General features: G+C 32.8%; 2 protein-coding genes across 2 annotated transcripts; both read left to right on the forward strand.

Moving 5' to 3' along the window:
• The first annotated feature begins 330 nt into the window (after nt 1-330).
• On the forward strand, nt 331-16,143 carry LOC110996554 (G1/S-specific cyclin-D2-like). Its single transcript, XM_022264291.2, has 4 exons — nt 331-833; nt 2,700-2,915; nt 6,507-6,663; nt 14,572-16,143. Exons 1-4 carry the CDS (start codon nt 534-536, stop codon nt 14,853-14,855), a joined length of 957 nt encoding a protein of 318 aa, XP_022119983.2. The 5' UTR covers nt 331-533; the 3' UTR covers nt 14,856-16,143.
• A 49,293-nt stretch (nt 16,144-65,436) lies between these two features.
• LOC110996563 (muscle-specific protein 20) lies at nt 65,437-69,187 on the forward strand. The gene is made up of 4 exons (XM_022264302.2): nt 65,437-65,594; nt 66,394-66,605; nt 67,112-67,232; nt 68,773-69,187. Exons 1-4 carry the CDS (start codon nt 65,445-65,447, stop codon nt 68,962-68,964), a joined length of 675 nt encoding a protein of 224 aa, XP_022119994.2. The 5' UTR covers nt 65,437-65,444; the 3' UTR covers nt 68,965-69,187.
• The last annotated feature ends 2,902 nt before the right edge of the window (nt 69,188-72,089 follow it).

Raw genomic sequence — 72,089 nt, forward strand, 5'->3', positions numbered from 1 at the left:
TTTTCGGTACGCCATAATAAATAAAAGAATATGTGTGTAATTAAAGAAAAACATTCAGTGTATATCTTTTTTTTTCATAATAGAAATAATGTACATATTTATAACATAATTTTTAATATACATTATACATATATTATAATATGAATTCTAGAAAATGCCGGCGTTTAAAAAATATATTTTAGAAGATATAGTACGATCGTATCTTTTATTATCTAAGAAAATAGGTATTTAGGTATATCACCATCATTGTTTATTTTTATCAATAATACAAACTACCAGACCATGTCTTATAAAAAATGTTTCAAGTTGAATAATTTCTTAGCAAATATTGTTTTTATTTCGCGACCTAAGATATTTTACAAAAGGGTGCGTTTTCAACTAGAAAGCAAAGGCAGGGTGGGGTGCGATGCGCACGCGTTTACAACACACTCCACAGGGCTTCACATTCCGACAAACATTCGTGAGTTCGGTCTGAAGCGGGCTGGCCGTGTCGCTTGCGTCGCCCACTTCCCATACATTTCGCGATTAAATTTATGCCTATGAAATCATCGTTATTGTTAAAGAAACTGTTGGACATTGTGAAACAAAGTGTTTCGGTGTTCAAAATGGATTTGTCGTGTGGCGAAAATCTGGAGAACTCGGGAAACAGCAACGGTGAAAGGCCAGATGTCTGCATCGCAGGCACCGACCCAGCCCTCGACCGTAATCCACACTTGTTGACGAATCTCCTTGCACTGGAAAGGTTTCATGGATTGCACACAGATTATTTTCAACACGTCCAAATCGATATACAGCCGTTTATGCGGAAGGTTGTCACAGTATGGATGTTGGAGGTAAGGATTATGATTCATAGTAGGGTCTTCAATCATGTTAATTACTTCCCTTTGTGGAAGCTTGAAGCTGTCGCCTACTGTTTCCGTCAACAGCTGATTAAAGTGCGATCAACGACCTGTAATTTGTAAGGGCCTCCAAACTTTCTAAAGTTTTGTAGATGTCCACAAAACAATGTCAACAGATGATTCATTATTCTACCCTCATCTGTAAAGAATAAATAAAATTGCTTAATAAATATATTAGTCGTAACTATTACGGTCATAATTATTACTATATTTATAATATTTCTGAATTAAAATGAATGTCTAAATGTATAGAGGTATATAAACGATTTCTCTCATATATATTTACAAATTTAGTTTGTAATAATACAGCTAAACTAATTAATTATGAACAAAAAACAGTTATACTAAAGATATAGCCGAAGCTCGAATACACATATTTAAAAAGTTCAAACAATTACAAAATCAATTAATATAATATTAATTGATTTTGTAATAATATATTTTGTAACAATATATAATTGAATTGAATAATATAAAAATAAGATTGATTGATTGATTAATATTTGCTTTGTAGGCTTGTAGCTTTTCAACCAGTTTTATAATTATTCAAAATGGGATTAGCTTTGGCACTTATTACACAATTTTGAGTAATCATATTAACATTTAATTATGAATTTTTTCAGGTCAAAATCACATTATTTAACTAGTATGTTCTTTAGTTGTAGGTTAGTTTCGCAACAATAGTGTAAAACAGATAAATTATTGTTCTGAAAGACAATTGTCGATGAGCACGTGTTTGGTATCTAGTAGAGTATCTACGAGCCCTTTTATGTTCGAGCGGAAGCTTTTTTACCTCACTTTTTGTCACGTTCAAGTTCGATGAGCAAGGGAACTTTAAGCTCCTTTAAGGTTCTATTTCTTAATGTTCAAACCTTCATCTGCGTAGAATAAATATTGCCTGAAGAATGGAGCAGTCAATCGCGAACTTATTTCAGGTTACGAACTTATTATAAAAGATGGCTTTTAATGTCTTTGAATAGAACAGTAAAAGCGATGACATATTATGTTTGACAGTTCCTATATCTAATACGTTATCGCACACGTAACATTTTTGAAAGAACAAGATTCGTAATAAATTATGCTGAGTTCCAAGGACACATGAATGAATGTTTAGCACTCAATTTGATTAGCAAAGTTTACCAGAATCTTTATTTTAAATCCATGTAAAACGAATAGTATTAACAGAGAAACGATTATCTTTTATAATATATTAGCGGCCCGTCCCGGCTTTCGGATGGACATTTATTTTCATTTTTTTTAAATATCGTGGAACATTTTTTTAAAATTATCATCAATAGTTTTCGCAGCGCATGCGATGAATTAAATTGTAGTTTTAGTAGGGTGCCTTTTTTCTAGCAATTAAAATAGCCTGTAATAATCAGTTATATTGTAGCAGTAAAATGGTGAAAGAATTTTTAAAATTGGTCCAATACTGAGGAAATACAATAAAATCATACATATAAATCTTTCCTTTTTCTAATATTAATATAGATTTAATCTATCATATACAGTATTGTAATTTCGCTAAACATTCGCTTTTTTCAATACCCAGTTTCTGTATCTACATACCATCATCATCATTATCACGATTATATAAATAAAATTGGAAATAAGATGCAATTGTTGCATAGATTAACTATGCATAATAATATGATTTTTTATACCCTGTATTTGAGTTAAACTTGCAGCAATGTCTCGAGAATTCGAAATTAAAAGCATCTATACATTTATAACACGTGTGTAGTAAATTCGTAGACATTCTATAAAATTGCAGTTATTAATTCTAATATAACATTTAAGGTATGCGAGGAGCAACGTTGTGAAGAGCAGGTGTTCTCCCTGGCCGTCAGCTATCTGGACAGGTTCCTCGCACAGGTCGCAATCTCAAGGAAGCAGCTGCAATTGCTGGCTGTCACAGCATTGCTGGTTGCATCTAAATTCCGACAGTGCCACGCCCTATCCATCGACCTGCTATGCGCTTACACAGACAACTCAATTCTGCCACAAGAAGTTCGTGTGAGTAATGTATTGTTCGTAACTAATCCTTATTCATAAAAAAATCTTTTGTTTTACATGCCAACAATAATAATTATTTATTAATTCAAACAGACAATTATACTGTGCTCTTACATGCAGGTGGATCTGATAAAGAAATCTATTATCTGCGCGACTTTACGATTTCATTAATAATTTTTGTTTTTAATGTTAGGCTGTCTTTAGTCGTAGTCGATAATTGGGTAGACACGTTTTCCTCACGATATTTTCCTTTCACAAGCAATTTATTTAAAATAGCAACACAGAACTAAGATTGTAATGTATATTGACGTCATGTTTATGTGACATATGTTTATGTCATTGTTATCTATTATTGTGTCATTCATGCGATTTTTTAACATTCCTTTGGCGCACACACAGTACGAAACTCATAAAAAATCAGTAGTGCTCTACATACAACTTTTTAGTCTCGGTCTCAAAGTTCTGGATCGGTTTCATTGTCATTAGTTTTTCCAATAGGCAACAGCCTAATTTTTGGGTCAATATTCATTTGTCTAATGTAATCTCCACATGATGTTTTCCTTCCCCATACAAGTATTAAGAGACCTATCAATATTGGATTATCATTCTATTTTTAAAAGGGTTCATAGACAATAATTTTGGTATCATAACCCTCTTACGATAAGGATAAAGTAATATAGTTACAAGGTTACGTTTTAAAAACGATAACGTTCCCCTTACAACAGCTCCATAATTAATTGAGGAACTTGTCTGTTACTTTTAATTATTATAATGAGATCAGAATCACTTTCGTTATAAACTCTAATATGGTTCAATTGTTTTAACCTTACCTGGAAGGGAAATACTTTAGCGAACGTTTAATTTATTTATTTTAGAAAATATCATTTATATAAATTGCATTAAAATAAGTTTGGATTGATTTGGTTGGTTGATCCTTTCGTATACCATAGTCAAGTCAAGCCAAACCTTAGATGATTGTGTAAGGTTAGAATATATTATCAGGCAAAGATATCTCGTAACGGATTTTATCCTGGTTTGAATGCTGGGTAGTGGGTACAGTTTTGTTAAGATAGTAACATTTTCTGTTAACCCGTAACCATACTTAACTTGGTAGTGTTAAATTTAATTCCTTATGTATTTGTCTTCAAGTAATTATAGACGATCATACGATTTAAAGTTGAAATTACGATAAAGATACCAAGCCGTAAGGCACCTTATATCCTGCTCATAATGTTTTGTGTGTACTCGATTAGCTGACTCAAATGACACTGTTTACATCACCCCTTGGAGGACGCCTTTATATTGCCCGTTTCCTTAGAGTTTCCTGTAATTATTACTTCCGCGACTTTATTGTACGAGGACATTTCTTACATCTTTACTGTAGCGTGTGAAGGCACTTTACAATTAGGCGTTCCTTCCGACGGAAATGTAGGAAGTGTTACTTAGACCGCATTGTAATCCGCTTAGCAAAGTTCTTCTTTTCGTTTTCTTTTTCAAATTATGTTATTAAACGGTAAACATAGTTTATTTCAAGATTTTTATTCTATAAAATACCTTTAGTTGCGTACTTTATTCATATAAGTATTTAAGCGCTTTGCGGTTTTCCGATAAAACGCGGGAAATGGCAGGCGCCATTTTAGATTATTGAAAAATTGTTTTGCGCTCATATATTTGACAGATGGCACAGATTAGATAAAGCTGTAATAGTAAGCATAAATACAACACATTTGCTATGTAGGTATTGGTTTATTTTTTTTCTTTCAAAAAGGAATAAAGAAGTAGGTATGTACCTATGTGTAAAAATATAGAACATACTTAATACGATAAAAAAGATGTTATAAGTCTAATAGATGAAACAATTTTTCTATAGTTATCTGTGGTCACTGTGGTGTAACACAAATGATAATTTTGAATGTTGTGGCAGGTGTGATTCGAGCAATTAGTTCGATAGCTGTGAGTTTTTGACTTGTCACTCAATTCTCACGCTATTGGGACCCTCAAAAAAATGTATCTACCACAGTAAAGTAACCAGATTTTAACAGTGTTCGTATAGAAATTGATTAATGTTATTTTAATATAATATTGCTTAGGGTATTAAGGTTGAAATAGTAGTGTAAATATCACTGCCTGAAACTTCGTTCGCGTTTATGTGTGTACACACAATAAATGAATAAAATATATCGCTAAACTTACGTAGCCTCTACTGATTGACTTATTGATAATAGGTGGATCAACATAAAGCTAAAATCCATTTTTTTTATAATTTTTATAATTTTTCTACAACAATTGTTTGGTCACAATTGAATTTAGAGTAATATATTAAATTTCGTACCGTGAGAACAACTTCAAAGTAGTATATTATACCGTATGGCACCTCCGCCTACTCGTCCTTGCAATTAATTCGTTTGATGTCATAGATAAGTCGAATGTGCATGATAATGAGGACGTTTTGTGGTGTATTCCCATGTCTTCGCCCACCTTTTGAACAGTTGGTCCCAAATTATAATAAACATGTCGTGGGAACTTGATAAAAGAACATTGCACCTTTTGGAGATACGAAAGCAATAGAACCTTTGCGGCCTCAGATACTTTACTTTGGTTTTGTAGGATTTTTCTGTTCTTGAAAGCATAAATAGTAGATTCTAGATGAAAGAACTGAAAGAAAAGAAAAACGTAATCTATTATTATAGTAGTATTTAAGTGAAGAAAGAACACTGTAGCCTGGGTTAATTGCTAATACCCATTGGTTAGCTTAAATCTCAGGGTTGAAGTGAATCCTTTAAATTCTAGGTTGTTCGTCTAAACATCCTTTGCGGGTTTATTTTAAAAGGTTTCGCAGTGATTCTTGGTCAATTACCACCCCTGTATTGAAGAGCTTCCCTCGCGAACATCGCCCATCGGTGGTTCCCTGGTATCGCCCTTTTCTTTTACTTTTGTTGAATTCGCTACTTTTGCGGTTTCCGTCGTGTCCTTCATATGAATTCCCATTAAGAAAATTAGTGTTCTTTCATCGGTAATTCCTGCCAATGGCTTAAGAATTTTGTTTGATAACTACCCGAGTTCATTTTTCTGTATGTGTGCTTCGTAGTTAATTAAATATAATAAATTTACACAGTCAGCAAAATTTCTGCCGGAATTTTTTCTTTTAGATTATTTTAATACACACGAATGTCTTAGTGTTATATAAAAGTTATAGAATAAACGTCATAGTTTTTATTATTAATATGTATATACATTATTGGTTTTTAGTCAATTTGTCAAATCGTTACAATCAAATATACAGTTCTTACAATTTTCTTAATCTACAAAATAATAATAAAAATATTTAAAAATTTATTAAAAGAAAATTTAAACACATTTAATTTAAGTTTGGTCCCTGTGGCAGTGTACCTTTAAGGCTGGCAGAAAAATAAAGAAACAAACTATTATATATAAATATAATATATAATATTTTGTTTTGATATAATATAAGTATTTTCATCTAAATTAATTTACATGCATACAGCGGCCGAAGCGTGTTATCTAAGCGGTTAAAAAATTTATAAAAATTGTATGTATGGATAAATTAAATAAATTATTCGTTTGTTTCAGCAATGGGAATTAATGTTGGTGCAACGGCTCAACTGGCAGTTATCTATTGCAACAGCGTTTGATTTTGTTGACCCCATTTTGGCCAGGGTACCTTGGGGCCGAACGAATCCTTTGGTCCGAATTCACGCCATAACCCTAAGCTCCGTGTGCTATACAGGTAAGAACAATTTAGTCTTTGTATTTGGTGATGCGGGTTAATGGCCTTGAATGTTGATAGGGAAATATAATCTATGCAAATTGAACGAAGAATTTGTTATCTGTGAATTTCATGTAATTGTCAAAAAACCCCGCGGAATGAAATGTTTATTTTAGTCGAAAACTATCGCTCCGTCCAGCATAGCTTTGTTTAATTTCAATCAAGATTTATATAATAACTTACAAAAACCTCCACCGTTTCTAAACATCGATTTTATTTTGTAAAATTGGAAAAAAATATTATTCTATTAATTATTATTTATTTGATAACGTAATAATATATTTTAATAATGTAATATAACAATATTTGACTATGAATGTGACTGTTACGTCATACATACATAAAATTAAATAACATATTACATACTAAATCTCTACCTTTTAAGCCAAATTTGCACGCCATTATGTCTGACAGAATATGCGCAGTTTACATACCTATCACAATCGTATTTTTGTACCATATTCAATGTACGGTTTATGTCAATGTATGCTTCCTGGGTCATCGGGTTAGGATTTTATTTTTACTCTATATTTAGCACTCACACAACAATAGAATATAAGCGAAATAATTAAATGTTAATTGCTATGTAACGAATGTGTGTGAAATAGTTGAAGAAAGTGTCTGGCTATACTCTCGGGGCGTAACTCCCATGATTTAGTTCATTGCTATGAAACGAATGATTGCAAACTAACAGTTGAAGAGTGCTTGTATCTGGCTATACTCTCGGGGTGTAACTCAACGATTTACTCTTAGGGTCCTTCAAGAAAAGAGCGTACCAATTCTTAAAAGGCCGGCAACGCACTCGCGAGCCCTCTGGCATTGAGAGTGTCCATGGGCGGCGGTATCACTTAACATCAGGTGAGCCTCCTGCCCGTTTGCCCCCTGTTCTATAAAAAAAAAATTAAATCGCCACGCTTATGAAACTAAGAAAGCCTCAGTGAGCAAAATATACAGCATTGGCTCGTTGAGTCAAAAAACATCAAAAATCAACCAAAACTATTTGTATAGTTATAGTTATACTATTTTTTGTAGCTAAAGGTGTTCAATTTTTTACCAATTATTAAGGGATGTGCCTCCCTTTGTTAATGTGATTATGGTGCAGTGGTCATGTATGTATGTACGGAGGGCGAGAGTGCCAGAGGGTGTATTGGAACGCACATGCCAATGCTGTGATATCGCACACCTTGCCGGCACCCCTCTCGGCCGACCCTTTTATTGTACACATGAAAAAAACTTGCAATAATTCTATTCTAAATTTGGACCGCACGCTTCGGGGACAGTTTATAAATCTGTAGCGTATTTTTTTATTTATTTCGCAATATATTTTATCTGGTATATACCTTGTATGTATCGGCATAATTCGAAATGTAGAATTTACTCACTCGCGCTTGTGTTTTGAATAAAATGCCAAAAATTAATTATTATGAAACTTCACAAATTTGTTATCATATTATGTTTCTTAGTATACTTTCGTGTTTTAACAGTATTGAACAAGTCATAATTAGTGTAATTAATAAGTTGTTTGTAAAACACACGCGCAATAAAATGAAAAATAAAACAAAAATCCTAATTAAAATAAAAAAGATAAAAAATAACAACAATAATAATACTTAATAATAATAATAAATAATTGAAAGTAATTTTAACGTAATTAACAAGTTATTAGCTCTTCTCTATAGACTACAATAATAATTAATAATGAAAAAGCGATAATTATGAGCGTGCTTTATAAAAAGTTTACTCTTAAAATTGAATTTAACATCAGTTCATTTGATCCCCAGTGATACTGGGGTGTTGTTATCTGATTTATTGACCATAGACCATATGCCCAATTGAAATGAAACGACCGGTCTTTATGAATGTATAGTTATGTGTATCAACTTAAAAAAGCTCATAAGGTGACCTTAAATTAACACGATAATCCAAAAATAATTTAAAAAAAGCCGGCTTAAAAGGCCGGCAACGCACTCGAGAACCCTCTGGCATTGAGTGTCCATGGGCGGCGGTATCACTTAATATCAGTTGAGCCTCCTGTCCGTTGTTCTATAAAAATAAAAAAAATTAGTGTAAAAGCTTTTTCAATAACGAGCTTTCGTAGCTAGAAATCGACACGAACCAATATTAACAAAACAAAAAACATTTATTCATATAGGTAACATAATGTACACTTATGAACGTCAAAAAAAATACATTAAATGATTCTAATTTTACACTTACTGCCAGTTCTCAAATCAAGGGCGTAGAACGGAAGAGAAGAACTGGCAATAAACTCTCCGCCACTCTTTTTAATCGCTAAGTTTATTAAAAGCCTCTATTTATCGAATGTCAAGAATCGATCATTATTGAGTAAATTTTAAAGAATTGCTCTTTACATAGAAGGAGTACTATCTGTCGTTAGATGTGCCCCTATCATCCGGGGCCTTAAGATAAAACGTAATTTATTGCTCTAAGTTCTGTAGCTTAAATTTAATGTCCAATTGTAATTAAATCTTAAGTGGTATTTGTTATAAAGGGTGAAACAATAAGTGTAATTATTAATTTATTTTTCTTTTGTCGTACCTGCATGAAATATGTTTTCAATGGCTGCATTTTTATATCGGTCACCGGAAGTTTAAGTAATAATTACCGGTACCGAAAGGTGTTAGCAGGTCAAAAACATTTCTTAACCCTTAACCCTTGAGAAATACGATATTTTAAATGGCTATTTTGGATATCGTATCTGCGAATTAAGTTTTATAAATCCGCTCTTTGTTAATTATTACTTTCGTTGTTTTTTTATATATTATAATATAATAAAGCCTTTTATATTTCCATATCCTTAAGTTCTATTTCAAATGTTCTTGCGTTCTCTACTTATAGTTAAATGTTAATAGTAATATGTTAGTTACTTATTGATATGGACCCCTAATTAAAGGTTCCTCCAACCCTTTCCATGTGTCTCCACCTTGCCAATAGTCTGCCCGTCCTTTCCTGCTATTTCTATCTAAAACCCTTTTCTGCTATCAGATTTCTGTGTCTGTTTCATGATCAATATAATACGCAAGTAGGTGATCCGCCGTCTTTGCCTGAAACACGCCGTCTTATTTTTGCGTCTAAGGTAAGCCGGTTTCCTCGCGAGGTTTTCCTCCTCCGTTGGAGCGAATCTTACGTGTATGCGCACATAGCTAGTGAAAACACTAAGCCGACATTGTTTCCTTCGTAAGATAACCATCGTCATTGTGGATTACATATTCATTGCATTTTGTACGACTGAATAGGAATAGTTTTAATATAAAGTGGCCATCATGTCAGTACTAACGAGAGATTCAATATCCAATTTCTTTCGGAGCTTATTGAGGCAAATAATTCAAGTAACCATGTCACGGTCGCGGTGACTTATGAGTAGCAGGGGAGCTCGCCAGCTGAGCAACGACAATACACGAAGACGTCCTACGGCCATTGTTATTCTTAAGTCGGCAAAGGGCTCCCGACTAAACGTCTACACCTGGCAAAGGGTGTCTCGAATCTCGTTGACGATTTAAAAATGTATGTCCCAGAACAACTCTAGTTGTGCATTTAAAATCGTAACAAATTGTAAGAAATATAGGCTAGCGATCTGTGTTTCACAAGGCGCGTCACTCGGACCACAAATGTTGCTCGATTGTGAATTTCGTAATCGTAATAAAATATTGCCATTAAGATCAAATAATTGATGACGTTAAACGCAGAAGACTGACCTTTTTGCCTAAAATCATGATGGATATATACAGAAATCTATGGCTAAGTAGTAGGAGCAATTTATCTTTGTGTAACGTCACTGCGTTTAGCCGATTTCAGGGACGCCATATACCCGACCTGTGAATATCTGATCCTCGAAGAAAAGAGCGTACCAATTCTTAAAAGTCCGACAACGCACTCGGGAGCCTTCTGGCATTAAGTGTCCGTGTATCATTAAACATCAGATGAGGTCCTGTTATGTAATAAAAGGAATTTCACCTGCCTTATTAGAGGAATCATTCGGTCATATCCTCTCGACCTATCAGATTATACGTTATAATAATAGAAACCAATGACATTTAAGACTATGCCCTTTATGTCTAAGGCAAAAACTAATATTCCTATAACCCATTCAATGACGCACTGGTGCATTTCAGTTGCGCCTAATAAGGACATGTATACTTTAACAGAACCATAGTCTAAGAGAGCTTAGTTTAAAATGATGATTGTATAGAGAATTGAGATCGTGTTGTTATATAAATAACTGTCGTAAGATTCTGATGATCATTTATTTTTTATCATTAAGGAAACACATAGAAAGACACAGAATAATAATAATAATCAAAAAAGAAAAGTAACAAAAATTACGTAAAGAAAGAAAGAGAAATGGGGTACCTAAATTTTAAGTGTGTAATGTGTGTGTTGTGGTTGTAACTGGCCCTGGCTCAGAGTTATGCTGTGAAGCTGACGTGTTCCACAGCGCTGGGGGTTAAGTCAAGATGCCTTAACAGTAGAGTCGAAAACTTAATTTGTATGAAATTTTGTTGACACAAACTGTCATTTAACATACACATAAAGGCATCTTGACTAAACCCTTAGGTCATTCTGGCCAGAGATCCTAAATGTTATACTATTAACCGATATTTAACTTAAGATAATGCTTCCAAATAATTCGTATACATCCGTTTATCGCAGCGCCCATTCCTTTTTAACTAGACATGTCGCTTGATCCCCTTCACATAGTAAACACCTTCTAAACACCTCTTAACTTTAAGAGCGGTACTTATTTAAGTGTAATATTACGTAGGTTAAGCTGGGTGTTGAGTTATAACGAATAAAATATAGTGAATACTTATTTTCGTTAAGCTTACCAGTATGCTCTTTGCGAAGGATTGACTTGGATAAAAGCTATAAAGTATTGCATAATAAATCGCGAATCCTATATGAAGTATTTACTTGAAGTGATTACATATCAAACATTGCGTATGCCCCTGCAAAAAGACACAAAAGTCATTAAAACTAGTTCCACACAATTAGATAATGACATTAGCTATTTGCAACCCCTGGGGTGAGACAGGTTTTGAAAACGGAACTTAACGGTTCTCAAAGTCTGTTGGTTTAAGACGGGGGTGTCTTAGAACTTTAGAAGTGTGGTCTTTGGGCCACATGTGGAGACCAACTGTCGGCCAACCTGTCGCGCAACGGAACGCCGCGGTCCGCTGACCGATCGTACCTGATACGATCAATGTTTCGTGTATGTTTGATTTATTCATTAAGCTGTCGCTAACGGTGATCACGTAGCATGCACGCTTTAAAATACGTGAAAAATATGACAAATTCTACACACATACACATGAATTAGGTCGGCGAAAGTTTACTAAAAAACCTTATAGTTTATTACAGGATCTGTAATGATTTCTTCAATTGCCACAGATAAGGACGGGAAGCAAAAAGGTTTGCATGTTAGAATCTATATTTGTGAATATTGTCGTTTACAATATTAAAGCGACACTTCGTAATTTTTATTTTATCAAAAAATGTGTTTCGATACTCATTCGTAGTTATACCTACTTTCTTCATCTTCCAGCTACTTTATTTTGTATAACCCCTTGATGAGGCAGAGGGCGTCCTTAGTGATTCTCCGTCGCGTTCGGTCTTGAGCCTCGTATTTCAAGTCTTTCCGACTATCTTTGCCACATCCGCAACTGTACGACGCCAGGTTTTCCTGAGACGGCCACGCTCCCGATACCTTGCATCGTCAATTCATCGGCATATTCCCCAACAGGCGTTTGATGGTTTCATTCGAATTACAGCTATAGATTTTCTGTCTAAATGCGCATTTAACACTCGTTTTGCGAAGGGCATTGTGAGAAAACCTTCATGCCTCAGAAACGAAAATCGACGGCATATTCCAGGCACAGAAGGCTTGTTTTAGAAAAAAAAATCACGAACCAGATATAGAAATCTAAGAATACAGCAACCAGATAGAGAACTAAAAGTTTATAGCTACTGCTTAATGTGATAATGGCCGCTAAAGAATTATAGTAATAAATATTTGCCCGGTTCCAGGGATACGATATGTTTTATATTTAATCATTTTACGATGAAGGAAATTGTAAGAAAACCTTCCTGCCTCAGAAACGAAAATCGACGGCATATTCCAGGCTCAGAAGGCTTGTTTTAGAAAAAGAAAATCACGAACCAGATACAGAAATCTAATATCCAGAATTAAAAGTTTATAGCCACTGCTTAATGTGATAATGGCCTCCAAAGAATTAAAGTAAATATTTTCTCGGTTCCAAATGTTTTATATTAACTAATTTATGTGTCTGAACTTTCATAAAAGGAACACAAATCGTTACGAGCAGTTCTCGAAATCAGTAAAACTGTTAATGACCTAGGTTACGTTGACATTTAGTAGACGGCGTGTTTTCATGTTTTTCTTTATCGTAAGGGTGTAGGTGGGCAGTGACCCTACGCTACTTAAGGTAGCGGAAGGGTCTTGCCAGGTGTCGCTACATCTGTCGTCTTACCCTACACCCAGTTATACTTAAATTGCCTCAAGTTATGCTCCATCGCCCCGTAAACTAAGTTCACTGACTGTTAAGAATTACATACAAACTGGACCAATGCGACTTCAAATATAACCTCAAAATAACATTGCACAGAATATATTATATTTGTGTGAAAGTATTAATAGGCAGACTATGCACTTGCGAGCCTTCAAGCAATGGCTGACGAATATTAAGATAATAAATATCAGTTATATTCCCCGTTTGTATTATTATTACTAGTACTACTAACAACTACAATTAAATTTTAAACATATTAATCGCTATATTCATTACTTGCGGAATTTCTTACATGAATTTTTACTATATAAATTCATCAATAATGCAATTCGGCGGCATGTTTTTTTGCCCTAGCGAAATCGCAGCTGTGAACTTGACTGGTAAGATGTAAATTACTATTATACTCCGTTCATTGTAAGCAATTCAAAGATGCAGACGGGGATTGCACAAGCAGCTGTTCACATTTCCTTATTCTTAGATAACAATAGTATTGTGCGAAATGTAACGTGATTTAGGGACATTTGTGATTTTGACGGGATTTTTTAAATTTGCGTAAAATCGTATAGTAAAACTGTCTTGTAATTTATACAAATGGAATGACCACTCGCATTCCGTCTGTTAGAATTAGACCTATTGTGTGGATATACAAAGCCAGCATAGCCTGGATTCTAGATTTAGCCATATTTCTTTAAGTCTAGAATCTAATCCTGTGTATCTACCACCAACTTAAATATTTAATTAGCGCCTATTTAGTATTGTCTTTTATTAACATAACTTTTACACATTTAAAGAAAACACTTTTTTACGGATTATAGTTATGTATTATTGTATTTAAACTTACAATTATTTAGACATATTACTTTGTTTTTTTGCAAGAAATATAAAAGATTTTTTATTTATTGTAGCTTTATGCTGGTTTTATTGTAGCTTTATTGCAATTAAAATCGTGGAATGTATTAAATATCAAAGTAATATTGTCTTGACCGCTGTATAGTAAACAAACGAGAGGCAAGGCCACTGAGATGCAAGGTGTATATGCCACCTGTCCACGGCAGGTAATTGTCTCAACAGATGCGCTTACCTGCGATCTGCGCCCGCGCACCTACGCGTATTCTTTTAATGTTAAATTATAAATCTCATGAGCACCTATCGCTCGAAGTAATTTAGTATAATATATTTAAATAACTAAAAATGCACAACTTTTATTTTTATTTAGCCTTATTAACCTGTTTCAAGTCTTTGATGCAGCAAAGATATGCAATGAATTCCTTAGTAGCTTGAAATTAAATTAATAACAAAAACTTTTTTCCTTTGTCCACAGAAACGGAACTACTTTTAGTGCCACCGTCCCTAATAGCAGTTGCCTGCATAACGGCAGCAGCTCGCGGTCTACGTGTGCATATGTCTGTAAACGACCTATGCTATCTCACAAGATCACCACCCGTGTCTACGGAACTCGTAGCTCGTCATGTGGAAACAGTCCTCGCCAGAGAAACTCAGGCGCAAGAACCCCGCACCAGATACGCACAACCAACGAAACAGGCGACGACAGATCAAACACAACTACCCAATACACCGACAGATGTTCAGGACGTTCGTTTTTAATATTAGGCCCTAATCCTCGAAGCATTTGAATTAGCGTCGACTCTTGAATTGATGTCAATTCGTTAGTATAAGTTTCGATACATTCCAAATGATACATAATTATTTGGATAGCGCAGTTCAAATGCTAAACACGTGATCTAATATTTTGTATAATATTATGGATCTCAATAATTTCAATATAAATGGTGTATTGAAATCACATTTTGTACGTAGGCTTACCCATATACAATAGCAATTCGAATTTAGAAAAAAAAATCATTGTTATTTTTTTTCCCGCGCACCTGGGTCCACAGAGTAGAAAAAACGTCCGCAGTAAAAACTTTTTTTTCAATAACGGGCCCGAAACGTCCATTGATCTCAAATTGTGTAAATTATACTATTTATTAATTAAACTTAAGATTAGTGTACGAAACAATATTCAATATATTAAATTATGATCTCCGAATAATCCAAAAATATACAGACTCGTCATGCATTTTTAGCTAAATATTCTAGCGTAAGCTTTTTAGCCGATACCAGAGGTTGTGTTATTTCACAATTTTTGTCATTTAGTTAAATAAGATCTCAGCAACAATATTGCTACCAAAACATGTTTAGTTTGTAGGCACTGACTTCGGTTAAAATTGTTATACTATTTATTAGGTCGATGTTAAGTTTTAGTAAATTCTAGTCAATGTTTCTCACATTCCTGTTAATCGACCAAACCTATATGTAGATAAATGTTAGATTTAACACTTAGATTTATAGTGTAATCGTTAAGTCACACAAATATTTTTAATTTAAAAATATGGGAGAATTTCTCACAGATAATAAACATACATTTTTATATGGTCGTTGGGTTTATCTATGCGTCTATAACTCCCACAGTATATAAGATTTTTAATAAGTCGATTGTCAGAATTACGTAATTGTAATGTTATTAAAATTATAATACTCGGAAAGAATAATGCTTTGTAAATGAGTTTTATTCTTGTAAAATTAACTTATGTCTTTATATTGTTATTAATACAGAGTGGTCACCGTTTAGTGTTTTTTTTGTTTGTACCACAGATAATATTTGAGCAGAGACTCATTTATTATTTAATTATATGGTTTTACCACATCAAATGTAAAATCCTTTTTACTGTATATACACCTGAAGAAAATTTATTTCTTGAATTATGTGTACAAATATTTAAGCGAGTCTCTGTGCAAGTATAAAAATAAAAAAGTGTAAAGAATTGCAGAAAGTTTGTTAATACTTTAAGTGTGATCGTCAAGCTATTTATAAGAAATAAATAAATTATAATAAAATATAAAAGACTTTTTTTTATCCTGATGGCCTGAATGAACTGACAATTTTTTGTACCCAATCAGAATTATTAGTAATCAATTCTGGCAAAGCAAATAAAAGTTGGTTTACTACAGTGTGTAAATGTATCAACAAATGCTTACTACAGAAGTTGTCAAATTTGATAATTATTTTTAATTCAAAATGACTCAAAGTAATTTAATAATTATAACAAAATCTAATATTCTTACTCCGCCCAGGTCAATGAATCGAAGTATATTGTAGAAAGCTTCTGACTATTCATCAACCTGCAGCAAGTAATGCATTGCGTCATAGTCATTACGTCTTAAACTTTAAGAAAAAAGTTCAAGGTGAAGAAGATATTGAAACTTTTAACTTTGGTGTCACGCTTCACAGGTTGGATAGTTAAAATAACTAGAAGCTGAGACTGGAAATTAAGGAATATATAGATAATAGTTGTTTCGTAATAAATATGTACGTAATAATCGTCGTCGATGTGAACTTTGTATCGCCTATATGTATTTCTGCCAAAACTTATACAATTTACTAAAACTGGCGTTAGAGATCTGACCGCCTACTACTAGCTTTTCAAATATAAATATATACATACAAATTTGTGAACATCTATAAATATATGACAGCCAAGTGACAATTTCTTATTAATAACAAGAATTAGAAATCAAATATTTGTATTCAAACAAACAAAATATATTTTTTCATCTAGGTAAACAAGTACACTTATGAACGTCAAAAAAATTAAATTAATTGTAAATTTACATTTACTACCAGTTTAATTTCATTTAGGTAATGACCAGCTAGGATCAATTTTTATTGAAAAATTGTCGTTTTTAGTATTTTACTTAACTTTTATTTCACGTTCCAACATTCCCTGAACCATTATGGGTTATAAAGGAAAAAAAAGCTGTCTACCTATGTTGGCAAAAGCTCCTAGCATCTACTGTTATTTTTGGTAAGCGACCTCTGTAGTTCAATTTTCGAAACAACTTAAAATTTTCAGAAATCGTGGTACAAATAGGACCAATTTTCTGGATACTTTTAGGCACATGCGAAAGATGGCGCTGCTACGGAAAGCCATAAGTAATATAAACCTTCACGTTATATTTCATTATTTTTCCGTTAAACAAAGCCCTTTTCGTAATTTGAATTTGATTCTAATAATTAATCGTATAATTAATAAATGTATATATTTATATAGTTAATAAATTTATGCTAATAGAAATGTATTACATACATAATAATTATCTTATTATCATATGCAATGTAAGCATTCATTTTGAATTCTAAAACATAAAACTGGTAATAAAAATCCAAATGAATGCCAATTTTCCTTAATTACTTAAAAAACCAAACAACTATGTTACACTTCCAGCATGATATAACTGGCAATACAAGAAATAAAATTATTATTAGGAACAATGTTATAGCAATGGTTCGCGCCACATTTAAAAATAGATTCGTAATAAAATTAAAGATGGCGCTAAACTACTAATATGCTGCAAAATATGCACTACTAATCTGCATATTTGGGCAGCGTTTGAGATTTTGTAATAATAATAGTAGAGATAAATGATCATTTTTATGGCTTTTATAATTTATAGTGGTGATGGTCTCAGGTGGTGAGGTTCACCACAACAACAGGCTTGAAGAAGTCTCATTTCATTTATCGTGATTCCCTTCGAATATTTAAATCTGATTTATTATAAAACAAAATCTTAAATACTACTTACATCTATTCACATATATTAAACTACTCTATTGAGCTGTTGTATCGCGAATTTTTGTTTATAAAATTGGAGCAACCATGTGAGCCAGGTGAGTCAATGATCAATTGAAAGGGTAATTGCAGTTTGTAGTATAGTTTTGTAGTATACTTAACTAGCTTAGAAAAACGCGATTTGTTCTAGGTTATTGCTAAACAAATTCTGTCAGACATTGATTTTACTGTTAAGTATATTTTATGTTATACTCTGTATGTTTGTATTTTATATAAATATTATTTACGTACCTTAATTAGCCCTATAAAGATTGTATATATATATATTTAGATTATTTCTAATATTATAGTAGTTTTAAAAATGGAATTCGGCGGTAGTGGGAATATTAAGGATTATTCATATATTTTTTTACTTAGACAAAGCGATTATACGTAAATATCATAAAATTTCGACACGAGAATTTTAATTAGCTTAATTCAAAATTATCGAAAGCTATGATACGCTTGGAGTAAATAGGAGGGGTTTCGGTACATCGAAAAAGCTTGGGGCGTCGGAGACAAACATACCGTCTCCAGGGAGTGAGGAGTCGCTCATTACTTGTTCAAACATGCCGTCGGCGGCCACTTTGAGATCCTTTGCCTTGGTCCGTACCCTTAGATAAGACTTCAACCATTGAAAATCGTTTCTGTAAATAGTTCGTTTATACAGTGCGGTTGAGTTTTACCTATGTACAATTAATTAGGATGCTTTATCGATTTTCGCTGGTTGTCTTGTAGCGATAATGTTTTCTACAGATTTTAATAATTGAAATCATTGATATTAACGCAATTGGGTAGAAAATTCAGCAAAGAAAAATCAAAAAAGTTGCTAATGGAGTTTCTAAGTGCGCATTTAATATTAGCTCGAACCGTGAAGGAAAATATCGCTGCTTGCCTAAGACTAGAAGCTGGTCACCTGCCTATTAGATTGACAAATGATCATGAGACAGACACTGAAGTCTGAGGCCGAGAACTAAAAAGTAAACCTTGTGGCGCTACTGATTTTTTACCGCGCACTATGTGGAACCAGCAGTCTACTATTTCCGAAACAATTCGACCAAGGATTATTCAAAGAAGGAGCGTACCTATTCTTAAAAGGCCGACAATGCCCTCTATGTAGAGTGTCCATGGGCGGCACTTAACATCAGGTGAGCTTCCTGCCCGTTTGCCTCTATTAAAAAAAAACTGCCAAAGCATTTGTATTACGCGCTAAACTTTTCTGTTTAATTAATAATTAATCTTCGTACCACCATTTTTGTTTAACAAAAAATCGTAAGGACTGGAGGCAGATCACCTACTTGCCTATTAGATTGACAACATATAGTGAAACAGATACAGATATCTCAAATTCAAAAAATATTTATTCATGTAGATAACATACACTTATGAACGTCAAAAAAGGAATATACATTGAATGCTTCTAATTATCTCGAAATAAAGTTCCCACGAAGCACGAAATATATTGCGATGGTGAAAATATATTTTAGGTGGCCAAGAGGCATCTATCCCTAATGTGCAGAATAAGTGTACACGAAAGACAAACTTAACTTGTAGACTTACAGAGTACTTGGAGCAAGAGTGGTGCTGATACGAACAGTTTTATTGAAATAACTGGGGATGACAAAGTTTTGCTGTTTGACGATTTATATAAAAGTAAGTAGTTTTTATTGCTCTACAACTACACATCAAAATATTGTCCACCCTTCATCAATTTGGCTTAGTTGGCAGCAGATTAAGTACCTAAGAAATAGCTAGTTCTGGACCGCGCAGACATACACATACCTACAACGACAAATATTTAAGCATCGACTGGTTTTTTTTTTATAGGACAGGCGGAAAACGGGCAGGAGGCTCTGTTAAGTGATACCGCCGCCCATGAACACTCTCGATGCTAGAAGGCTCGCGAGTGCGTTGCCGGCCTTTTAAGAATTTGTTTAAGGTTTCACGGTATTTACTTTGGTAATAAGTAGTAAGAATTTCCATAGCGCTCAGTCCCCTGCACCATGAGCATATAAACACGCTTTTACACACACCATCACGAACACAGCCGAATAAGGTTAATAACTTAGTTAAATGTATTTAATAATTTTATTATTTTTTGTAAATGTTTCACATCTTTGGGTATGTAATTGTTTTTAGTTTTATGTCTAAAAACAATTATATAGCTATAGCTATCTGTCTGTCTAAATAAATAATATAAATATCATTTATGTTAGCTGTAGGACTACGAAATAAAAAAATAACTAATACACATTAATTTTCAGTCAATTTTTATAACGCCGTATAAACCCAGTATCGGCTATCTATAAAAATCACTTAGAAAATCAAAAGTTTAATGAATCTAACTGTTTAAAACAGGTGTAGGCAAAGTGATGGGGACGAAAAGCGCGGGACGGGGGTAGACATGCACCTGAGCCAGTGATTGATGAGTTCATCCATTGCCATGATTGCTCCCAATATCTCCCCAAACGTCAAAAGAATTTAACTTATCAAACATAGGCTAGGCTTTTATCGAGTCTTGAACGTGAGATCTAGCCCTCAAATTCGGAGCATTTGTGAGCTCTGCGTTGCGGTTCGAACCGATTTTCTATATACATAGTATATAGACTTTCAAATGCAAAACTTTTGTTATAATGTAATGTGGTACTATCTATTTTGTAGAGATTGATATCTATACTAATACATACACCAGTTACTTGCACCAGTTTTTTAAATAATTAAAAAGCTATTTGATATGTTTTAAGCATAGACATGTATATTTTAATATTATTTGTACGGTTTTATTTACTTTATTTGGTTTATATTGATTATCAAATAGTGTAAAGAGCGAAGAGATTGATTTCTATCCGTCGCCAAAAATGGATTGACTTCGTAAGGTTAGGTTATTGGGATGCAGATAGGAGACCGATCTACTGTCACGGTCTGATCTCAAATTTCTTTCAGTCTAAGATTGGGGATTTATTATTGGCTTCGGGCATTCTGGTTTATATTATATTTGGTTCGGGCCTCATTTAAATAGCGTTCGATTTAATTTTCATAAGATCAGTAGTCACTTGGCCGTTAATTAAAAACAGTATGGGGACACTGCAACCCAGCATGTGGCTGGAGGGCGTAAATTGAATTACGAAAGACGCACGCACTAAAACCACCGCATTATCAGATTATCAGATTACATCTCGCTGAAGATCACAGCGAAGTGCATTAATTACGGTTTAATCTTTGTTTATGTTTTGATGATTTATTTAACCTGGTAACATCGTGAATTTAACAAGTTCTTATACTTTTTCTGCTCCATGGTTTTACCATTCGAATTCTCGATACCATAAACATTTTTACCAATTATCAGTGATATTTTCCACCTTACAAAAAAGATGAGGAAGTAGCAGAAGAGGCGGGAAGACTCTGATTTTGTTTAAGTAATTTGAAATATTTTGTTGTTATTAAATTTCAGTTTTCTTTTGATTTTTTAAATGTAAATTTATCTATAAATGTTCTTCCTGTTTATTGTTTCATATATAGTTTTGGCTTTATGTATTTTCATAGTGTCTTGTTTTATAATATGTATATACCTAAGCTGTAAGATTACTATTAATTAAATGAATAAATTTCCTTTTTTTATTTAGTTTTCATCATATACTGGAAAACTGACGGTTTTGCCCAGCTGTGCTTGTATAGTTTTACGTATAAAACTTTTTATTTAATCTCGCACTTCCTAACACATTCACAAATCACGAAATTTATGAAATTAAATGCTAATTGTATCACATAAGAGTTCCATCAATATCTGTTAGGAGCCGCGACTTATCTCTTGTCGCCAATAAAATATGTTTCGTTTTTTATTATTACTTTTAGTTACGATGCTATTATATGAAATAGGAGAACGAAGTATATACAACTAGTTTTATTAGTAGTTTACCTAGTAGTACCTAGATACTAATAGCTAAACTACTCATTAAACTTTTGTACCCTAGTAGACAATTTACTGCAGATAGATGCTGTTGGTTCTATTTGTATGATTATTAATTATTTCAAGATACCATATGAACAAAAAATTAAAACAGTAATTCCCAGTTCATTTGTAAGGCAAACAAGGGCAGTTAAGAACTGTTAAAAATTCAGAATATTTTGTGTGTATCAGAATATTATGTTCATATATTATGTACGTAGAGCAGTGTTGGCCTCGTGGCTTTAGCCTGTTACTCTAATCCGTGTGGTCGTAGGTTTAACCCCAGCAGTACTCCAATAGTTTTTCTTTATATGTACGCATTTAACAGTGAACAGGTACTGAAGGCTGATCACCTACTTTTTAATTAATAAATAGTCATGAAACAGATACAGTAATCTGAGGCCTAGTCTAAAAAAGCACCATTGTTTTTTTTTATTTTAAATTATGTACATATATATATGAAAATAAAATATCGATACCTATATACATGGATAGAGGTAATACATATTCAATAGTAACGGATCAAAGAGAAATAAATCAGGTGAGCCTCCTGCCCGTTTGCCCACTGTTCTATAAAAAAAATGAAGTGATAAAATAATATAATGATATGACTATTGTGATAGTAGGTACTTCTAATCTACATTTTAAGACATATTTGCGCGCCATTTGTGGCAGAATACGAGAACTTTAGATTGTACCATCATAAAATTTTTGTAAACATTCATGCAAATAAATTATTATAAACATGTATGGGTTCTCAGGAGATTTGCAATGTGTAAGACTTGGAAACCCATTAAAGTAAAAACGCCCGTTTTCCATCTCTATTATAATTATTTCATACATAACATAACATAACATAACATAAAATATATGTTTTATATAACCATAAAAAAGTAATATTACAATTACAATTTTGCATTTTTTTAACAGTTTACAACAATTTCTTATATTTTTGGAATAAGTCATTTACAAATACTGTAAAGGACCAATTATCAATACGAGATCCATACCCTCCCTATGCAGTAATATTTACAATTAACAAACTCAGCACAGGAGTGAAATATCAGGGAAAATTAAGTAATAAAGGAAAAATCGTCAAGGAAAGTGAAAAACTACGCAGTTGTTTGGATTGCAGGTCGCTAAGTGTTCACATATTTTATCTACGACAATGTTTTCTATATTCTGCTTGTTTTTGTTAGATAAGATCCATTTCTCAATGGTTTAATTTTGTTCAGTGCCCAGAGATTCAGACAGCCAGAAGTCTATTTCGCGTTGCGTTAATTGTTCTCTTCTTTGAAAATAGTTCTTTGATAGGCAGATAATGCCTTAAAATTGCTGTTAATGATCTAGATTATAAGACATTGAATAAATTTAATGAAATATTGATAACAAGACACACATATACATAACGTTTAATACGATTTTGAAATATATATATTCTTTTTGACAATTAACTAGACAATTCCATGTTTCTTAATAAATTTATCCAACTTTTTAATTTATGAACGGAAACATTTTTTATATAAAATTTCGAGGGGTTTTCAGCGAATAGTTAAATTATTAATAATAAATGGGCGGTAATTGTATTCGCGTAAACCAAAATTATTTTGTCCTCAATTTACCAGATCATAAATTTTAAGGCACTATTGTATTGTAGCAACTCCCAACTCTGAGGTAGTAGAGTCGATTCCCGATTCAATGGACTTATTTCTACGTGGGCATTTGACATTAGCTCGAAAGGTGAAGAAACATTGTGACAAAACACAGGAAAACAAACCTTGCCTTAGATTCAAAAGTCGACAATGTGTCAGGCACTGGAGGCCGATCACCGCCTATATGACAAGTTATCGTGAAACATATACAGAGATCTGTGTCCAAGACCAAAAAAGGTTGTAGCACCACTGATTTATTATAACTTTAAAATAATAAAACAATCCACAATGTAAAATGAGAGTTTATACCAAATCTGTTGTTGTGAATATGTAATTTCCATAGATATCACGGTAACCATGGTAACTAATACCGAAGAAACGATTATAATAAAGATTGAAAATAATTTACGAACAACATAGATTACAATTTACTTATTTATTAACACTTCGTTGCATTACATAAAAGGAAAAAGAACATAGATTAAATTAAATAACATAGGCAAGAAGTGCAAAAATACATTTTACAAATACAATAAGAAGGAAAAAACATACTTAACAGAAACAAAAAAAAATAAAAATAAACTAAACTCATATAGGATACATAAAAAAAAGGAAAAATTTAATATTTGAACAAAACAAGATGTAATTAGCTAATAATTTAAAAATATATTAAGCCGCCCAAACTGCATGACCGGGTTCTATACCAGCGACAATTTTTTTTCCTTAAGTCATAGTCAGCAAAGATGCAGTAATCTTCTCTATGGATTAATTGATTAATTGTTAACAAAAAGAATGTTTAATTTCTTGATAAAATTATCCACATTTCGTGACTGAAAACAGATTAGCATCAAGAATGTCACTGTTTAGCATCGTTGGATATTCAAAAATTAAAAAAGAGAAATAAAACAAGGGAAGCGGGCGTAGTAAAATTAATATAAATAATAAATAAGGTCGCGAGTCGCGGAGCGTGTGGCGAGCTCCCGAGGGATGTTGTCAGAAGTCGGTAATTTTGCGAATATTACGCGCGTCACTTTCTCATGAACCCTTTATTTAAAAAATATTTAGTAATTGCTTTAGTAAACCCTTAACACATTTAAATGGTTAGAATAATTAAGGACAATCGTACTGTGCTGAATCGAAAACTGTAGGCTATTAATTATTTGAAAATTCATCATTTCTGTGAACCTACGTAATGTATGGTATTATTGTTACTATTTAGGTTAAGAAAACTGTATATTTGTGTGTTAAAAATACTACAATTTTAAAGTAGAATCATAGAAGAAAAATGTTTATATAACTTAATAATCGAAATATATATTTATGAAAAAATATTTTAATTTACACAAAAATCTGACACGTAAAGATTGTACGAATCGACTGCGAGAAATATATTATAGATCAACAGTCATTAATTAGCAACGTACCTGGATCGTTAATTACAACTTTTTTATTTTCCTCAATGACAAAGGAACTGTCGGCGAAAAGAAAAGTAGAGAAGTGTCGTGACAGGCGCCCCCTAGCGGCGGCGGGGAAGGGGCGGCCAATGCGGGGCGGTTGCGATCGCCGTCCCCGGCCATTGGCCTGGCGAGGGGTGCGCGCCCCGCCCTCCTGAACCTCGCCCTTATTGAATTAGGCTTATCATTCGATTTCGAGTGGGGCGAGCGCGCGGTCCTCCACGGCAAAAACTAACTCGAGAAACGATAGCATCTGTAATCGGCATAATTCAATTCGCACCAATTATGCGGTTGTGATCTTTCGCGGGTCCCAATAACAATCGCAAGCGCGTGGCGCGATTTTCAGATTTTTTTACGTTAGATAGTGAAATTTAATAATGGAGTACGGGTATCTTAGCGGTGCTGGTGGTGGGTTCGACGGAGGATGTCTGGGCTCCAGCGGTGGAGAGCTGTCTTGGGGCGAGCTGGCTTCCTGCGGGCAGATGTCGCAGGCGGCTTACAGGTATCAGGGTATGCGTTATCAGCCGCCGCCGCCCCAATGTGCGAGACCGCAAGATGCAGCTATGAGAAATCATCATATATTTCCACCTACCATGAATTTACAACGTAAGTAAGCCTTTTAATATTATTTACTTCTTTTCGTATAAATTAAAACTAAAAATGTACATGCTACAATTCTCGGGCTACAGCTAATAGTTACGAAACTTTGCGTAGCAGTGCTCAATTAAGATTTGAACTTCACATATTTCAGTATGAAATGCATACTTAAGAAAAACCTTAAAACAAGCTAGTATAACTGTGATATGTTTTAATAACTTTATTAGTTATTAGTTGACAACTATACTGTAGAAAATTATGTTGATAAAATCTAGCTTACGACAGCGATTTTGAAGCCGATTTCTGAATTTAAATTTAGGGCAATTAAAATTATTTATTTATTCACACTTCGTTGCTAGAACGAAACACGAATAACACAATATATATAAATTAGTAATTACACGTTTTTTTTGTGATAAAAAAATGTTTTTGAATCGCTCTAAATGTATTCGAGATACAATGCCGTGTGTAAGTATTTTCGTTTACGCAATAAAATCCTTTAAAAATAGTATTGCTGTTAACGAAAGCAACCAAAATGTTTTTATATGTTGTTTTTATTTTCATGTATTCCGTTTGTACTTAATTAAAATTCTAAGGTACACTTTCGTATTAAGAATAAATGTGAATTACAGTATTCACTATATCATTTAAAACCATTTAAAAACAAAACCTGTGGATTTTTGCCTGTTTGTATTTTTATTTTAGGTTAATTATTAGTTCTGTGTTGTATTTTAGTTTTTTTGTTTATATTTAAATTTTTGCATTCGCGTTTTATTAAAGAAATTCATTTACGCAGTAATATAGTCCATTTATATTCTTTATCTTCATTTAATTTTTCGCCTACGTTTCGTTATTGTGATATAAATAAAGTGTTATTTTTATTGTTATATGATATTTTATTTACTTTAATGACAACAAAATATATGTAGAAAGATAATTTTCTAATGCTTTTGAGAATTATTACTAGAGCAGAGATCTCATAAATCATATTATATAATATATACAAAGAAATTTAACGTCATAGAGTGGCTATTAGGAAAAGTAAAAGTGGTTTGATGAGAAGTATTTATTAGATTTAGAACGCATTACAATAAAAAGCAAGAAGTCATAAAACTTGACAATGTACATTATTTTGTTCAGTGACAAAATTCAGATTCTACTATGTACTACATTCTTCTACTATTTGAACGACTACTTCAAGAAAACTATGCTACTCTACAATTTGTTATTTTGTAATGAGACGAATTGATAAAAATTTTAAATTAACGTTTGAAATAATCCTGGCTTAGTATTTTGGCTTTTTCAATAGAAATTATATATAGGCCTAATAAGGCCAGGCAATATAATTTAATCAGGTTTATAATGTGTGTGTAGTGGCTAGTGGTTAATTCTAAATGTTACACATATTATCACCAGCGGATTGTACCACAGTTGAAGTTACAATCGATATTAATTGTATTGTATTACACATACTTGGCCTATTTCTTGAAAAAATTAAATCCTTTTTAGGATTTTGCTGAAATGAACCGGTAAATATAATACGTATTTAATTGTAGAATTAATAAAATAAATAAATTAGGTTCTGTTGTTAATTTTGTGCCGTTTTCCGTAGATTTATTATTATTAGTTTCATCTACTTTAAGACAGGCAAAATTATTATTTATTTATTTTTAACTTTTACATACATATATTTTCTGATTCTATAGATAAAAATTTTACAAAGTACATAAATGTATATTAAAATAATATGTATAAGCCACGTGCTTTAGTGGCTTGAAAGATTCGTATCCCGATAATTCGATTACCACAATAGCCAGAACTTGTTTATGGTTAATATTACCATTTTGTTGCTCGAGTTTTCTACTCTTTTCCTCTTATTGTAGGGTTATATTACCATCCTTTTTCACGGACGTCGCTATATTAAAATGTATCACCTATAGCCGATGGACATTTTTGCACAGATAACAGATTCGCAATAAAGATTTCTATGTTTTCTGTTAATATTATGTTTACTGGTTAACCACAAATTCAAAATTAATATTCATGTAGCTATAACGTTGAGCAAGTAGTTACAAATGTTTTAGTTCCAGTTTAAAAAATTAATAGACAAAGGGAACTGACAAAAACTCTCCTTCATATAATCGGCAAATTCTTTTTTTTGTTCTGTGTAAATCAATATAAAAATAAATCAGTGGAGCTACAACCTCTTTAGAGGCTCAGATGTCTAAATATGTTTCATGATCATTTTTAAATCTAATAGGCAAATAGGTGTACACCCTGTGCCTAACACACGCTCGACATGTCGGTTTCCTCACCGATGTTTTCCTTCGCCACACGAGCAGTTAAATGCGCACATAGAAAATCTTCATGTGCACAGTCGGGGATCGAACCTACGACCTCAGAGGTCATAAAAATAGCAAAAGAAGCAAAAATAATAAAAACAAAAAAACAGTGGCGCTAAAACCATGTGGGCATCAGGTTTTTGAATCTGTATTGCGATTGTTTTTAGAATAGGTTATCGAAGTTATTGAAGTTAAGGTTTTGGGTCTACGGCATGAAAGTTTTCTTAACTGTTAAATGCGCATAGACAAAATCCATTGGTGCACAACCAATCAAAACTACGAGTCACAAGGCCATCTCTGCTAGAATGAAATAAACTAAATATTCTTTTTAGAGAATGTATAATTTAAATTGAAATTTTCTTAAAGCATATTGCGACGTTTGTTTCATAGTTGCTTTGGGCGGGGCAGTGGGGAGCTGTGTCTTGCCGCGTGAGCGATTGCGACCGTAATTGGGAGAGGCGTCCGCGAGATTCTTAAGGGGAGGACAAAGAAAGCCAAACTGTATTAGTTAATAGATTTTTGTTTAGTACTCTTATTTAGCTAAAGTAAAAGTTACGTGTGACCATCGTTCCGAAACATCGTAGTTAAAAACACTTGCTAGGATCAAGTGAAGATAACAAAATTACCTCTATCTCTGTCTCAGAATCTACATTTGACTATGTTTGTCATTTGCCAAACATTTATTTATTTATATATTACGTATATTTTATTTATATATTTTTACATTTGTCAGACTTGGATGGATTATGGTTTTACGTATTAAATTGATTAACGAAAAAATTGTATCCCGTACATCTTTGAAACGAACACAAATTGTACATGTTATTAAATTTACAACCGCATTTTTTTTCAAAAAATTCCACTAGAAACCAGAATGTAATACAGAAATAAAACGTTACAATCTCCTTTTAAACGTTACAGTTCCTAAAAGCATACCCACATAAACGTGGTAAAATTTAAAATTATGTTTAAATAATTATAAGTTTGCAATAATACATAACTTTAATCCGTTAAAAAAGTGTTTTTCTTTAAATATACCCGCATTCTTTTTTCAAAAAGTTTCACTAGAAACCAGAAACTAATTCAGAAATATATATGAACTTCTTGAATACAGATACTAGAGGCATACCCACATTCTTTTTTCAAAAAGTTCAACTAGAAATCCGAATACAAAAAAATTATGTTATTATCTTTTTGACTACAGATGTTAGTAGCATAAAACTTTGCATTTACACTGTGAGTACTCCCCTTAAGACCAAGGGTTCGTCTTGCACCCACGAAATATAATAACTTACCTCGGGCGTCCATGTAATCTTCAGAAAACCCGGATTATTCCCGTTAATCATACAGAAATTAATTACAACTTGCTGTATTAATTGTTGTACACTAATAAGATTACACAAGGTTTTGGTGTCTAAAATTATATATTTATATGTCTTTGTAATAAAATTAATCTAACTTTATTTAAAAGTAGTACATCTTAATAATAAGGATTAAAAAAATCAGTCATCTATATCAGTGGTAGATTTGAGGCGTCTTTTACTGCATTTACCATAGAGGAGTTCAGAGGAGTAGCTCGAACCTGCAACTGATTTTCATAAACGGACGTCGAGGCAGAATACGAAATTCCACCTCGAAGTCCGTCGTTCCACAACTTAGCGTGTTTGAAGTCAGTTTTTGCCACGCACTACCACTATGTGAAACCAGATACCCACTGCAATATTTCCGTACCAATTTCATTGGCATTGAGAGTTTCCATGGGCTGCAGTATCACTTAACATCAGGGGGATCGTGTTATATAAATGAAAATTTGCGTTTAAAAAAAATTAAGCGTATGATTTTCAATCCAGAAGTCAAACGTCACCTTTCCAATTGTTCTTATGTTTAAAGAACTTAATTTCTCATTACAAAAAAAAAATATTTTATTTACATAAGAAACTCAATATTAATATGTATATATACGAGATACACGTCGTCATTAGTCGTCTCATTTCTCTATTCTCTCGTTTTTCCTTTTTATATACCACGCTACAACAGTTTATTATTATTGTGATAGAAATGTTCCCTTGATTGGCTTTCATAAATTCATTTTAAGGCAGTTTTTGCCGCGCACTATGTGGAACCAGCTGCCCACTGAAGTATTTCTAAACCAATTCGACATAGAAGAAGAAGCGCGTACAAATTCTTGAAAGGCCGGCAACTCATTTGCGAGCCTTCTGCCCGTTTGCCTTCTATTATATAAATAAATTATAACCAAACAATATAGCTGTTTTTTTACATATACTTAATATTTGTCTATACAAGTTCAAGCAGTTACAATATTAATCAGGACTCCAAATTTAAATTATAAAAAATTATGTAATAATAAATCATAGTAGGCAGATATATCTTTGGAATAACATGAACATTCACATGAATCAAATCGATCGATTTTATTGCTTGCAAGTTGACTTGAATAGGGACGTGCTACGGGCATCCATCCTAAACCAATATCGCAATTTCTATTCTCATGTCGCCTCTGCCTTTGCATGCTTTGGGGTTAATTCGATTTGTCAGAGCCGAGAGCAATATTTTATCACATGTGATCTATCCGAAAGTATACGATAGTTGAGTGTGCTATAAAAAAGGCAATATCTTACAGTTGAACTGACTCGTAACTACAATGTTGTTCTAGGGTTTTCTCTTTAACTTTTTCGATTGTCACCAATGTTCATTTTTACTATGCTCTATGTGTTATCTGTGTAATTTATTGTATTATTTACTTATTCAAATACTGCGAGTAATCGGTACATAATTTACAATACATATTCATCTACAGTTATTATATATAACTTCAATAACAAAATACAATGTTTAACCTTAAAATATATTTCTAACAGGAGTCCCGCTAAGCAAGGTTCTGAAGATACTGGCAGCGTGCCCCCTTAAAATAGCTGGACTAATTCTTTGTCCCTAGGTATCAGCTATTATTTAGAAATATACTAGATTTGCTGGCATAGTAAATGCCAGCAAATCTAGTATATTTCTAAATAATAAATAAGAGTAGTTGGCTAGCATTATCTTTAAGTTTAATTTTATAAAACACACTCATTATTGTGTGGAAATATTTATAAGTAATCTTTCTGCTATACATATATGTATAAATTATAAAAGGAAACACTTAGACACATACAAAGCGAATAGATTACATTGCTAATTAACACAAAGAAGAAAACATTAAAAGTGGATTCAGTACATTAATAAATAAATATAATTACACTAACAAATTACAACTAAAAAAAATTACTACATACTGCTAATTAAAGTCAAAGCCTTCCCGCTTCGTAAAATATTTCCTCACACCAAAGGGTCGAAGGAAAATGTCTACATATTAACAAATTGTATTGTAGTAAGTTAAAACCCGAAACATTGGCGAATTACGCAGATAAATGTTCGAATAAGTCGAATATTTGTGAAATAAAAAAATTATTCAATATTTTAATAAATATAAAATTAAAAAGATAAAGGTTTTTATAATAGTGGTAAATTAAATATTAAAAAAATAACAACCTTCCCCTTTATCGACAGCCTTCATTTGTTCTCCGTATTAAACATTGCCGAGTATTAAATTTTAACTCGTAAATTGTATTGAGTTGAAATACGACTAAACCTAATAAACAAAGACTGATAAATACTTCTACTCAGCAGAAGTTTAATTCATCATAAATATAAGTGTACAATGTTTGTATTTATGAGCTTCGAATGCCAACACACTTCTGAAAGTATACATTTTATGACCACCATTACGTTTTACCAATATGTTTATTTGGGAATGCATTACGTTAAAAAGGTTTTTATGTGTTTTTTACGTTACAATATCCAAATATGGTGCCGATTGCACTATAAAGATGTTTATTAACCCTTTATCGAATGTAAAAATATTACGTTGAAAGAAGATTATTTGTCATTACACAATTATATCATTTTTACTTACATACGAATGACATGCACGTTAGGCAACTGTCCGAATTTCGTTTAGGCTCATTATTATTATTATTAAAGCTTCATTAATCCATACAAAAACGGCTAGTTTGCATCCCTTAATATTGGTATTAAATAAGCTATATATAAGTTTTAAGCCATATTTATGTTAGATTTATTTTTAGGAGTCTAGTTGTTATATAACCATCATATTTTTATTACCATTTCTCTTTGTCTTGAGCAACATTCATCCCGTTTTCCCCGCTAGTTCTAAAATGTCATCTGTCCATCTTTCCTTTTGTCTTCCTTATATCACATATGTATTTTTAATACACACACAATTCATTTTAAATTGAAAATTTTTTTTTTAAAACTTTAGACGGTAATTTAAAGTTGTACAACGGTTATTATTATTAATAAGCCTTTAATGCTGGCACCCAGTATATAAACACTTATTTAAGTTACATAACCTCACTTAATCTAATACTATAATATTCTCTATATAAATTAAATACTATATTACTAATATATGAGCTGTTTTGGTAATCAGCGAGTTCCGCGATACAAAGGCCTTTCTTCTAGCTGCTTTCATCATTTTCTTATATTAGCTCTTCTTATCCAAGTTGTACCTCTTATTCTCTTTATATCATATGCCCATCTCTTGCTCTGTCTTTCTCTTTTCCTTTTTCCTTCTCGTGGTTGCCAGTCATAGTTTTTGGCCAAAATTAAACGTAGTAGTTTGTTTAAAAATGATCTTTACTGTTAACATTAATACATTATAGCTAATATACCTGGATAATGTAGGTTTTTTAAGCTAAAATATTCGTATATCCATTTATTAACCCTTCTCTTGGCGGGTTGAGCTCAATATGCCGCGATGACGCGTCGACGTTGCCTGCATTATGGATGTCTGCGAACTTTTCGTCTGACGCGAGAAAAATGAAGCAAGCCACTTGATTCATTTGAATTGATGGTGGAAAGATCTAGTCGAATTCCTTTTTTGAAATGTCTGTTGTCATGACGTTGTCTTTGTCTACAGTCTATGCCCATTGTTTCTTATGTAGTCTGTGTAATATGAAAAGAATTAAGTGCTCTATGCTGCAATCATAGATAGTCTTTTGTTAATGGTTATCGTATAATTTGGTTTATAAATCAATGGTGTTGGAAAATTTAATTAACCTGATGGAGAATAGAATTTTCTAGATAAAAATGTAAATACGACAAGTTGGTATTGTTTAAAGAATAGCCAAAATAGCCAAATAGGCTCTTAAACCTCGGCAAAATAAAACAAATGATGCCAAAGTACACTTATAAATAAAACATAAATATTTATTACTGATGCAATTTCAAGCTGTTACTAATAAGGGATAACATTCAGAAAATTAATACAAAACTGCAGGACATAATACAACCTTTAAAAACGTAAGCATTTAGCGTAAGTGAAATGAAACGTTTGAGTTGCGGCCTATATGAATATTATCAATATTCGTTAAAATGTGTCTGTTCATTCCTGGATTGGAAATTCATACTAAATAGCTTATTTTCAATTCATGTTGTAATTAGGTTTGTGAAATGCTTGAGTCACGGATCATATCACCTGGGGATTAATTGCTCCCTGACGATCAATTAGCGGCACGTGCTCCCCTGTAACGTAGGGAATACATGAAACACTACAGTAACACTGTTATATTAACTGATAGAATAATATTTTTTTAAATGAGACATAACATACTGTATCATAACTGTATGTGGGTTGTTAATACAGATTTTTTAATGCACTAAAAATGAGTATTCGGTTGAGCGGCGGCCTATGGGAAAAATTGAATTATTTCCAAAAGCAGTGCCTTTGTTTGAGATTCTTACAAATTCACAAAATTTACTTCATCCAAATTAGAGTAGATAATGAAAACAATTTATTTGCCAGAAGCCCAACTTACCAACTCTAGGTTAAAGGTATCCCCTCTAAACCAGCGATTGGTTAGACACAATTAAATTATTTTTTTAATGTTTCTCAAATTTTGACAACCCCCGTAAGTAGTCAAGAGACACTTATGTTGGGGTTGACTCGCTACTTCCCTTATCTATACAAATTCTAAAAGGAATAACTATAAAATTAATCTATGCATGCGTGTTTGTGTTGTATGTGTGCGTGTGTGTGTGCTGTATGTATTAGTGTGTGAGCGAGTGTATGCACGCTGTCATGTATACAATTAGGCCTGTCTCAAACTAGCGAATTCGCACCAAAATGTGCTCAGTTTCCTCATATGTTAGAGTTCTCAGCCAACCTGCTACAACCTTCTTACAATCATACAAAACTCTAGGATGAAGTCGGAGTTTAGTTTTTATTTGGTTGTCAATATTTCTATCGGACTTTAGAAATAATTTCACTATCAGTTACATTCACAAAACCATAAAGATAATAGACGCAATAACAATGAGCGCCCCTTTGACCCTGCAAACTCAAATTAAAGATCATAAGAACAGGCGAAGATCCTCTTCATTAGGTTCTACAAATTGCGAGAGTGCGGAGGGACCCCCCTACCCCCACCCCCTCTATTAATAATGCAAATGAGACCGCAGCTCGGCCAAGAACCGAGTCCCGATTAATTCCGGTTCATTTGGGGTAATTGTCACTGCGCGGGTGCGGTCTGCGGTCTCCCATAGACCTAATGTAGGCCATAATAGCTTCATGAAATTTCAAATTATTCAGCAGTTCACCGCGGTATATCAAGGAATTATTCGTAAGACTTAGGAAATGTTTAAATTAATCATTTTCTGCTTAATTTTGTTTAGCGGAGACATCGATATTAATAAATTTGGTAGGAACACAATTGGAGGCTTCATCGTAAGCATCAAATGCGTGAAATTTTATAAAGAAAATATACAGGGCGTTCCACGACTATGGGACATCCAGGGAAAGTATCTTAACTATCGTAGATGATAATTTGCTGTAGGAAAACTTTTTTAATTTTGAAAAGTAAGTATTACTGAATTCAATGACTTTCTAAAAATTACTTGCCTCTTCTAGGAATCGAACCGACTCAAATAAAAAAAAAATCACCCCTTATTTTTTTGATCCCAATGAAGAGAATGGACAAAACAATAATAATTCTTCTTTAGTAATATAGTATTTTTAAAGAAAGGAATAAAGAAAACTTAATAATTTTATTTTTATTTTTATTTTTATTTATTTACTTATATTTATTTATTTTTAAAATTAAAATCATACATGAAACGTTTTACCAATAAAACAATAATATATACATTACATTTTACTAACTAAAATAATGGATATATTTACAAAAACACGGTGTAAAGATTTCGTAGCTAAATAAGAAGTGCAGTATTCTTCAAGCGTAGCACGGTTACGAGACGTAAGCTACGATCGATAATGCTACACGACATTCTGTGTTTCAATAGCCAGTTTTTCTACTGAACGCTACAAAGAAATTGTTCAAGATTAAGACATGAAAATTTTATTAAATAAATAAATTATATGATATTTACACAATTAAAGAAAAACACTTTTTTAACGGATTGAAGTTATGTATTATTGTAAATTTATAACTAATTTAACAGAATTATAAGTTTACATACATAACTTCAATCCGTAAAAAAAATGTTTTTCTTTAAATGTGTAAAAGTTACATTAATAAAAGACAATACTATCTACACAATGTCTATAAACATATGAACGTAGATAACTTGTAAAACATTCCAAACGTAAATCATGATATTAATATTTAAATTAAATATTTGTATTAAATTGCCTAATATCACATTTTAAAAAGTAATTATTAGTATTTATAAAAGATTATGAAATTAAGCTAAAAAAAATTGAAAGTAGATTTATGTTTATGTCGTAGGGAAATTCAACTTTAACACTCAATACTTTAATTAAACTAATGTAGGTTGTGATTCTTAGGTATAAATGTACATTGAATTTGTACCTACAGTGGGTGAGGGCGAACTCGGAGGGGAGACAAAATGGCCGCTTTATACAACCTGCAGCTTTTCTTTCACTTAACATTACGGCTTTATTTATATGTACTACGCTTTGTTTTTCTAGTTTTGTGGTTTTAGTACAGACCAAATATAACAGTTATCTTTTAATAAAGGTTCCTATGACACAGGAATACCATAGAATATATCTAGAACTAGCTATTATAGAATAACTTAATATAGATCTTAACTGGAATGGAGCTTTATTGTTTATAATCTATAGTTACGAGAAGTATATTACCTTCTTAAATTCTTAACAAATTAGTTACCGTTATGAAAACAAACTAATTAACAAATTCAAATCTTATAGCATATTTATATAACTAAACATACCTAATATATGTAAATATATAAATAAAGGTATATTAAGTTTAGGTATATAAATATATACCTTAACAACACCTAAGGTATATATTGATATACCTATACCTAAATAGGCTTACATACCCCGACTATAGAAAGAGCGGCGTTCTATAGTAGCGCTACATTTTGAAGATCATATATTAAACTCATTTATGTATAAAAAAAGTTTTTTTTTTCAGCTGGATTACCCTACAAGGTATACGGAGGTCACGAGGGTTCATTAACGGAGAAAAGGAAACAGCGGCGTATTAGAACAACGTTTACGTCAGCACAACTGAAGGAATTAGAAAGAGCCTTTCAAGAGACGCACTATCCAGACATATATACGAGAGAAGAAATCGCTATGAAAATTGATTTGACTGAAGCTAGAGTACAGGTAGGTAATTTTTACTAATTATGATTCTACTGGCACCCTATCTATACTTAATGGGAAGAATCAGAAGATAGCTTAAGGTTTATGACGTATCAAGAGTACATAGGAAGAAAGTCGGCTGTGTTTGATTTTGTATTACAAACACCCCGTCAAAATCATTGATAAATGTTTTAGGTTTTAGCTGACTGATAAATATCGTTTATGTAATTACTAGGGTTTTCCAGTCTATAAAAATAATCTAATATGTCTAGTAATTATTTTGTGACTTCATTATATAATCATCAAACATCATAGAACAGGTGAGAAGACATTAAATATAACTCTCGAAATTGTATGGAAAAAGCACCTAAAACCTAGAGACTTATAAGGCACAACTTTTAATTCAGACATTACTTCTTTTAAAATAAATCAGTTTTTGAGCAGAAATATAGGCAATGGTTGTATTAACCTATACGTTATTAACGTACGTGGAATTTGGTTATAATCATTTATTATGGCTAACCTAATTGATAGAAACTCGTAATATAAAAGTGAGGTTTTTATTATAAGCAATAAGAATATAACATTTCCGCCCATCACTGCATTTCCACAGTCCAATTAGCGTCCGTTAATTTGGCCGCGCCTGACGGAAAATGGCTAAAAAACATGTTCCGCGTCTTTCGCTAATTTCATAACGCTCATTTTTATTTAAGGCGGGCTCGCGGTACGTGTATGTGAATAATTTATGGGGTGACTTGCTTCTGCCCAATCATGTGGACTCTGTGACAGTTACTCTTTTGTTTCGAATGCTGCTTTTAAATTTATTTTTCAGTAGTGAATGAGCAAAAAGGTTTTATAATTTTAAAGGAGTTTTTATTTTCACTAAAAGACAATAGTCACATGGTGTTTTATTTCTTATGTTGTTTATATTTTACTTAGAAAGAAAAAAGGGGATTTATACAATAATACATGAGATACCTAACCGTTTTAGCAGGTCGATTTTAACTGCGCTCAGTTTATACATGCTATGTATAATTAATAAATTTGAGAATTTTGAGAAACTGGTTCAAATCTCGAATAATGAATATAAACAATATTTTTTCTTGTATGTTATGAGGAATCATTACAGCAGACATTGCCTTTTTGTTACCTTTTTTAAATAAAATACAACGAATCGAAATGCATCTTTAGTCTTTAGTCATTATTAACTCTAAACATAATAATGAATGTTATGGAACTTTGTAAAATGAACTTTTAATCATTCAAAAACGTAGGAACGAAGTAGCCTAAAGAACAAAAGACAAATTTAAAAACAAAACACGTAAACACATAAACAAAAGCACCACAAACGCATAATATATAATGGAAAAACAATCGTAAAGCAATATACACGCGCCACCCCAGTGTTGCCAGCAACAAGCGCTCATTACGCTAAAAAGTGTATTGGAATTGTTGCCATAAATATTGTGAGCGGTCGCGTAACTCACGCGAACACGACTCTTGATAATTAAAACTCGCCTACAAAATACGAATTCACATATTACAATTAAAATTTGGACCCGTGGTAAATATATTCATTGTAGTATGAAATATAAAATAATTTTTATTTATTCGACGACCGTGAGCTGATTGTTGTTTGTATGGTTTTTTGGTTAAGTTAAATTTTAACTGTTTGCTGTTAATTTTTAACTGACTATTTTAATTAAAATATCAATTTTCGAGGATAGTTATAAATCTTATTCCATAAAGCTTACGTTACGTAAAGAAAGAGGTTTTAATTTTATTTATTCACGGATAATATAATGAGATTAAGAAATATTTAAAAATAGTTGTTTATACTGTGTAACCCTGTCAGGAGCGGAAGATATTTTGACTATAGACTATAGACAATGGACTATAAAGTACAGACTATATATAATAAAGACTATAATTCGGTAAATAGCACTTGTTAAAAACGTTATAAATAAATTACATAATGCATCACTGTAATAAAAACACTTTTATTTCAATAAAACGGCATTGCATGTTAATCGTCAAATGCAGCAGAAACGCTTTCACAGAAATTCATCACAAAATGGCCGAACGTAATAAAACCACCTGCGCTTAGCAAAAGGAAAAACTGAAAAAATGACCAGATGCTGCACACACCTTTTGTTTTTCCGCGTCATAGGGGCAGGGCAATTTAATCCATCACGATAGAAGCCCAGTCGATAAATATCTATGTGATTGGAACTGATTTTTTTTCGAATTAGACCCCATACAGTGGCAGTATAAATTATTGTTGCAATCAAAATGCAGCTAATTTACGTATATGTCAAAACAAATTTAATTATAATCGATACCAGATTTAAAGACAATATTGAAATGAGTCAAGCATCTATTTTTTTTTTATAAAAAATACCGTTTCACAGACTGTAGCTTCTGGCTTTCAAAGAAATTATTAGGTACAACTTCTCTTGCCCGCTTTCTGAAGTTATTGAACAGTTGTTTAACCGGGAAACCGCTGTCCTGCTATTGACTGTCGCTTCGAACGCTATTGATACTAAATTTATCAAGCAGATAAACTAGCTTCGAATTTACATTAGAAACCTGAATTTACAGAGACGCATTTCTATTGAAGAATTGTTAGAATTATTTGGGAATACATTGAAATACGGTATGCGGTACATACCGCATAAAGTTACCGCAAAGTGAAGATGTTATATCTTCACCAGCTATTTTATTTCTATGAGAGCATTTTTTTTAAAAAACATCGGGAATTTATATGCCAGCCTTAATAATCGACTACCAACCTCCTTGAATATGGTTTAAGAAAAAAATATACAAAATTAGATCTGGCTGTTAATAATACAAAAAAAACAGAAGTGTGGCGCTCGTTATATCTTCTTTAACAGAGTGTAGTTCTTTTTCTAAAGAATCTACCTACTAGTTAAAAACCGTTACACTTACCTATTGATTTGCAACACTGTATATTTTCCGTTTGCTCTACACATAAAGAACATAGATTATGTTAGGGCAATCGTATAAATGGCTAGAGATATTGTTATTCCAACGAATGCGGCGGTCACCTATGACACTTGACGGCCTCTGGGTCCGAGTGAAATAAGGATTGACAGCCACCGGCGGGAATGCAAAATGTCAATCCAGTTATGTCTTAGATTCGCAAGATCCGTTGGGATTTGTCTGCAATGCTTTTCTTGATACATTAGTTGGAACAATACGTGTTGGTACTAACGTAAATTATCTTGCGTATGTTATAATAGCGTTATTATGTTTCATGATTTATTTGATTTTTTGAATCAATAATTATCCTCTTAGTTTTGCCCGTTTTCTAGTATTTAAACTGTTTTTAGCTCACTGTCAAGTGATACTAACGGCCATGGAGTGTCCATATACCAGATTTTCTAAGACGTTCTTCTTTGTTGTTATTTCAGAATAGTTATGGTTCAGAAATATTTGAAAATGTATTACATAATTTATTTATTTATTTCAAAATTATTTATTATTCATTAATAATAGTACGCTGTACCCATGTCTAGTGTTCGTCTTATGAGATAATTTAATTATCAATGATTACAGATGTCGATAAAAAAATATCCCTAATATTGTGGTGAGAGATTTACAGATTAAGTTCAATAAGAAAAATACAATTAACAGATTATACTATCTGTGTTGGATGATCTACAGTCTATGACAGTTGATTTCTCTCCCTAGCGCAAGGTGCCTAGCACGAGTGCGATCGTGTGTCTGCCACGCGACGCGACGCGTGTTCGATTAGACGCACTTGCCACAAATTGTTTGTTATAACTTGCTTCAATGGGGTATGAAATTTGTTTGAAGTACCCTAAATTATTTTTGATTAACGATAATATATTGATAACGTGTTGTAGTAACTTTTAATTTTCCTGTTATAATATCTAATTATTTTGTTTTTTTTTTGTTTTTTTTCATTTCTTTGGCTACATTCACAATCCTTACCTTACCACTATACCTTACCACTATATATATATACTAGCGACCCGCCCCGGCATCGCACGGGTGCAATGCTGATACTAAATACACTAAAGTAAAACTGTGTACAATAATTAGTACATTATTTTGATAAAACTCGTAGGGTCAGCCTGCGTTTGCAATGTAAGCGTAAAAAATGTAATTATTTACGACATCACATTAGAAACCTCAAAAGTAACAGTACTTCTCCGCTATTTAATGGATGTTATTATACATATAAACCTTTCTCTTGAATCACTCTATCTATTAAAAAAAATCGCATCAAAATCCGTTGCGTAGTTTCAAAGATTTAAGCATACAAAGGGACATAGGGACAGAAAAAGCGACTTTGTTTTATACTATGTAGTGATGACATCCTTGAATAGCTTTTGAACGCAGCCTGGAGTAGGTACGTGATAATGTGGATATGTATAGTCATTACATAAATGTCTCCCTGTTATGTATTAGTATTAGGTGTTTATTATACTCATTTATAAAATAAATACTTATAGAATGAATTCTAGAGATTATTGATGAATTAACTAAAGTAAAAGATCACTCTAATTAAGCAGCAACCCCACGTTAATCGCTGTGATTGTGGATCGCGATGTGGACCGTAATCACTTAGCGGTTGACATTTTCATTATACCATGTTACATATTATCTGAAAATCTAATAAGAATAAAATTAATGACATTATCCTTTAGACAATATTAGTGTGCAACAATTGCTTAATCCTTAGACATGTCAAAAGGAAGTCTCTTCTGCCCATGACACAGAGAATCTTATTGTGGTGGTTTGTGCACTTTCTTATTACTTAGTATCCTAAGTTTAATCTAGGTCTTACCGTTGCTAGCTTTATATGTATAAAATACATAAGCGTCGAGTAATCCAAAAACATTCTTAATTGTATAAAGTAGAGAACTAGAATTATTTAATATTATTATTTTTATGAAATTATGATGTAACAAAGACAGGCTCGTACTAATCGCTATGAAGGGCGTGACATTCGATACGGTAAGTACATTATCGTATGAATTGTCGTATCGTGGGAAGCTGCGATCGTCCACGCGATTACCTTCTCGTCCGTGACCTCTCTCCCATGGGATGATACGTGACGGCTAATGCTTTCATACATACATTGTATATGTAATATTGTATCTGCTGTCTGTAAATATAATACGATTTTTATAGTATTACAAGTTATCTGGGTCTAGAGTAGTTATCTAAATTTTGTTTGCCCCTTCACATGTTAATTGAATATACATTTTGCTGACAACATTATAAATTAATTAAATAAAAAACAATAACTAATCTTAAAATATAATAACTGAAATATATTAGTAAAAGGAGTCCATTTATGCAATCTTTGTGAGAGGCTGGTGTCCCTAATATGGCGGATAACCATTACGGAGATCAGACAGAGATTAATTATAATGTTAAGATAATTATAAAACAAATGCATTTAAAACTACAATGGCGCACATTCCAATCTTTTATATATATGACAGTATTTGCATAGTACCAAAGAAACTATAAATAACGTTAGAAAGTCATGGAGCACTTAAAATTATTAAATTGGGCGCTGCGATGTCATTTCGCATATCTCAATGCATTCATCATTAACTTACTATCTCTAGCGATTCCTACTTACATTTCCATTATTGCATAATATAAATGATATAAACATATTTAAGTCGGCCACACACTTGTGAACTTGCATTCAAAGTAACCATGGGCGAAAAGTTTTGCTTTAAATTTTTTAGTTTAGTTTATATTAATATAAATGTATGTATGAACTACATAGGTATATATTTTAAGTGCCAGCAACGCACTTGACAGAACTATGGCATGGATAGTATCCATGTAAGGATCGTATTGCTTTTAAATCATTAGTATTTTTTTGTATTTTTTAAATTATGTACATTAAGGAACTACCAATGTGAGTGGGGCGGCTTTATAACAATGGATTATTACTTAATATATACATATAAAAAAATTGCAAACATACATAAAGCAAAAATTCAATATTAATATGACATTGAAGTCGCGCGACCGCTTTAAGTACGCAATAGCGACGAAATGGTTTACGATATAGGTGTGATATAATCGTATTCCTGATGAACTTTTTGTAGTTCATCGTTTGTAAGATTACTGAAATTACTATATTGTTTTTTTTTAATTTTACTCTACTGCCATCGTGCCATCGTGTCCAGGGACTTTTTCTATCTCACAATTTTTTTAAACAAACAAGAAATACGAAGAGGTCGCTAATACACGAAACTTCGAGGACAGAAGCTAGTGAATTAATCGCATAAGTGATCATGTCCATTCAATAGTTAAATTAAGATAAAGCCATGTTATTTTATAATTATAATATCAGTTATGTTGGTGTTTGCTTGCAGTTTCCGTGTTCCAATAAAGATACGATAAACTTTACTAATTACATTTGTTATTAATTAAAAATTACTTACAAAATATGTTATCAATGTACAGATCATATTAACAAAATCCTCAATGCAAATGGCGCCAAAACCCAACTCACAATCGCGCATGCGTTAAAGCACCACAGACAATTCGAACTTCTATAATGCGGTAAAGATTCCTTCACTGTCAAATCTCATTGGTCACATAAACTTTATAGTCTGTCTGTTTTCATCAGAGCGTAAAATCAATTTGTCAGAAAGAGACGAGAGTTTTATCTAAACACTAGCGATCCGCCCCGGCTTCGCACGGGTGCAATGCTGATACTAAATACACTACAGAAAATGCAATATAAGCGGAAAAAATGTAATTATTTACGACGTCACATTAGACACCTCAAAAATAACAGTACTTCTCCACTATTTAATGGATGATATTATACATATAAACCTTCCTCTTGAATCACTCTATCTATTAAAAAACCGCATCAAAATCCGTTGCGTAGTTTCAAAGATTTAAGCATACAAAGGGACATAGGGACAGAGAAAGCGACTTTGTTTTATAATGTAGTGATTGAAATTTAGGGCCAAAATTGATTTGTTTAACTATTTGTATGAAAGAAAATGTTTCCACGTTTAAATTTCGTCTTGGTATTTTAAGACTTTACGTTTCACGATATGCCCAGTTAAATATTTTTTAGGAAAATATTTTAATTAAGTACTGCTCTAAACTAAAACTTGCTGGAAATTTTGTTATTAATTTTTTTTCTCATGACCCGCACAGCGAGATTATATTTGTCTATGCGTAGGACGCGTTCCCACAATTATTTTTCATTTAACGATTCGCGATGTCCCAAGAGAGATCGGGGATCAAGTGCATCCCTTATAAATAAAACTGCAATTTGAATGTGAGAAAATTGTTACGGAATTACTATTAAATATCAAGGGATTTGTAATATTTATGTCTTAGTTTTACTGTTCACACGAGAAATTCTTTGCATATAATGTCGCGGGCTTGACAAGGCAGTGTTAAATATAAATATATTAATATGAATATACACACATACACACCATTACGTATACACCCACACTTTACACCATTACACAACACAACCAATTTAGGCTTAGTTAATTAAATTTAATCAGTAATTTAATTGTATTGAATACTTTGTTTGTTTGTTCCTTTTTGTAAATCTTTTTAATTATAACATATCATGTATTCCATCTGTGGCTATGTTCTCGGTGTATTTTTTTGATATTATATGTATTTTGTGTTAGCTGTAGGAGTACAAAAAAAAATAAATAAAAAAAAAAATAATAAGAAAGGAGTGGAATTTTGCATTCCATCTTGACGTCCGATTATGATATTGAGCTGCAGTCGGATGCGATAGAAGATGCAGAGCCTTCAGAGTCTGCATGAGATGTGGTCATGAAGAAGGAGTGGTAGGATTGTGACTGCATACACCAGCTTGCACCTTGGTCGTTTTGATTGGGGCGTTAAAGACAATTTGGCATCATCTATCTGTGTTGAATATACACAGAACACAACAGAACTTGTCTTTATCATTTATTTATATAAACCAAATTAACAAATGTAGGTTTATGGTACATAGATTTTACCCCTTGTAGAATATTTCTAACGAAATACAATTGTAATGTATGAAGAAAACTTTGCAGAAATATATTATGAGGGGAACATAGGCGAGATGTCAGAAACTATCCTACGATATTAATATATGGGGAACTGAATTGTTTTTGGGTTTCGGATTCAGAGGGAGATCGGGGAGTAATGGTTTAACAAATCATTAGTATTGTTTTTTTTATTTTTATTTTATTTTATCAAAACATGGACAAACATTTACAACAATATAAAAAAAATCGCCAAACTGTATAACTGTTTGTTGGCGATAAAAAAACTATGTACTAAAAAGGAACTATTATAAGGCCGGCAACGCACTCGCAAACCCTCTGGCATTGAAAGTAACCATGGGATTTTGCTTTCAAGTTTTTAGTTTTGTTTATTTTTCTAAATGTATGTATTAAAATAGAAATACATAGGTATATATTTTAAGTGCCAGCAACGCACTTGCCAGTCCCCATAGGTCTGATAGTATTCATGTAAGGACCGCATTGCTTTTAAATCAATAGTTTTTTTTGTAATATTTAAATTATGTTAAAAAAAGGAACTACATATTTTAAAGGCCGACAATGCACTCGCGAGCTCTCTGGCATTCAATCAGATTGAGATGCAATCAGACTAGAAAAAAGACCTCTGTTTAGTTACTCATAAACTCGTTCAACTTTGTTACAAGATTTAACAACACCGCGTAAATTTATATGTTGATTGTCATTGTCAAACGTCAAACAAAAGAATCCACAGCCCTACATTTACTCGTTTACGGGGCACAAGTGCCGGTATTGTATCCGCATTAACAATACTTTTCTTCCCCACTATAACATTTATCACTTAGCTTTCGAATCATTAAACGCTCACTCCGTTCATATACTGGTGTGAGTTTATCAAAATATGAGATATCCATCTGTTACTTATTTTAATTATAACGATTTATTTAGCTGTATTGCTGCTTGTCTGTCTGGAGCAGATTTAATGCTGTAATTTGTAAGAATTTGAAAATGGAATTGCACAAATATTTAATATAATTCGGTACAGATTATAATAGGCGGTGAAGTTGATACTGTTGATTTGCAATTTGAAAGAATTCAAAAATAGAATCGCACAAGTATTTTATATAATCCGATACAGGTTATACGAGCAGTTTTAGTTGAAAGTGTTGATGCTGTAATTTGTAAGAATTTAAAAATAGAATCGTACAAATATTGAATATAATCCGGTACAGATCATAGGAGCAGTTTTAGTTGAATGTGTTGATGTTGTAATTTGTAAGAATTTAAAAATGGAATCGTACAGATAATTAAAGAGTTAGCTTAAACGAAATATAACTAGCTTCATTGTTTCATGGTTCAAGTAAGTGTTTTAGAGAAAAAAAAACATACGCTAGACGAAATGGTTTTAAGACCTGACCAGTATATTACATTAGTCTAAACTTATGCATTTTTCATTTTGATGAATCTAATTACTTTTATATTAATACTCCAAAGTTCACTACTTTAAAAAGACGCCACAGCCTTTATCTTGCAAATCGTTCAGTAAAACAATGAAATAGCGTCAAGTCAGAACTGCCGATGCATTATTTACGTGTTCAATTTCAAAAATCGAATCATAAGTAACATGCCATTTCTAACATCTAATGAAAAATCGAATTTTAACAAATAGATGACCAATTTTAGTTTCGCAATTACCAGAGGGCCAGAAAAGGTACCATCTGCCGATCTGTATCAGTTATTTGCCGTGTCACGTGTCGTTATCTGATTAGGATATTGTCTCGCGGAAGCGCGCTCGCACAATCACGGTGATCTGTCAAATTGATGTGTATTTTTAATTTCAAATGTCGAACGAAAATATTAGGTAATGATTAATTATCCTCATTCAACCCTTTTGAATTTGGAACGTTACGTTTATAATTTTTTGGATGTTAGATATTCGCTATTCCGCACCTCCTTTCTGAATTCCTTACAATTACTACAGGTTCCGTTTCCGACTAAAATCTCCGCCTTTTGCTTTATCCTTCATTGTATTATAATGTATTATCTTCTTTCACAATGAATAGCAATATAAGGATATATTATATATTTATATAAATAATATGTTTTTAACTAGCGTTTAGTTTCCCTAGCTTTTACTCGAAACTGGAATAAAGCTATAACTATTGCCATTATATATATATATATAGGAAAATAAATTCGCTATTAAAAACATTTGATGAGATAAACCCACAGAGCATAAACAAATATATTGCTTTATGATTTTTACAACAATATTTTTCTTATGCTACTTTGTTATTTGTGGCAGGACCAGAACGGCTAAGTACTAGTAAGAATATTCCTGAATTTATATTATGTAATTATTATTAGGTAGTGTAATGTGAACTCATCTGGCACACTTAGACTCGCGTTTTAATACAATTCTATCTAGTCCGTTGTGCATTTAGTCCTGGCTAATTATGCCAACCTAGGTCTTTCCTTCTGGAGCTTCTTCTTTTGAGCTTCTGCTCAAAAGTTTCCTGGGCACTTGGCAGGCTTCACAAAGTGATCACTGCCCCAAAAATTGCTGTACGAATACAGGACTACGTGCGTGACTAATCCCTCTATACTCAGCCTCTGCACAAGGATTTATCGCACCGATATTTTTTAAAGAAATATTATAAATATATGAATGTAATATTTATTGCACAACCGGGGATTAAACCTTACTAATAAGAGTTGCTCCCTGAAGCCAAACTGTCCTAAAACTGAGTTCATGAAAATCGCACCTAAAATATAATATAATATATTTTGATTTGAGAGCTGGCAGGAAATGTAAAATTAGAATCATTTTATATTTCTTTTCTTTTTTTGACGTTCGTAGTGTACATGATGTTACATATATGAATAAATTATTTTTGACTTTTGAAATTTATCTCCAATAAGAATGGTGTAAGCTGGCCATTTGGAAGAAATTATATAAGCGTAAAAAATGTGATATAGTGATAGTGCGCATTTGACTAACATAAATAAAATTGTTTATGAATGGAGCGATACAGTGGAGTGTAATCGAGCGAAATGCACGAAGGGTCACATCTGTCGAACTTGCTCAGTTTTTGTAAGAACGTAATATCATTAAAAATTCATTGACTGCGAATAGCTAGGTCATCGTAGTTTTTTTGCATTCATATATAAAATTGTGTACCGACACAATGTAGTTAAACATCTCCTTTGCTTGGCCAACTTTATTAAACAATATTTATTTATTACACATCATTATTCTATATTTACAGTTATTAATAATGCGGTAGAACGATATAAAGCCCACACCGATTAACCTAAAGGCCTCCCTTAAAGGCCGGCAACGCACCCACTAAAAATAGGTGTCTATGCGCTACGACTGCCTTTTTGCGCTTCCCGCAGGCTCGTTTGCCCTCTATTTATATATATGTATATATATATATATAAAGAAAGAAAAAAGAAAAAGGAGAGAGCAATTGACACCGATTCAGAGAGAGTGAGCTAAGGGAGAAAAATACACCCTATTGGTTGATGTATTCGTTTAGTAGTTGCATATTAGAACTTTAGATGGCAATTCTGTCACATAACTTCTTGTGCAGAAAACGCAGATTTTTTATTTATTTATACACATTAGCGCGTATACAGTGTGAATATACATATACAATTACATCATTTTTGGAGCTTTTACCTTAGTAATTATTAATTTACAAAGAAGTTTTTAGTTAGAAGTGTATCTAAATAATAATCATTTCGTTGTTTAAACTGTCTACCAATTGTAACATATTGTCATGGAAAACACGCAGATTTAAAATAAGCATCAACAAACCTGAAGTCCACTAAATACTGTCCAATTGACGCCATACGGACTAAATAAACCCTGTATTCATCTCTTTATTATGATGTGTTAATCCAAGATTATCAGCAAATGTTAACACATGTTACTGCTTACTAAAAAATCACCTAAACCCAACGTTTGTGGGACAATGTTCCCTCTGTACATAGCAATAAAGATTATTTTCGTATGTAATATCTTGTTCAAATTGGCTGAATATAGAGGGTGGCTAATATTATTCTGGGGCGTTCAGTGTTGCCTTTTCATCCGCTAAGTATAAATAGGAGGGTGTGTTTGGTGTTTGATCGGCCGGTCGGACGATTGATTAACTTTTCGATATCATTGGATAAATTTGAACGTTGGTTAACCGCGAAGTATCAGACGGTACATCAACTATTATAATTTTCTATTGAGCTAAAAAAATTACAAAATATGCCTAGACAACCAGTAGGTCGCGTTTCTTACGGGATTTTATCAAAGTATCACATTTTTTTATTATTTATTCAAGCGAATATCACATACTATAGTACTAATGATTATGCCTAGTATTTTAATTAAACTAAAAAAAGCAAAGAAACAATTCTGTATTAGAATTGAAATAAAGTTTTATGCACATGTACTTACTTACATATTTAAAAAAGGTATGTGTACGTATGTACACGCGTTAGAAGTTCTTTGGCGTAACAAGATAAAAATCTTTTCAATAATTTTCTCCTTTATATTAGTATTTTTTTAATTTTCTACGTTCGTCGAAAAAACAACACTTACAATCGAAAAACTACAATGTTGACTAAGGCTAACTTCAGGGTTGTGGTTTTTGAGACGGTGCGCATCGTAAAAATTTACTCTCAATCTTAAAAAAAACTACAAATTGAAACAAGTCATAAACTCTTGCTATTTTATATTTTTAAAATATGTCTCGGTAATTATGACTAAGTATGACTTACGTATGTCAGATAGGTTGCGGATTTAATAATACTCAATAGTATTTACAATATTCTTAACCTAAACAGTAATAATAAAATATAATGCTTATGTAATAAATACAAAAAAAGAACAATAATAACTGACCTGAAAATATAACTAAAATATATTATTAAAAGGAGTCCCGTTAGGCTAGGTCCTGAAGATACTGGCAGCGTGCCCCCTTTGAATAGCAAGGCTATTTCTTTGTCCAGTAACTGCCACCTTTTCAGTCTCCTGTGATGTCGACTAACCTTTTTGATATTTCCCTAAAAAGCCGCTAGGACCAAGGCTCTCGACACCGAATGGGACAAAATCATAATTGGAGCCTAGACCCCTTTAGCTTGCTTTTTCAGCATCACAAGCCGCACCAGCTCTGTTGTTGGTTCACGTAGATGGGAATAATGAATTATATTCAAAATTGCTGGTGTCACAAGACAATCCACCAATTTATGCTAGCATTCATGTCTTATCAAATAAACATTACTTCAAAAACAAACCTTGGCCGATAGATTTAAAATAAGCCACGCACCACTATGTGGAACCAGCTACTCACTGAAGTCCGAACCAATTCTAAAAAGGCCGCTCACGCACTGGTATCGAAAGTGTCCATGTGCAGTCAACATCAGGTGAGTCACCTAACTCCCTTGTAAATATAAAAATTTACTATTGAATTTCAGTCACAGACTATATGAACCTTATTTTAATTACGTTAATCAAAAATAAGATTAATTAACAAAGTAATTTTGATTATATCTGACCTTTCACTGGTTATTCAAAATGGTGTATAGCTTTTACAAAATATCCAACCAAGATTTATCTGCGCTCTATAGATCAAAGGCGTTGGGCGTTCGGGTTGCCCGAGGCGAGTCTATGCTACAGTTAATATTTGCCCGCCCGGTCCCAGCTAATGAATACAATTAGATCATTCCGCGCGGCCTCACGTTTTTCATACGCCTCGATGGCTACAACGTGTCAAATAAAGACGCTCTATCCTATGTAAAGTCTCTACATTTTCAGATTTTATATAATAAATGTTCAAAAAGCGAATATATTCAGCTAAGAGACTTCGATGTTTTTAAATAGACTTTTTGCAGTTGCTGAGCTAAGTTAAAGGCTAGAAAGGAAATTTATTAATATTAAAAGCTAGATAAGATAGTTTCTCGTTTTATGTAAAATGGATTTGGACTTAAATGACGTTTTAAATGCTTTTCATAGAGCTTTTATAAGCTCCTGACTGATATTATAAAAACCGTAATTTGTGATTATTGTGTACAAATCTTGGTGTTACAATATATTTTGATATAATTATTGTATTTCATATTAATTGAACAAAATTAATAAACATACACGATACTAATGTTAATTAGTAGCTACTTAATGTTTAAAAGAGATAAAAGTGAGTAACGAAGAGTTCTGAATCAGAACTGGCAGTTAATGTAAATTTAGAACCTTTAATTTTTAACTTTTTATTACGTGTTTATAAAAAATAAATAAATAATAATAATAGCCTTTATTCTGATACATTTTACATTACATATATATATTTAAACAAATTTCTATTTCATCCAATTCTGGTGCATCTAAGTGCCCTTTTTTGGCAAAGGCCTCCTCCAAATCGGTTTATAAAGTTACCTACCATTTATTCATGAATGAGATTTTGATTTTAATATACTAAATAAGTAGACGGTAATTTTTAAAAATAAAATTGGCGCGTTCTATAATCTGTGGTTCGTTTATACTATAATAATAATTTATTTAAAGTTTGTTTCACAGGAAAAACTTATATCTAATTGCGCTAGTTATATACACAAAATTAGTCAGGTTTATCTGACGCTGAACTAGGTGTGAACCTGTATTTCAGTATTTATTACACAAAAAACTGTATTTTATTACACAAAAACTCTAGCATCAAGTACATGACTCATTGGCGATATATACTCTACACTAACTTCTTTTTGATGATTAAACTGCTTGTTTCTATTGTAATCTCTGTTATATTAAAACAATAAAACATTTTCAGCAAGTAAATTAGTATTCAATTACACTCTGCTGACAGTAATATTTTGTACTTATTTTACTCAACGAAAACCATGTTTACAGTTAAAATGCAGGATGTTAAGGAGGTTCGCAAAGTTCGATGTACGGTTGAATAAATTATTCGCTGTTTACACAGTTCCGTCACCGCACATGGCGATGTCGAACTCTGTTTATTTTAATACTAAACCGACGCTGTTTGCTTGAACTACCCTCGTGTTAGGTGTCCACATTGTCAACAAGCGTTTGTTTCTTAGGCATTTCGTGTTCATAATTTTCTAAAGTTAAATTGGATTACTAAATTAATAACACTCTTTGTTAAGAGAACAGTTCTAGGCCACTGAATTTTTATTAAATGCACATTTCTGACAGAGATATATTGAATACAATATAGACCCCAAAATGTATGTATGTCAGACAGAAATTACTTATTTTATTACTGTATTAGAATTATATATTAGATGATATTATCATGTCTATTTTAATACGAATTTGTACACACATTGTACATAAGTATATAAATAAGACTTTATTAGTGTACAATACTTCTAATTAATTAAGTGACTTAAATCGGGGAATAATTTTTATAGAACAGGGGGCAAACGGGCAGGAGGCTCACCTGATGTTAAGTGATACCGACGCCCATGGACACTCTCGATGCTAGAGGGCTCGCGTGTGCGTTGCCGGCCTTTTAAGAATTTGTCTGTTCTTTTCTTGTAGGAAAGAAAAATTGAATAAGTTTAAGTTTATTTCTTTACTAAGAGAATTTATATAAATTCATAAAATAAGACTTTAATCACTTCATATGCTATTGGTCATGTTTTTAAATGCATTATTAGACTCCATACACACTGAAATTATTTTTTTTTAATATTAATTAAAATGGTATTCGAATTTATATATAATTTGCGAGTTGACTTAATTTTGATACGTTTACCTATCTGTTATTTATTTTATATCGTTTTAAATTTCAAGCCATGCAAGCGATATAAATTAACATGTCTTTTTATTTTATCACTTTCAAATTAATATATTGTTATTCTTATTTCAAACCAAACTTCAAAACTAATATATTGTTGTTATTATTATCATATATTAAATTATATTCTTTACGTCACTATACTAAACTTCGATAAAAAAGCAACATGGTGCGTAACCGAAAAACGTGACGTTTTCTTACAAAATTTCTCCTATACGTCGATAAAGAAGTTTCACTTCAATAATTTACCAACCCATATATAAGGTCACTCACTTTTCAAAATTACCCGATAGTTACAACAATGTATTGAAACGATACAATTAAAAAAAAAAAGATAATAAATAAATCTGCAAATTATTTCGTTTACGATCATCTACTGTGATAACAATTGTATCGCTTAGCATCTGTGCAGGGCGCGTGCATCTCTGTTTAATTACATTTACCGCCCGCCCCCGCCCGCCCGCGCCAGCCGTATCTGCTTCATTTGCAAAGTGCATTTCGATGCCCAGCCGATTGTTCTGACCCCGGCTTAATTGCCCATTGCCATTATTTATTATTGACATTTGTCCGAATATTGTTGGCATTAAAGGACATTTGATTGAAATGCAGTTTAGTTTCATAGGTGTGGATTGTTTTTGATCTATTTTCTAGTAAACGTACGTTTATTAAAAAAACATTGTGATCAGCCTCCTGTACCTGACACACGCCGTCGACTTTTTGGGTCTAAGGCGATATGTTCGAGAAAAGAAAGTAATATTATTACATAACTTAAATTATTAAATTTATTTATTTCCAACACACCAATATACATATTAAATTTACGACTTAAATTATTAGTTTATTGTCCAATAAAGGCAATAAAATCACTTCACAATAAAATATTTACATTAGTAGCACGCACGTCTAGATAAACATCGCAACAAATTTCTCCAAACACATTCGGGTATATTTGCTCCGGGCCCACGCTCGATTCAACATTCCGTTGGCCATATCGCTTCTCATTTGTATTGGCAATGGTGTATTTGTTTTCTGGTACGAGCTCTGATTTTTTCCAATTCCAGTAATGCCTGGAGCCAAGCGTGACCCAGCTCCAATGAAGCGTGGGGTTCGTTAGTCTTCCCAGTTAGCTTGGTTAAACTGAGCACGTACGCGCGGACCTTTACACTTGAAGGAACAGAGATTTCATAGAACTTGAGAAATCTTTGTACGAAATGAACCATGTCCTCATCAGTTCAGATATATAACAAATATTTTTACGGTGCATTACAGATATATTGTTTATGCGTGTTAGTTTCTACGAACTATAGTATTTTATATTTAATGTGTTTGATTTAATAAATCGTTATATACTTAAATATAAATATATAAAGTAAAATATTTTTTATAATGTATGATATGTAAATATTATGGTTCATTTGTACTAGTTTTATAGTTTAATTAAGTTAAACTTTTAAAAAATCAGTTGCTGCAACTGTTTGTATTAGCCTGTATCTCTGTATCTCTTGAACATGTTACTTTATAGACAAGTCTTCAGCAGCAGTGCCTCCATTTTTACGTCGACGCTGGTTTCTCACGATATTACGCCGTAAATGCCTTACTTACATAACTAATTAACTAGCCTAACTTAAATAAATACTGATTAAATTTTTATTTTTCTATCACGGAATGACACACCACAAATCAATTGTAAGCTTTTATTATAAGAGAGGGACTTTGTAGGTAATAGACATGGACTTTAAATTAATGAACCTTAAATTGTATATGTAATTCTAAGATGTCGTTATGCCATCACGTTTCTTCACCTGCATAACGCCATCTATTGCTCGAACAAAGAATGATGACTACATGATGAATTTAGACAAATAAAATTATGCTTTTGCGTGTATGTGTTTTTATAGACGAATATAAATATACTCTACCGGTAATAGATATAGTAATAAATAATGTGGGTGTGAGACGAGCCAAATTTTCGCATCATAATTGTGATAGTCACATGTCATTGTATATGATGAAGAATGTACTATGATGCATAGCAGCTGTTTGTGACACGACAATTTACGGACTGTATATTTTGATTCCAATGTCATTTGATTTAGTAACTAATGTTGTCCGAGATATCACCAAATCAGGATTGACACTACCTGACTCGACAGATGCTGTTCTATCGATATATTCCATTGGAACTATTACGACACTATGATAAAACAAAATATTTTAATACTTCTAACATCTATTAATAACTAAATAAAGGTACTACACAAATATTTTTATGGACCAGTTGTATAAAGAATAAATAGAATTTAAAACATCAGATACATTTCTTTATCAGTTTAAGGGTCTTTTCTCACAGACTAAGACTCACTTTATGCGCCTTTCCTTGTTCAACGAATAAGGAATTTCTGCCAGCATTAAAGACAGGAACAGTAGGGACCAAACTGGATAAATTATTCTAATTGACATTTATTAAATAATAATTATTATTACGCGGGTAACACTGAAAATGTTTAGAACTGGCCAGTTAGAAACATTGATAATGAAAACTTTTTTGAATTTCAATTTTAGAATACTTTGGTGCCCTAATGTAGTATATTGCATTCATTTGTTTTTGTGAATTGGCGGCAAATCTAAGCTACACGTAAAAATTAAATTAATGCGAGTCAAAAAGGCTCACTGCTTTTCTCAGTGGTTCCATCGAATGCGACGATGTGTAGAGAGGGTTGGAGATTACTTCGGAAAACAATAAAAGTATTAACAATTGTTACCTAGGTATTGTTACTATGTTGGAGAATTGTACATAATATATATTTGTGTGTCGGAAATAATTTTAGCAACAGCTAAATATATACACACAATATAATTATATTGTGTACGTAATTGACCACGAATTCGTACACTTAGTAATTAATCATAGTTTTTATGCTGTCAGCGACAAATGATGAACTGAAGCCAACATTGTATGACGATTTGAATAACTATTATGGTTTTCGAGAAAACTAAGTTCATTAACGTCTTTCTATATCGCTGCCAAGAATACGTGGTCCAATAATAAAACTAAATTGTAATTATTATCTTTTGAACCTCTTTTTAGAAGAAGCATAAACAATGGAAACAATAATTCGTAAGTAATCATTGTTTTGATTTTCAACGAAAAATCTTGCCTGTTTGAGACATGTAAATGGAAACATAAATAAATCACAAAATCCTACTTAATAATGAATTAGTTTAAAAAACTCCTTTTAGACTAATTTTGTTAATTGTCTTTCTAATTATATGCCAACAACCTACCAACGAAATATCAGCACGGACGCATTAAATTTTTTTAAATCAATCAATCTCTTACTTTATAAATAGGTTCCAATCAAACGTGCGTCATTTTAAACAAAAGAATGCAACTCATTGAATCAGAATCGTTGATTCGCGATATCCTTTATCATTTAAAATTGTTACACATCACCGCTTTTATAACAAACGGGTCATTTAAAAAAAAAACGAGCAAACATCATCAACGTGTATGCGGATGAACAAACAGTGCGTGCGTATGATTGCCGATAGTCCGATATTCGTGAAGCATTTTTTGAGGATTGCCCAATCAGCAGTGGCAGTTGCAATTATCGCTCGCATGAAATTGGATTACGATCAATTCGGATTTGTGCGCTTCCGATCGAAAACGGTGTGTTAAACGATATGTTTTTAAAATAATGCTTTGGTTTAAGTTTACGTCTGTAATAGGCATTTGACATATTTGACACAAGTAAAGTATCTGTTTCTCTTTCCATCACGGTTACAAGATGGTTTGACAAAGCTAATAAGTTTTCAGTTAGAAAACTATTGATTTATTTATTACTTCATCCTACATCTAACTTAAATTATATATAATTACAAATACACTAATAACAAAGCCAAAGATGGAATACATCATACATTTTACTACAAAAAGGTTCATAGATTTATACAAGAGAGACCAATCAAACAAAAAGTATTTAATACATTTAAATAAGTGGTACATAATTTGGCTGTGTTGTGAATGGTGTAAAAGTGACGGTATGTACGTGATGGTGTGTATCTGAGCTGTTCTCAGGATTTAAAGGTTTTTCATACTTTTATTTATATTAAACTAGAGATGTTACCATTTAGTAAATTTTTCTATTCATTAGGCAGGTCCTGCTTTTTCCCAAGTCTTCTATCATAAGCGTTCGAAAGTGCCAGTTCGGTGTAGGGTACGACGTCATCGCTGTAATTATAACCATATAATAAAGGTATCGATATATTACTGTAAAAGCTCGAACTACGGTTACCTTATAAGTATCTTATATCATAATCTTAAGATTTAAGTGTAAGTCTTAGGAGATACCGACTTGAGTTGGTAAATGTAAGTATTTCTGAAAATACGACGATTTTTTCGAGATTTTACCATTCGAATTCAGTATATGCTAGGTTTTACCACTGTCAGCTGGTAGATGTTGGTTTTAGGAATAAAACAATGAGTAATTCTCAATTATTTATAGTATAGTATTATAAAGGTAATAAGTTTTGACATTATATACATTTGACAGTAATAAGTTCTTATCCAGAACACTCTTGACTTGATCGTGATCGCTATGTGGTAGTGGTAACAGAAGGGAAGATGTGATGCTTCACGACTTTCCGCCATCGTTGCCTATTAGAGGTTTTACATTATCTTACGTTTAATTTCAGGTATGGTTTCAAAACCGAAGAGCGAAGTTTCGTAAACAGGAACGCTTGGCTCAACAAAAGGCTGGCGAGACGCCTGTGAAGGCTGAAGGCAAGAGGGACAAGCAGGGCTCACCATCGTCTTCCCCCCACCCCGCGCCACCTTCGCAGACAACGCACCATTCATTGCCGCATCTCTCACCGCCTGATCTCAAACCATTAACTTCTGGTAAGTAATGGACATTTGATGGCATTTAATCAGTCTTAGTTAAATAGATACTATCACATTGTATTCACAATGAAGGAGCAGTGAATCCGCGTAAGCTAATTTTTTTATAGAATAAGGGGCAAAGGGGCAGGAGGCTTACCTGATGTCGAGTGTCTTGCTCATTTTGGTTCATCACATACCGCATACCGAATATACAGATATTCCTTTTGATTCCTTCGATAATGTGATGAATGTGTGATTTGAGTAAAAAAATGTTTTGATTGGTTTTATGTGACAGCGTTTAGTCGTTATTCTATCTGTAGGTCTGCTAGTAATTCCCTTTGAATCTAATTACCAAACATTATCGCACATGAACAATCATCACCATCATCAGCAATGGCTGTTCCATCATGTGCTTTAGCCTCCGCATCTTTGGCCATCGAAATCTGGTGCTTCTTGCGTCCAACTTCGTACACCAATTTTTTTAAGATCCTTGACTACCCGAACACTGCATATAATACAATATTTGCATAAAAAACATTACCTTTACCGTTAGCGAATTTTTTTTAAATAACGTGATAAAATTTTAAATTAATATTCAAAATTCAAAATCATTTATTCATTTATGAAACATAGTGTAGATACACTTATGAACGTCAATAAAGAAATACATTTTAAATGCTAAATGCTTCTAATTTTACATTTACTGCCAGTTCTCTAACTAACTCTCCGCCACTCTTTTAATCGCTAAGTTTTTCGTATTACACAATGATTGCAAGGAGCTGCACACATTATACAATGTTCCACATGACATCTTAAGTAATTAATAATCAAAAAAATCAATAACAAAGATTTGTTCTACTGTAAGGCATGGTGAAATAGGAGCACGGTCTGACATTCTCGTATGATTACAATATCAATCGAAGGGTTCTAAAATAAAGCTATTTTGGATCCACGATTTGGATCGAGTTTGGAAACCAATACCAGGGCCCTTGCTTTTGCAGTTTTCAATTGCGATATTTATCCCGAGCACAATAATTAGTACCACCCGATATTAAAATTGCGACATTAGCAATATGAGATCTACATCAAAGTTGTTGACAAAAACGTCGGGTCTAAACAACAAACAAACAAATATCTTTATTCATATAGTTAAACAAGTACACTTATGAACGTCAAAAAATTAAATTAATTGTAAATTTATATTTAGTACCAGTTCGCAAGTCAAGGGCGTAGAGCGGGCAAGAATGCTATTGCTATTAGAAGTAACAACGCGCGTTGGGTATTTACAAAGTACTGTATAGTACAATAAAAGCTCTATAAATAGCTTCTTCTATTTATGTGTAATTTCAATTCATTGTGGTATTTCTGCGCTATAGTTTGGTACAAAGTATGTAGCACGAAAATTTAGAAACTATAACTTTTAAATAATAATTTGTTGATGGTATTAGTAATATATGTTATAGATCTAATGTCTTCTGTAACTTTGTGTAAATTTAAAATGTGTCATCAATCAAACAATCATCAAGGCCCTTTGAATCCAATAGGATAAGATTTAAATGAAAAAAACATCCTTGAGTTTGAATAGAAGAAAATTGTATTAATAGACTAAACGTAACGCCATTGGTATACAATATACATAGATATTATGTTATGGCTTTCAAGCCTGGGGCTTAGATTATTGTATCTGTTCTATGATTATTTCTAATTGGCAAATACGGGCCTGACACACATCGTCAACTTTTGAGTCTTAGGTATTTTCCTTGAAAGGAAAATATTGATTACCCCACAACTGCCTATGTACATTTGAAATACGTCACCTTTACCGTTAGTAAATTCTTTTTTTTAAAGAAAGTCTCAAGTCAAGAAAATATTTACCTTGAAAGGAAAATATTGTGAGAAAAATAGAAATAGGCTTGGCTGTTGCGAGTGCATACATAAAAGTCCATTGGTGCACAGCCGGAGATCGAACCTACGATCTTCACTCACTAACCTCTTTTATTTACATATTTTTGCCCATCAATTAATTATTAACAAAAATTTTCCAATATCCCCGACTCTTTTCTCAATATATATATATCCATACATACAAATACATAATATATTACTACATATTTCTGTTTTATATTCATGGGCTAGTGGGGCTCACCTATGCTACGCTCTTGTTGCAGTGAGTGACACATCTCTGCGTTCTCTTCAAGGCTACCGTAATGAAAGAAAACAGTAACCGATCTTCTAAACATCAGTAATTTAACTATACGTGAATATATACTATCTATTCTTGCTGGTATTTTAAGACGTAATTCTAAAAATCGATGGTTGAAATCACAGAGCAATGAATCACCAAACTAAAAAGCAAGCGTGGGCGTTAACAAGGCTGATTACATCTTTATAAATATAATCTCAAAATAGATTTTAAATTTAGCGTAAGAGGACTTCAATGATAACAGTTAAAATAGAATTGAGGAATTTGGGTCAAGTTCGATTGGCGTTTAACGAATTGGTGGTATTCGAATAAATTACTGTTAATCGGTAGAAATATTTTAAAGAGTAATTTTGGTTAGAATAAAATAATGCTTTTTTGTCTATGGTAAAGTGCAGTGTTGGCTTATTGCGACTCTCATCCCTGAGGTCGTAGGTTCGATCCCCGGTTGCACATTTAATATTCACTTGAACGGTGAAGGAAAACATCGTGAGGAAACCGTCTAGTCTATAACCCAAAAAGGGGTTTTTGGGTCTTAGACGCCACTCACGGCTTGCGTCAGGCTGATCATCTACTTGCTTGTTAGATTGACAAATTTTCCCTAATTCAGAAATCTGAGGCCCAGATATAAAAAGGTTGTAGCGCTACTATTTTTTTATGATCAGCGAAGGGCGATATCGAATCGACAGTATGCATGTGAGTTGATTTTCATCGAAAGCTATTTTTGATCGAAATATATATATATGTATTTGTTATAACAAAGCCATAAGCTGGTTGAACAGCTCTCTTGAAGGCTGAAATTGAAATGGATGGGGGAAAAATCAACGGCATATAGGCAGTAGCATATTCTATTAGAAAAACTTAATATTCAAAACAAATACCATGATACATAAAAATATACGTAATAACTAACCTTAAAATTTATTAATTTAAAAATATTATTAAAAGGAGTCCCTTTAGGCAAGGTTCCGAAGATACTGGCAGCAATACTCAATAGATCTATTCGAGGCCCATATTTAAACGATGTCACTGCTTTTTTGTATCCGCTAGCGAAATTTCAGTAAAAGATTCTTCTGGTAATACGGAAAAGATTTTGCAGAATTTTCTAAACGATGGTATACGCGTTGGTGGGCGAACGCGCGTAATGGCGGAGTTGTGGTTGCATTAATCACATTACCGCGCCCGCCACCCAGATTTTCACTTCGGCTCATTTGCGCTAATTGTTCGCGTGATTGTCACTCAGGCTGAATAAACAACGCCGCATAGCAAGGATTAGGTGATTAGGCCTTAATTGCGTTACGGCGATTATTTCATATAAACTAACTGCAGATTCTATGAAATGCATTCACATGTGTGTGTAACATTTGTGGCGTCATATTGACTGGTATATTTTCAACAAATACGTTGTTTTAGGACTTATTAATAAATATACACTCACCCGGGATTCAGATCTTAAATAATCATTGAGTTCTCTATTAACTATTTATTTATTGAGAAGTGGAATCTATGAGTCCGTGACAATACATACATTGTAATTATTGTAAGTAATTTTAATGTTGAATTATATTCTAACAGTTTTATTAATTAATCATTAATAATATAATTATTTTAATTAATAATTATCTTTATTTCTTCTCTCACATATAAATACAAGGTTACAATGATTAAAGCTAAGATGATAACATTATTATAAGGTGTATAATGAATTTTATGTAGTATACTTGCTGCCTTGTTTTAAACGGTAGCCATTATCAGGGCTGGACCCAGCTCATGGTATGTGTATATACCTTAGGGTGAGTTAGTTATTGTACAATAAAGAAACAAGACGGTACATACAGTTGGCCCACTATATACTTGAAGTCTCGCTGGGGTTCGTGACCCAAGTGTTCTCCAAGAAGTCTATTTCTTTGTACCGAAGGCAAAGATTGTTCGCGATACCAAGGGCCAGTGTCAGTCAAGGTCAAAGTCAAATCATTTATTCCAATTAGCCAACATAACATGGCACATTTGAATGAAATATAAAGATGATTCTAGTTGCCCCTTTGAAAAGGTAGTTTCGTGTGTAAAAGAATGGGCAAGAAACTCCACTTTTAAAATAAGATTTACTATATTTCTAAATGTTATAAATATCGAAACCGTAAAATATTATACATTAAAGAGTAATAAAGAAAAACAATAAAACAGTGTGTGAGATAAAAATAACATTTGTCAAGGCTCTATGACTGTCCTACGGAGCAGGACTTGCATGTTTCCAAACATTCTTATCTTGAATATAATCCTCTAATTTGTAATACCTTGTTTACAAAGTGTACGTATACTTTTAATTAAAACAATCGTTCATTTACTTTTAATATGTCACAAAATATTTTTAACATTAACACATCACCCCATAAATTATGTTTGAACTTTGGCTAATCTATATCGACATTTTCATATGTTTGCAGAGTGTATATAGCGTATATATGTGTATAGCGATATTGTGTATAGCGATATTGTGTATGTTAAATTATAATTAAAATGTTTAATAATATGTGAATAACTATTATTAGTAATCAAAACAGTCTTTACAGTATTTACAACTTTCTTAGGTACATAGTAATAATAAAAAGTAATGATTGTGTATCTTAAATATTTAGTATTATATATTTTATTTTTGTTTCGTCATCTTCCTCGTATTTTTTTTGAATAAATAAAAAAAATGTCACTGCTTTGTACTCGCCTAGAAGTAATACTTTAAAACTCATTAAATAATTGAAATATTTGTCTTTCAGGCAATAAACTGTGCGACGAGCTCAACGTGGGCGGCGGTGAGCCCCCAGTAAGCGGCGTGGGCGGCAGCAAGTGGGCGGGCGGGTGCGGTCTGCTGCGACAACCGTCAGGCTTCCCACTCCTCGGCGTCGCACCACCCAACTACTTGCTGTCCGACCACCTCGGGAGCCTGGCGAAATCGAACAACCACCTTTTCTAATCCACGTTTTACTTCTAGATTGCTTGCCCCGGGCATGTTATGATATAGGACAATTCTTGGCCATGGTGATGTGAACTAGAAAGTGTCGGATAAGACTGCAAAATAATATAAGTGCCAAAACTTTTGTGTCCATTTAATTGTAGATGTATGATAGATATAGCATAGTTTTCACTGTCTTTATCGTGCGTATGTAACGGGCAGTTGTCAGCCGTTTAGGTATTACGTAAGCAGATTTACTCCCCCTTTTGTCAGCTGAAGCAAGCAAAGCTATGAAAAATAATAGAACAGAAACATATTAATTTTTTGTAGCAATCGCATCAAAGCATAGCCAAAGTGATCAAAAGTAAATAATTACTGTTGACGTAATCACCAAATAAGAAATCAATGACCTCTGATTACGTAATACTTGAACGACAATAAATTTAACATAATCGAATTTTGTGTGTTGTAAATACAGTGTATACGCTCGTATACCGTAAGATAAAACATTCCAGTACGCAAGAGTTAGTGCATTTTAAATTTCTAGTCATAATAAAATAGTCAATACGTAGAGGCTTATGTTAACGCATTGAATTATTTTATCAGAGATTTATTTATTGCAACACTTCGTTCACAATAACGTGGACTATAGCTAGTGTAAATACATGTAAACTTGTTGTAAATAAACTGTTGTGCATAATACTGCGGTTGTAATAAGAATTGTGGAGGGTGTTTTAATAAAGAAATAAAGGGTATATGTTTTATTTATTACTCACTAAGAACTATACTCCAATATATATGCCAATAAATCTTGGAGCAAGTTCGTACGAGACTCTCAATGCTCTAGAGGAGATCTTACTTTGGTCACATCCCACGTCGCGAACCACATAACATGGACAAGATTATCTTTGGTAAGGTGAAAGACGAAAAGTCACGATTGTCACGGGTCTTCCCATAACAATTTCCCTTAGGAAGCCATATACAGAACAAAGGGAAGAGATATAACTTACAGGGCAGCAGGCACCTTAGGCCCGACGCTAATTATCGGCATCGGCAAGAAAAGCCATCCTTCAGCATTCCTACATGCAAGCGCACACTGTCGGAAACTATGTCTTGGCATGCTGCAACGTTCTTAGGGATGACGAGGCGTTCTTAAGCATGCCGCACCGTCCTACCTTCCCCCCAATGTGGATCACCTGAGCGGAAATCCCCGAATTCTACATAGAGCTGAGCTAGTGCTAGTGGAGGAATCCCTGAAGAAGAAATTTTTATGCTAGCGATATTTTTTTTTGTTTCTACATTCTTCTTAAAGTTGAGAGACCGGGTGGGTGTCATTCCAAAAATTGTGATTTCCGTTGCGGAACGCCCCCGCCGCCACCTTTTTGTGACGCCACTGCAATACACACCGTAAAACGAATACACAAATAATAGTAAAGTATTTTTCTTATAGTCATATTATTATTATGTCTGATATATCTAAAACTCGTAAAATCTCTTTGACAAATGATCATGGAACAGATACAGACATCCAGGCCCAGGCTTAATACGTTAAAGCACCACTGATTTTTTTTATTTTTTCCTCACAATAAATAGATTAGATAGATAAAGTGAAGAGAAAAGTTACATATTTAAAACCTAAGAATTTGAAAGCTTAATTAAGATTGAAGACACGTATTAGTACCGTGCGCACGCTTCGATTTACGCGCAACGTTGGCTTTCGCGACAGAAACAAGTCAACGAATAACGAAAAAAGCTCCCGTGGGCGGGCTGTGGAGTTAAAACAAATGCCAACTCAAAATTACAGTAAATACTTTTATGGAAGTCGGATTTATATTGAATGATTTAACTTTCATAAATCGCCGGTGAGTCACACCCCGTTTGAGTTTTCGGTTTCCACATGATGTTTCCGTTAACCAGTACGAGCTAGTGTTAAATGCGTACTTATAAATATATATATATGTGTGTGTGTGTGTATAAAGTACGCTCTATAAACTTATTACAACATTTATACTAGAAATAGCCAAATATTGATTCGACAGTCTACTCCCGAATGGTTTCACTTAAAGTCTGAGCCTGCTGCCCGTATGCCTCCTATTGCAAAAGAAAAGTTATTTATTCGTGTGTACATATTTCAAAGAATAAATGGGGACAACAAAAGACATAGTCTCCCCGCAGAGGCTCCAGAAAGATGCCGGTTTGCCTGGGTCCTTTCCTTCCTTCATTCTTGCAAGTGCGAACCTGGATTCGTCAGAAATCTACAATACTCCAACATCACCGATGGTGGCGAAACGCAGACTGCAGACAGTCCAGAATGGCTGGCTATTTTATTCCTTTTAGGGAAAAGGGATACTTTATATTTACGAAATGTATTTAAGAAAATCTATGTAAAAAGGCTTACTATAGAGTTAACGATAATAAGTGTTGTTTGATGGTTTGCTATTTTAAAAGAGTACCAAGAGTTTTCTACTCCGGCTTTTCTGTCGGCCTACATCCTCTGTCTTCTTTGCCGATGAGCAGAGATCTCTGATGATTCAAATTTAACGACACGGAACAAGTGATACCTGTATCTTATATTCCATGTTATTTGTTTATTTAAAAAGCCAGCAACGTAATTTCAAGCTCTCTATCGTTGAATCTCGATGAGCACTTAATAGCAAGTTAGCCCTTTGAACTCTTCAATAGCAGAGGGCTCTCAAGTGCGTTGCCGGCGTTTAAGATTAATAAATATATAAATATAAAATCTATTTTACGGGAATCATGTAATACAAAAGGCACCGTAAAATTAGCTCAAGGCTTTGATAAAAGCTGTGTTAACTTCAACTATTATTGGTTTCAAAAATAAATCAAACGTTTGTAATATGATTTCAATAGATCAATTTAAAAATCTTTTTCGATGAGAATCAATGCTATTTTCATAATCCACGCCTTCAGTTGAGGCTGTTGAGTCAGAAGCATATTTGTAGCGGATTCGGCATCGGGTATGAAATGCGCAAGAGTTTTCCAGAAGGGCGCAACCTCAACTATAAATACGTTGGTTCAGCTTTCAGGAGATCAGTCTCGCAGTGCTTTTTGGAACGAATTCACCTATTTGCAAGCCAACATGTCTCTTGAACGTCAAGTCCGGGCTAAGGTGAGTACAAATTTATAAAAAATAATTTTAAGTATGATGTTAAAGAAAAACTGTTTAATTTGAAAGTGGTTTTTTACACTTTATTTTGTTTTTAATAGAAAAGATAAAAGTTTTCCGCCGACTTCATTTTCCACATATTCTTTAATTGGAATTATTATTTATTGTATTCTGTGTTAGTTGCCTAAAACGTTTTGAGTCTGGTTTTTTGTATAAAATAATTTTAAGTATGATGTTAACGAAAAACTGTTTAATTAAATTGTAAGTGGATTTTTTAACACTTTCTTTTGTTTTTAATAGAAAAGATAAAACATTTCCGCCTCCTATATTTTCCACATATTCTTTAATCAGAATTATCATTTATTGTATTCTGTGTTAGTTGCCTAAAACGTTTTTAGTCCGTTATTTTAAAATGTAACTTTGCATGTAACAAGATGATTTTAAGTCGAGATTTGCGCTAAATGTCGATTCTGAATTTCTAATTATGTAAATTTATAAAGCACAATTTACTTACAAGTACTATGCGTAAGAAACGTAAGACTTTCCCAAAACTATTTGCGACCAGTAAATTCTTTAAACTCTTCGAGTAAAAACTTCTTTTAGTAATCAAAGTTTAATTAAGAATCATTTAGTGTTAGAAAGTAAACAAAAGACGACGTCGAGTTTTGCAAGATTATGATTATTCAATAATATTTCAATGTATTTTGTTGTTAACCCAGGGGTTTGAAAGTAAATACGTTGCAGCTCATCGCAGCCGTGACAACTCCAATTAAAATATATCTAACCTAACCTTTTCTAACAGCTCGCCTCCAAGCGCAACCCAGATCAAGAAAAGGAATGCCAGGGGTGGATTGAAACCATTCTTGGTGCTAAGTTCCCCCCTGGTGAGGCATTTGAAGATGTCCTCAAGGACGGAACTGTACTCTGCCAACTCATCAACAAAATCAAACCTGGCTCCGTCAACAAAATCAACACCTCAGGTGGACAATTCAAAATGATGGAGAACATCACAAAGTAAGCAAATACGAAATAAAAAAATCAAAGCAATTACTTAAAATAATGTCTTTATGTATGAGATTATTTATAAAAAACTATTTTTACCATAAACGGGGAAAGTTAAAGACAATTTTAATCTCTCTAATCTGTGTCGTTATTCAAAGTAATAAACAGTTACTTTTTACTTATTAATTGATAATTACAAGATTTTAACGCGAATTATTACAATTGCTTTTTATTAACATAATTGTAATATTTCGCGTCAAAATTAAGATAACGTTTTTAAAGATACTATCTTGCGCAAAATCTTGGCACTGTATTTGTCTAAACTTTTCTGACGTTTTGCGTGTCATAGAACGATTTAAAAACTTTTAAAAATTTGAAAAACTCTTTGTATATCTTAATTCTCGCGGTAATATTGTTTTCTGTATCACGAACCAACAAATTGTAATTAATCACCAAATACTTAATTTTATAAGCGCGGGCACGCGTTTTAAATCTTATTAATAGGATGTGGTTTTTAGCTTCCAGGGAGCCATCAAAGCTTATGGCGTCCCAGACATCGATGTATTCCAAACAGTAGACCTGTGGGAGAAGAAGGATATCGCTCAAGTAGTCAGCACACTATATGCTCTGGGCCGCGAGGTAATTATCAAAAAAAATCTTTCCTTCTAGAGATAAACTATTTCATAAAAAAAATATTTATAAATAATTTTACTCTCTCTTTTGTAATCACAAATTTCATAAATAGGGAATTCTTTATTTTACACAATAATATAATATAATCACAATATGTTACATTAGAAAACCACAGTGTTTTGTATTATTATACAAACATATGTTTATTAATACAAACCATAGCAGTCTTGTTTAGAAGCGCGACGGATGCATATAAAAGTATTTATTTTTAATTTACAGTTAATGTTGGTTAACGTTAGGCTGTCTAATATCTGATTGGGTAGGCTATTTATCAGCTAAATATTTATCTCCATTAGCATTCCCTATTTATCTCAGAGTACATTAAAGCAAAAAAAATCCTTTCAAAGATTAACGCAATCGCATAGATACCAAACTATTTTAACTAATTTTGATATGCCATATCTAATAAATTTCCAATTAATTAAAAGCTACGTAAATATTTAACTATGATATGTCTTTATTAGTAGACTAGGTATGTTGAAAAGAACTTCACAATTTCAAAATACACAAAAGCTATCTTCATATATAACCATTAAAATGTCGAATGGTAATACTCAAGCGTGTTACAGAATATTTTCTTAAGACATGTTTAGAATTTGAGAACTTGAATCTTTGCCAATATCAACAGATTTACGACCTCGCAACATTACCTCACTTTTCACAAATATACAAGGTCGTGAGTTGAGGCCGAATGAGGTTTACAGAAATTCAATGCAAGCATTTGTATTTAAAAAATCTATTTTAATATCTCTTAAGTTTTAGTATAAATACGAGCGCTCTTAATTTGCTCAGCTGTCAACGCCCTTCATGCTAACAGCGAGATCCCACTAAACATCTTAAAAGGCCGGTAACGCACTTGCAAGCCCTATGGCATCGAGACTGCGGCGATATTCTTTATCATGTGAGCCTCCTGCCCGTTTGCCCCCTGTTCTATAAAAAATTTTTTTTTTAAAGTATTTTAGGAATTGCTATTGAATATCATGTAACGATATTAATTTATACAATCACTTTAAAACTATCTGATCTTTTAGACATGTACTCTTTATAATTAGACTAATTATAAAAATTTGTTTACATGACTTATATACAAAAAAATTATCCTCGACACGCAAAGTCAGTTACAAAACCTTTCAAACATTTTAAATAAATTATTATTATTACAATCTAATAATAATAATACTTGATTAAGATACATTTTATATTTACATTTAAACAAATATTCTATTTCAATCCTCTTCTAGTGTATCTGTATGCCCTTTTTTGGCAAAGGCCTCCAAATCTCGCCATTCCACTCTGCACTGCCACTCTCTGCCATGTACCAGCTACTTCTTTAATGTCTATCCACCTTCTGAGTTGTCTCCCTCTTTTGCGTTTGTACCTTGGGCATCAGTTAAGTAGTTTTTGCTCCACTTTTCTGTACCTCTTGCCATGTGTCAACAATAACAATCTAAAGTAATCCGCAATTTTAACTCGAATATTTTTTCAGACCTACAGACACGCCGAATGGAGTGGCCCCTACCTCGGACCCAAGCCAGCTGACGAATGCAAGCGCGACTTCTCTGATGAGGTGCTGAAAGCCGGTCAAACCATGATTGGTCTCCAGGCTGGATCAAACAAAGGTGCGACCCAGGCAGGCCAAAACCTTGGTGCCGGCCGCAAAATCTTGCTCGGAAAGTGAAAAGTGATATTAATTTTAAGCTCGGTACAAAATGAGTGGATATAAGACTGTTTGGTTCTAGACTAGCCGATATGTAAGGTTGTGTGTTCTCTTGTCTGGACAAGATGACATAGTGTTGCCAGTGGTAATAACATCTTATATGTTGATCTAAATTCGTTTTGTATTAGTCATAAGATAAGTTTCCATTTTATTATCTTTTGTAATAAAATATATTTATTAATTACGTTTTAATTATTTAATCCATAGAAATCCCTTCGAAGCTCTCGTATGTACTTCTTCGTTACTTATTTATTAGAAATCTTACAGCTTACATACATACAACTAAAAACACTACAACAATATACAAAGCCAAAACAGATTATAAAATATATATAAGTAAGTAATAAATAAACAAAAAAATTAATATAAACGACAATTAAAACTTAATATTTTCAAGAAAAACTAAATTGTTACTGCTAAACAGAGTCAAACTCTGCCCGCTTCTTCAATTATTTGCTCACATCCTCTTTGGTGAGGTGGAAAATATCAACTTATAATTAGTGTCATTGTTATATAAAAACCCGAAACATTGGCGAATTATGCAGATAATTCGTGGTCTTACAAGGTACGTGGAGCTTTTGCGAGTATCTTGTCGCATACGGTGGCGAGATTTTTTCCCCCGAACCCAATAATCAACAATCTCAGATTGACAAGAATCTGAGATCAGACTGTGACAGACTAATCGATCTCCTATCTGTATCCCAATAACCAAACCCTACGAAGACAATACATTTTTGGCGACGGATAGAAATCAATCTCTTCGCTCTTTACACTCATATTTGGTAATCAATATAAACCAAATATAGTAAATATAACTGTACAAATAATATAAAAATATACATGTAATTAAAAAATATCAAATAGCTTTTTAGTTATTTTAAAAACGTAAGATAGCATGTTGGCACAGTTGAACTGTTTTTATACAAAGGTCTATCCACATGCACCGATCCAACCTACCATGGATAGCTTATATCTACGATTTATAAAAGATATTATAGTCGATTGGCTATTGACCCCTTATATGTATCAATATTTGGATTAAAATGTCTATCGTCAAAAATGGACTGAGATACGTTATTGGGTTTGGGTGGTGAGTTTAAGAATATTGTATAAAAATAATAGTCTTGCTGTTTCCCCCGATATTCCAATGAGTCTAAATTAAAATATGTATTTGCAAAAATCAGCAGAACTATCGAAATCTAAGGAATTTCACGAACATTTTTCGTATATTTTCGACAGTGTTGATATATTTTAAATATTATGGAGACCAGATAAAAATTGCATACTACGGCACGCTTCTGACATAAACAAATTATATGCATCTTGTGCTCTTTAAATTAAGGGCAGACGACCTGTATATCTTATTCTGTATCGAAAAGTTGTATAGTACATCTTTAGCGGAAATAGTTTGCGTATTTCAGTGTATGACGTTACTGCAATGATTTGTAATCGCAGATTATTTGTGTCGCTACAATACAGTTATTTGCTAGGGGAATGTAAAATCAATGTGTGTCTACCATTTCACAACGTGTAAATGGAATTATACCTGCCAAATGCCATCGAAGGGACCGGTAAGAAAGAATGGGAGAGGAATGAAGATTACTGTGAAAAACAATAAAAGTATTGGCAACTTTCTACATCTAGCCGTTTTTATTTTCCAAACATTTTCAGAGTTACCCACCAGAGTTATGACCAATTTTTAAATGACCGGCAACGCACTCGCGAGTCCTCTGGCATTGATAGAATGTCCACGGGTGGCGGTATTACCTACCATCACACCTGATGACGCACACGGCTGACAGCCTTCCTGACCTTTTGCCCTTGTTCTATAAAAGAAAGTTTCGCACTTTATAGATTCCGTAGCAAATCTCTCAAAATCAAGGATACCATCACGTTGAGCATCATGTTCTTTTTTACAAGGAATATGAGTACTTTATTAAACAAACATTGATCCATACGTAAACATTATGTGTGAATATTATCTCTATACGGTGCGCAATCAGAAAGATTATAAGTATATATTATATACTGTTAGTTATAAGATTTAGGAATATAAGTTTCATTTTTATAGTTGGTGTGGGAAATATTTTGGAATTCTATCTATTACTAGTAACTGTTAAGATAGAAAAATGTACTGGAATATTTAAAAAGTATTAAAAAGTGTACCCAGTTTACATGTTCTTTATTTACCACCTTTTATTTATAAAATATAAATAATTTAATTTGAACAGTATTAACTATAGACTCATTATGTCAGAGACAAAACAAAATGATTGATTCTGTGGTAATGTAACAACAACGAAGTCATACCCTTAATACTGACTATAAGTACCTAGTGTAGGACACTTTCTTATGTTAAATATCCCTTTTAGTAAATGAGACATAAACTTAGTTAACTTAAGTTAGGCTAACAAAATGTCCGCATTAAGAATGCTGAACAAGAAACTCAAAACATGAACATCGAACTCCTTCCACTTTGTCTAAGAAGTGCGGTTAGAATCGTCGAATACTAGTCGCTTGCCGTGCAGCCTTCTCCTTGAATGTTGCTTGGAGATGTGGGATCTCTTTGCAACCGCAATTACCATGGAGAGTGTGTGGAGGAGTTGTTCGGACCTGCAGCAGAGTTTCATCTTTACTTCCGTCGCTTCAAGGGTTTTTATTTCACAAGTTAGGGTTTCATAAGGCATTTCTCTAGGACTATTAATATGTGGAACTAGCTACTCACTGTACTATTTAGTGTAAGGGTCCTCCAAGGAAAGAGCGTACAAGTTCTTAAAAGGCCGGCAATGAAGTTGCAAGCCATCTGGCCGTTTCACGTTACAGTAAAAATAATGCTTTTTTTTGAGAATGGAATCTCTATGAATATATATAATATATATACATATAGTATAAATATGACCTAACTAATATTTGTTTTGAATATTATTTGGAAGAAAGTCCGTGTCTTTCTAAATATGGCTCCTGATTGTCATAGCATTCATAACGCTAAATTTCGACTCTGAATCTTAATTAAAAAAAAATATTGTTTTAATACAATTGGAATAGATTGTTCAATATTGCTTCAAGAGTGGGTTCGGCGATCACCT

Source organism: Pieris rapae, chromosome 22, assembly GCF_905147795.1.
Source record: "Pieris rapae chromosome 22, ilPieRapa1.1, whole genome shotgun sequence".
Lineage (NCBI taxonomy): Eukaryota > Metazoa > Arthropoda > Insecta > Lepidoptera > Pieridae > Pieris > Pieris rapae.

Coding starts and splice junctions, on each gene's coding strand:
- LOC110996563 (XM_022264302.2), top strand. CDS start 65,445: ATGAAATGCGCAAGAGTTTTCCAGAAGGGCGCAACCTCAACTATAAAT. Junction 65,595..66,393: donor AACGTCAAGTCCGGGCTAAG/GTGAGTACAAAT, acceptor CTTTTCTAACAG/CTCGCCTCCAAGCGCAACCC. Junction 66,606..67,111: donor ATGATGGAGAACATCACAAA/GTAAGCAAATAC, acceptor TGTGGTTTTTAG/CTTCCAGGGAGCCATCAAAG.
- LOC110996554 (XM_022264291.2), top strand. CDS start 534: ATGCCTATGAAATCATCGTTATTGTTAAAGAAACTGTTGGACATTGTG. Junction 2,916..6,506: donor TTCTGCCACAAGAAGTTCGT/GTGAGTAATGTA, acceptor CGTTTGTTTCAG/CAATGGGAATTAATGTTGGT. Junction 6,664..14,571: donor AAGCTCCGTGTGCTATACAG/GTAAGAACAATT, acceptor CTTTGTCCACAG/AAACGGAACTACTTTTAGTG.